At 39.6% G+C, this 72089-nt stretch overlaps 2 protein-coding genes and 2 long non-coding RNA genes across 5 annotated transcripts in view; 2 read left to right on the forward strand and 2 right to left on the reverse strand.

The window, feature by feature from the left end:
• Positions 1-4477: 4477 nt before the first annotated feature.
• Positions 4478-5372, reverse strand: LOC148870716 (uncharacterized). Its single transcript, XR_016108357.1, has 2 exons — positions 5198-5372; positions 4478-4812 (listed from the first exon to the last, which is right to left on the reverse strand). It is a non-coding gene; the product is annotated as an uncharacterized LOC148870716 (long non-coding RNA).
• A 5460-nt stretch (positions 5373-10832) lies between these two features.
• On the reverse strand, positions 10833-27403 carry LOC148870717 (transcription factor MYB1-like). Of its 2 annotated transcripts, none has more exons than XM_088974138.1 (2): positions 26954-27403; positions 10833-12198 (listed from the first exon to the last, which is right to left on the reverse strand). In XM_088974138.1, exons 1-2 carry the CDS (start codon positions 27315-27317, stop codon positions 11258-11260), a joined length of 1305 nt encoding a protein of 434 aa, XP_088830264.1. In that variant the 5' UTR covers positions 27318-27403; the 3' UTR covers positions 10833-11257. The 2 variants fall into 2 exon arrangements, with proteins under 2 accessions (XP_088830264.1, XP_088830265.1); XM_088974139.1 differs by having other exon boundaries at positions 26981-27400.
• On the forward strand, positions 11698-12310 carry LOC148870718 (uncharacterized). The gene is made up of 2 exons (XR_016108358.1): positions 11698-11837; positions 11921-12310. It is a non-coding gene; the product is annotated as an uncharacterized LOC148870718 (long non-coding RNA).
• A 42043-nt stretch (positions 27404-69446) lies between the features above and the next one.
• Positions 69447-72089, forward strand: part of LOC148870719 (laccase-7-like) — a 3694-nt gene continuing 1051 nt past the window's right edge. The window contains exons 1-5 of the mRNA XM_088972380.1: positions 69447-69684; positions 70324-70475; positions 70995-71239; positions 71440-71568; positions 71669-72089. The exon at positions 71669-72089 is cut by the window's right edge and continues 533 nt beyond it. Coding sequence (XP_088828506.1) covers positions 69598-69684; positions 70324-70475; positions 70995-71239; positions 71440-71568; positions 71669-72089 — 1034 coding nt within the window. The 5' untranslated portion in view covers positions 69447-69597. The remainder of the gene's footprint in view (positions 69685-70323; positions 70476-70994; positions 71240-71439; positions 71569-71668) is intronic.

Here is a 72089-nt window from a genome sequence, read left to right on the forward strand (position 1 = left end):
ATTACATGACAATGGATGGTTATTTTTTTATAGATATTATAGGTTCTAGGTTGATTTTTTGTTGATAGAAGAATTGGTTTGTTAAAATTATCATTTTTAGCATATTAATGATCAATTGAATTTTATAAATTACAAGGTATAATTATTTAATTTCTTTTATGCTAGAAGCTCTTATCATGATATTAAGTTTAAAGTTTCTTACAGGTTACTATAGTCTCCATGACAATAAGTGAAGAAATGTACAATTGTTTAATTTTGGAACTGAAAAATAATAATTAGGCCCAAATTTTGGTCCGACCTGGCCCGGGCCCATGTAGGGCCAAGCTTGGGCTTATATTTTTAGGCCCATAATGCGGGCCAGCCCGAGCCCGGGCCTAGCCTAAGCTTGTTGTTATGGAGGCAAAGCCCGACCTAGGCCTGACCTGGCCCGGCCCATGATCACCCCTAATTTGGAGTCTCGAGTGATGGGTGAATACTACTCAAGTTTAGAGAAAAATTCTATAAATTGGGTATGAGACCAACAGTGTTGTATAATGATGTGTGGCTCATTGTGACACTAGCAAGTGCACTAGCCTTTCAAGTAATAAAGTAGTGAGTGAAGTATCATTCCCACGAGGATTTGGGAAACAATTACCAATACTAAATTGAGCACTTCTTATCTGATCAACAAATAAATCAAAACTTTAATGAAAGCTAAAAAATCCTAAATTAAAATCTATCTAAATCATTGGCCCAATTGCCTTCAAATCAGGTTAGAAGAGTAAGCAGTAAATGTCAATCTCAGAATTCAGCAATCTATCAATTTGGATCATTCGAATAAATCATGATTGAGCCTTGGGTTGGTGAAACCCCAAGGTCATGAACAACCTCTCTCAAGCGCATGTTCATCCTATGCATGAGTAACGGTTCTTCTATCTCTAGCACGAATCTAATCCCCATGCATGCATTTCTTCAAACACTTCTAAGGCATCAATTCAAATCTGAATTGATCACCAACTGAATTGTGCAAGTTATCTCTAACCTTGCACTCAATTCAGTTCTTGAATAATAGATCTGAATTCCTAGAGTCTCTCTCAAGCACTCTAGGAATTCCAAGCTGTAGATTAATTCGGCCAATCTGAAAATTGCAGATCTGAATTCTCTTTCAAGCAATTCAGATCTTGCAATCTCAGATCTGAGTTTTGAAGGTTAGTTGGCCGAATTAATCTACAATAACACCCTTATTCAAGAAACTTCAAGTACAATTCATGACCATTTGAATGAATAAAAAAGAATTAGATTGCTGAACTGAAATTTTACAAGCTGAAATACATCAAGGAAGAATGGAAAAAAAGAGAAAGAAGAAAGAAAATATAACAAAGAAACTAAATTCGAATCAAAAGAGAATAAAACTACAATTGATTTATTACGAAAGATCTTTGAATCACAAACCCTCAATTCGAACTCACCTTCTCTTCTAGCTTGCTTGTCTTGAACTTCCTTCAGCCCTTCTTATTCTTCTTCCTTGCGCCTAGCCTTCTTCTCTTCTCTTCTCTCAAGGTGGCCGAACCTCTAAGAGTGGGAGAGCCTTCCTCTCAAGCAATTGAACACCTCTCCCCCCTCCTAGAGGCCTCCTTATATAGTTTTTCAAGGGGGCTCTTGCCCCTTCTTGAAGTCTCTAGAATTGGGTGTATTACACCCCTCATGAACCTTCTAGAGTGCTCCCTCCTTCTCTTCAAGAAACTTCTAGGAGTTGCCGCCCCTAGCTCCCTTTGGACTGCTATTTGGGCTACAACTTAGCTTGCTTTTGAGCTCATGTGGGCTACACTCTATGCTGTTATTTGGGCTAAAAATGGGCTGGGCCGAAATTTCCTTCTTGCTAGGCTTCTTCCCTTGGGTTTTCCAAAGAGTTAGCTTGCACTACTTGGGCCGAATGAAACTCCCTTGCTCTCATGGCTGGGCCGGGCTGAACTTGATAAATTTTGGGCTTTCTTTTCTTGCTTTTGCCTTCTTTTTGTTGATTTGGCTCCCCCTGAAATCTTTCTTGCAATCAAGCTAAAATAGGGCAAAATCTAATTAAACCAACATAAAATTTCATGCAAAAACCTCATAAAATATAGATAAATTGTAGGTTCATCATATAAGTAGAGCAGTAAAAAAATAATATGTTTTAACTTAAAAAACGAGTGTAGAAAAATATAGAGATGGATGAATGGAAAAACAGAAAATGATAAAATTAGAAGTGAAATCATTTGAAGAAACATAGGGATATCTCCAATAAGTGATAAATGAGAGAACATAGACTAAGATGGTTCAATCACATACATAGATGGCCATCTACAAGTCTACAACACTTGCTTGAAGAAGCAATCAGTTGCAAGTGGAAGGAGCTAGAAGACACAAATGAAAGTGAAAGTTGGTCCTAGGCCTCCGCTACAAGCAAATAGAGACTTTACCGGCAAGCTCACGGGTGCCTTCATAGTAAGAAATGATTTAAGCATTCATAATTTAACAAAAATATGGCACTAAACAAAGCAGAATGATGAAACAAGATTCATGTGGATGACCCTATGTAACTGAAATAAGGCTTAGATGAAATGATCTTGAGAGATCAAATTGGTTGCAATGTTGGCAATTAATATTTTGTCATTTTGCTTTTGAAGAGGATATTATAATTTCACGAGAAACAAGAGGGAAAAATCCTAAGGTTGTGTTTAGTATCATTTATATTTATATTAGAAACCCTTAGGGTTTTATCAATACAAATTTTTGAGAAATTGTCTTGCCACATCAGGTCATATAAACACTTGCACAAAAAATAAAATGTATGCACTATATTTTTTTTGTTAAAAAAACACATAATTCATTGAAAGGGGAAATTACAAGTAGATACAACTAGGATTCACCCAGTTGGCCAGCCAAATTGGGAAGGCATCAACAAAACAACCAGACTCCACCATCACTCTCTGAGCTAACCCATGAGACAAGAATTTCCATCCCTTTTAACAAAAGAGAAAATGTAATTTACATCCAACAAAGAGTTTAATAGATCTTTACACAAAACAAAAGCGTCCTTGGGTGAGGCAAGACCCCTATTCTTTAGAGCCGAGATGATAATCTGGTTATCACTTTCTAAAATAAAACGGGCTTTGAAACTTCTTCTTTGCTAACTGCAAACCCCTGATGCATGCAGTTTCTTTAGTTTGAAGAGCAGACGAACATGTACATGGACCAAAAGATATTACCAAAACAGTCCCCTCATTAATTCTAATAGTCACACCAAACCCTGCTTTTCCATTCTTGTCAAAACTTCCATCAACATTGATCTTTAACATACACCCTGGGGGGACTCAAAAAACAGACTGACTTTCTTTACAAAGAACTTTGCCATTTTTTTTTGACAAAATCACCTTCTTCTCCTTCCGACACCTGTTCAAGATTAGCAAATTTGAATCTGAATCAGGTGTACAAGTTGGTTAGCTATTGGGGTACAATTAAAATTCAAACCTGCAGATAAAGGACCGTATCTGTATGTATGGGTTGGATTGAGTCCTCAGACAACCCATCCAACTAATTAGTTAGGCAGGATTGATCATTGAACTTAAGTTGTGCCAAGTTTAAAAGAAGAGAAAATTAAAAAAAACGAGAAGAATACACGGTTTTAACGTGGCCTTGGCCTAGTTTATGTGAGGGATTTAGGTATTGTGGTGTAGCAAAAGTAGTTATATATGGAGATGTACCATCAAATTGGACCTTTCACAGGCCTGAAGCCCACTTTTGTTGGTGATGGGATTGGATCCCTTGGAATACAAGACATGAATTCATCAATTGTCCTGCAGTTACAATGAGAATGGCGTGGACCATGGAGTACAGACAGTTGCTAGTTCCTTGGATTCAGGGAAAGCCACAAAACGACGGATTAATTGGACGTACGAGCATATTATCTGGGTTTCCCTGTATGAGTATGACAAATCATTTATAATGGTTACTGTTGTTTGCCCTTCATCGCAAGGAAGCTTCTGCCATTGTCTGCCTCTTCTCCACCATTGTCCACCTGGTACAATGTTAATAGCAACAACGTCTATATATATATATATATATATATATATATATTCTATTGGATCGATGTCTCACTCTTGACCCTTGACTCTTCTGTTGATATACTCATACAGGATTATGTAACTTTAATCAGTGCTGAATTTATGGATGAATTTACCATGCTTTTTTAACCGTTGTTGATTCAGACAGTCAGATCATTTGGCCCAAAAATCATCCAGGCAACTGATTTTATTTTACCCTTAAACTGTTTCTTTATAAAATTATTGATTTGATCAGCAATCCATTAACTCACGAGATTGAATTGTTGATCTGTTCGATCCGAATAATAATTTTTTGATTATTTTTTATTTTTTAAAATTATAATAGGCTGTCCATTTGGACTGAATGGTTGATCCGGAACCGGTGGCCAAGGCAGTTCCAGCTGAGTCAATTTTTAAAACATTAACATAAAATAACATGTCATGGAGGGAGAAAACCCTGTCGACACCTCATGCTAGATGGCCCAAGTAATTTCAAGGAAAGCACTGATGATAAGAAAAAGAAAAGAAATATTACAAAAAAAAAAAAATTGCAGAAGTTAGTAATCCATTTGTTGAATCACACAGGAAGAAAAAACCTTGTTAATTTCTCAATCATCCATGACATATTGTCCCATGGAAAGGCGGCATCACGAATACCCAATAAAAAGGAAGAGATCTTTTCCTTTCCCGGGTTGCCCAAAATAAAAAGTTGGTTAGAAAAAGCTGAGGGAGCATCCTCCTCCAGAGTCCAGTCCTACAAAATGGAAAATGCAGTAGGTTAGGTATATATGTATACAAATACAACAACAAACTTGTTTGTCTTTCCTTGGCCTGTTAGGTCTTTGGAAAGGTTGTACATTATTATTATTATTAGGTTTGCAACAAATCTGTTTCTCTCGATTCGAATATATTCCAATCCGATCTGATTTGGATTCTTTTTCTTTCTTTCTGAGTAAAAAGACCCATAGGCAGATAGGTTACTTCCATTTATTCATTGAAAATCTCAATTTATGGTAAAAGCAGCAGAACTGTCAATACAAATTATTGCAAACATAAAAGAGGGGCTATCAGTTATATCACCCATTAATCAGAACCAATAGAGACTGCTCACTTGGCAAGAGAATGCGCTGCATTGTTACCTTGTCTGGTCTGCAAACATGAGAAACCGAGATGTGTCTGAAAAGAGGAGAGAAACCTCCTGCAATCTGACTGACACAAAGGAGAGAATGTGCCAAGGAGAGAGAGAGATAGAGAGGCCTTATAGGGCTCTAGGCTCTAGGTTGAATAGTTGGGTTGGATGAATTACATTGATTTATTTATTTATTTTGATATCTTTTGAACAGCTACAAACAATGGGGTAGCCCTTCTTCCCCCAACCGACGTACAGGAGGGATTTGGTCACAAGTCTCCGCTGCAACCAGTAAATACCTTACCAACCAGTTGGTTGGTGGCACCTTGCATATTGATTTTGTTTGTCAATATAAACCATTTTATTTTAAAACTAAAAGTAATTTCCATGTCAATCTAAACGATTTTGAACATCCCCTCCAATTCTTTTGAATCTTTTTCCATGTCAACAGATGTATCCTTGTTTTATAGTGGTTCTTTTTTGATAAAAAAAAAGGGTCATTTACTAAAACACCCCCTATAATTTTATAAATTTACTAAAATCTGCTTTATGGTTTGTGTTTTACTAAAACATCCCTTATATTTTGTTATCGATTTACTTAATTGACCTTCCATTAGATGGAAGTGGAAAATGACAGTTTTAACACTAATATCCATTCAAATAAATTTAATCAAAAGGAACTAAAAACAAAAAATACTAATTTTGCTGCTAATAAAACATAGAAAACCGCTTTATTTTTCTCTAATTGGCCAATTTTGTTTTCTATAGAAAAGTGTTAGGGCTACTTTTGGAATAAACAACCATGGATCCTTACCCTTGAGCATTTTCCACTCATTTAGGGAAATGAACAACCATTGGCCCATGCCCTTAAACATTTTCTACTTAATTTAGGTGATTATGTTGCTATTTTCATATGGCAAAACAAATAGTTCTTAACGAAAGGTCGGTAAATAGGTTGCAAACTATAAGGGGTGTTTTAGTAAAATGCAGACTATAGGATAGGTTTAAGTAAATCTATGAAACTATAGAAGGTGTTCTAGTAAATGACCGAAAAAAAAAAATAATTGCCATATCAACAACAACAAACCCCCCTAAAGTATTCTCTGGTAATCTTTACCAAACAGAAATGCGGATGTCATAGGACATAAGGATCTACCCAGATTATTTATTTATTTATTTATTTTTATAAAAGGTCCACCTACTGCCACGGACCCAGATTCTTTACCAAATCTTTATCATTGCACAGCTTTCAAATGCATCATCTTATAGACTTCCTTGTTTTAATATATATATATTAAAACAAGGAAGTCTATAAATTTTCTCCTTTTTATCTATATCTATTTAAAGAAAGTTTGAATTAAAAACTTTAAGACTTATTTAAATATTCTAACAAAATTATATAATAAATTTAAAATATTTTTTAAAAACACAAAAAAAATAATTTTATATTTTTACAACATATATCACGAAATTATGTACTAACAATTTAAATTATATTTTTCCAGATAATCAATTTAAATGTTTTTCAAATATTCAATAATATGTAATAGCTTTAAATAAATAAAACTCACATAACAAAAAATAGTTAAATATTTTATAGATTATTTAAATATTTAAATAACTAAATACATATCATAACTAGATTTTAAATAATTATAACATAATATTGAAATTAATAATAATTTAATATATTATAAAATTAATAATAAAATTATGTAATAACAGTATAAATTATGATTTTATGGTTCATTAAATTCAATAAATAATTAACATTTTAAAATTTAAATATTTTACATACTATTTAAGTATTTAAATAACTAAATATTTTAAATAACAAACTATTTAACATAACTAGATTTTCAATAGTTAAAATAAAGAAATTATTAATTAAATTTAAAAAATTCTGAAAAGTAGAAAAATAATTATAACATAATATTGAAATTAATAATAATTTAATATTTTTACATAATATTGTAAATAACTAATTTCACTTATATCAAGTAATAGTTTGAGAAAATAACTTTCAAAAAAAATAATATTTATTAATAATAATTTTAAACTCTTAATCTGTATTTTTTATATAATTATATATACTAAAATTAATATTTGTTATATTTCAGTAATTATTTATTATTCTTTGTGATAAATATATTTTCAATGATTATGTATAAATTTATTTATTTTTATTTAACAATAAATTTTCAATAATTATTGGAGATTAAACTACTATTATTAAAATTTTTAAATTTTATTTATTGTACTTATTGTATTTTTGCTTTAACTTATTCATTAATATTTATTAGAGATTAAACTATTATTTGAGATTATACTATTTATTGACTGAGTTAATATATTTTTAGTACTTATTGTATTTTTTTCATTATCAATATATTTTCAATAATTGTGTATTTTCACTATAAATTTTCAATAAGCGTTGGAGATTAAACTATTGTTATTTATCATAGATGAGACTATTAATTTAGCTGAAATTATGAGTTGGTTCGGTTCAGTCGTAGGCTATTTAGCCAACCAAATTGACCTGGTTAGGTTGGGGAGTTGGTTAGCTGAAACCGACTGACCTTTTATGAAAACCAGCTCACTCAAGTTGTATCGGTTTGGGTCATTTTTTGGTTTTTGGTCGATCGGTTCACAAGATTTAAACTTAAAAATTAAATTAATTTTAAAAATCATAGTGAAATTATTAAAAAAATAAATTTAAAAAATAGATTTATGATATAAAATATTTTTGACTAAGAAATATGGGAAATTTCCCATTTTTCCATATTCAAAATTATATTTAAAATATAAAATATTAATATACATCCATGGTTAGGTCGTTCGATATTTGTCAGTTTACAAATGGGCAAAGTGAAATTGATCCAACTTGGTCGAATTGGAAAATTTTTGAACCAAAGCCAACCTAAAATTCTAGAAAATCGACCAACTCAGGTCGAGTTGATCAGGTTGGTCGGTTTCATTAGTTTGATGAATAAAACTAACTAAAATTAATTATTGTTATTTTTGTATTATAAAAAATTTATTAAAAGTAGTATATAAAATATGAATAATTATTAATTATTTAAAATTTTGAAAATATAAAACAATTGTATACTTTTGTGTTTTTATTAGGGTCATTTACTAGAACACACCTTATGATTTTAATATTTACTTAAACCTAATAGTTTTCATTTTACTAAAACATCCCATATATTTTACAACTTATTTACTTATTCAACCTTCCATTAAGGAGTGTTTTTATTCATCAGTTTGATGAATAAAACTAACTAAAATTAATTATTGTTATTTTTGTATTATAAAAAATTTATTAAAAGTAGTATATAAAATATGAATAATTATTAATTATTTAAAATTTTGAAAATATAAAACAATTGTATACTTTTGTATTTTTATTAGGGTCATTTACTAGAACACACCTTATGATTTTAATATTTACTTAAACCTAATAGTTTTCATTTTACTAAAACATCCCATATATTTTACAACTTATTTACTTATTCAACCTTTCATCAAGGAGTGTTTGTTTTTCCATTAGGCCCATGATTTTTTATTCCAAAAGTACCCTTAACACTTTTTTGTATAGAAAACAAAATTGACCAAATATAGCCAATAGAGTGGTTTCCCGTATCTTATTAAGGGCAAAAATAGTATTTTTATTTTTATTTTCTTTTAATTAAATTTATTTAAATGAACATTAGGGTCAACGCTATCATTTTCCATTGTCATCTAATGGAAGATTGATTAAATCCATTGCAAAGGGTATTTTAGTAAATCCATGAAAATATAAAGGGTATTTTAGTAATTGACCCTTTTTTTATTATTTAGCTTTCGCTTAATAAATCCCTTGCATCCCACTGACCCAAACTTTCACAATGTTCCAAATATGTGGTGTAAGCGGTTCAAGAAAAAGGAACTTACATTCTTAGCAGTGCTCTCTTGGTTATTGGCAGGTTGACTTGAATCCAATTCAGATCCATAGCCTTATTTAGTGGGTTCGATGAGCAGAAAGATCCATATTTAAAAAATTAATAAATAAATAATTCGCTCCAGACTGCAGGAGTGTAGGTCCAATGTAAAGGTTTGTGAGCATGCTGTTCAGTTTTCTTAATCGAAACTGTGTTCCATCTTTGGAGCTACATCTTAGCTTAATTGTTCTAATGAGACTACAGGTGAAACCTTCTTATATTATCAAATGCATATTCATAAATCCATACGGTTGTTTATAATTAAGTACGTGTTAATGTTGTTTAAGTGATGAAGTAAAGCTGCAACTTGTTTCAATAAACAAACAAATCAAAATGTCTTCTATTTGTGAGTTTCATGGCGTAGATCTAAAGTCATCTCAATCCCTGTAGACTACAACTTGGGTGGGTCAAACTGAGAACGTTCCAAGTTCCAATCTGAGTTTTTGCATAGTTTGGGATTGAATTCTTGGGCTTTGGCCTGGGCACGCATTCATATACAAATACGAATGCGGTAACCAATCAACTGGTATCATAACGTGGTAACCAGTCAGGTGGTATTTATCAAAAGGATTTTGATCGACCAAAGTTCTTCCAGTATTATGCCTTTCTTGCATAAAAAATTGTCTTATGAAGCCCCATTGAAAGATGGCTGGAAAACATGAATTAGAAACCTTTCAGACCTGACCAAGCCCGACCTGAGTTGTGTTTGGTTTAGCTCAGGTTGAGCTTGGGTTGGCATAGTCTTCACTCTTCAGCTTTGAATTGGGCTAGGCCCAGACATGAGGTTTTGGATTTGGATTTGGACCTGAAGCCTGAGTAAAGGGGTGGTGCAACAACTAATTTGGTTTGATCACCAGATAACTATGTAGATTTCTCTTGTATTGAGACTTGAGATGCAATGAGAACCTATGTTAACAACTCTAGCTGTTTACTTATAATCACTACTGGATTTAAATCTTCCCTGGCTATGAGAAGTGGACCAAGTGGCAAACATATGGGTTGCTTCTGAGTTCTGACATACTAGTAGACACCTTGCTATCCACTAGTACATGTATGATAGCTAGGCCACAGATCTTTTTGCAATAATATACTAGGAGAGAGGAGAGCCCATAGATGGCATTAATAATTAAAAAAGAAACTTTAATACAAGAGGCCAGGTTTCGGAGGTGGGAGAGCAAAAGTAGGAAGGGAGACAGTAAAGAAATTTCCAAGATGAAAAAAGGAATGGGAGAGGGAATGCTGGGGAAGTTTTAAGAGTTAGAAATAAATGGTGCTTTTATCACAATAGGGGGGGGGGGGCAATTTCATAGCGGACCTGAATTCAGAAATATATGGAATTTAAGGGTGCTTTTATCACAATTAATGACTAAATTTTAAAACCGAAACCGTTTAAAATCCACAAAATCTCAACCGCCAAACACGAGGTCCTGAAATTATTTTGAAACAGAGGCATCACAAAACACCTATTCCTCGATTGAAGAACTAAAAATATGAAGGTTCCTGAATCTGCAATTGAATTTGTGAGATTTAAAGCAGGCCCTTTGGCCTATTGTATTTTTGCCCTGTAGTCCAAATGGTTACTAACCCTTCTCATGCGGGAAAAACACAAGGAACAAACAGTCCGATATCTATAGCAGAAATTCGCTTGCAACAGAACCTGCATGAGAATAAAAGGGGGATTTATCTATATTCTATATCAATTCTGATGTGTTTTTCATTGGTCATAGCAAGTTGCACTATATCTTTAACCAAGAAACTTTAAACATAACATAGGTCCATCTTTCCACACAGAACATTCTTTCAATCGCGTGAAAATCGAACCTGATTGGCTGATTCAACTACATTGACTCGGTGCAAAACAGATCTTTGGCATTGAAGCCAATTGAAACGGGTATTCACAGAGGTATATTCTAATCGGCATGATTTGTCCACTTGTGAATAGGAAAGCCTTGGTGGAGAATCCGCAGTCTTCATTGCTCAATACACTTGATACGGAAGGATGTACGAGCGAAGCTCAGTAATCACTTAATACCTTAACCTGTCCGATTTTTTGGCATCTACAAACATGAAAATCCTGGCATTTTATCTCAAGTCAAACCCTCAACTTTAGCCGGAACCCCAAATGGTTGCCTGGCCATCTGAGATGACAACACTTCCGTCATCATGCCCATCAATTTGTTTCTTCCCTCTTCAAATCGTAGATGGTCATTCTTCCTATTCTCTTCGACATGTCCCATTTGCATTTGTGCTGCTTGGGAAATCATTCCACCAGCTACATTATCCAATATTTTGGTTCTGCCATTCTCCAAGCCACTCTTAAGCCAAGCTATGTTGCTTAGATCTGTTGCTATTGAAGCCAACTCATGACTTGAGAAGGGTGGAGGTTCCACAAAATCAACAAACTCAGGCCCCAGCAAAGAGCTTTGAGAATTCCCTCCACTCTGAGCTCCATTCTGAGTCCCACAGCAGCAATACCCACATCGTGGTGGTACCAAGGGCTCACCACAAACATCACCTTCAAGCAATTTGCATATCCCAAAATCTGGTTTTGAGGGTTGAACCAATGGACCATGCAATGGAACTGCACCAGATGAAGATCTAATTGTAGGTCCATCCACAGGATTGTAGAGGCTAAATGCACTAACACGTGCCACTGGACGGAAGAGGGTAGGTGGATCTTTTGCTTCAGCACTTCCATGATCCTCTTTTATTTGAGCCTTGTCTTCATACTGGTTTGATATGTTCTCCAGGGAGTTGACATCTTTTCCATCCAAGGACTTGAATGAATTGACATCTCCACATGACTGTGTTTCTTCAGAGGATGCTTTAGTTTTGTCAAGGCTGGCTTCTTCCACCATATCACCCGATGCTGTCCTAAACCTGTCAAGCTCCATGCACCTGCGTCTCAGGGTAGAATTCCAGTGGTTCTTTATAGCATTATCTGTTCTCCCTTGTAAAAGCCTCGCAATTGATGCCCATTTGTTCCCATGAATTGCATGGGCTGCAACTATTATCCGATCTTCTTCATCTGCAAAAATATATGCCGTCAGCCTCTCCCCCCCCTCAAGAAGCACAATTGAGGCATCATTTTGAAATGAAGACAACAATACCATCAAATAAATATGCATATGTTTGTAAAAGTATGAATCTGAACGGGTCCATATAAGACTTTTTTTTTAATGATCACCCCTATTCATGGGGGTACACAACGGGGAGGTAGCCCATCTCCCTACCTATAACCCCCTAACCCTGATGACAGTGGGATTTAAACCTATTAAAGAGCAAGTACATGGGGTCGATGAGATGGAGATAACTGCTGAGTTCGCAGAAACCTTGAGATGCACTTATGGCAGTCTCTCTACATTTTTTTTGGGTCTTCCTATTGGAGCAAATTACAAATTTAAGATGATCTAGGATCCATTCATTGAAAAAATTCATAGAAAATAGGGTATAAGCGTGATCTTATTTCCAAAGGGATTTATTCTCAAATGTGCTTTGTCCAATCTGCCCAATTGTTTTTCTTCTTTTTTTTATGAATGAATATAATTTATTAAATCAGAAATATGAGGCAGTATAGGAGACCCGAGAGGAGGCATGAGTTGTTACCTCTTCTAGCAAGTATTACATCAAATTAAAATAGAATTAACCAGAAATAAAATTACAGAGCAGCCCAAAATAAATGTTCCCTTGAAGCCCCTTGCTTAGCTAACCATCCACTAAGGAATTTGCTGATCTTCCCACCCAAAGAGAGGTAATAGTCATGTTTCTTGTGATCCAGTTGACTTTCCTTAACAGGTCTCTGTGTCGCCACATAGCTGAAGCTGGTTCTGTCAGCCATCCCACAACAATCTTAAAGTCCCCTTCAACTACCAAGTGCTGAACTCCTAATTGTTCTGCAATCTGAATACCTTGTACCACCGCTAACATCTCAGCTCCATTGGAGTCTCCTATTCCCACGGGGCCTGAAAACAATGCTAATATTTTGCTCTCATTATCTCTCAGCACCCCACATATCCTTGATGAGCCTGGGTTTCCTTGGCTGCTTCCATCAAAGTTCAGCTTTACCCATCCATCAGGCGGAGGCATCCATACTACAGATTTCCTGTCCTTGTATGGCTGTTAGCCATCGCTATCCAGTTTCTCCAAAAATAATCAAAGGAGAATGAATGAAATAAGTCCATTGTTCTTAACCAATGAATGGCCCTAGTCAAGATACAGTCATCAACAGTTTGAGTGCTTCTTTCCTCATCCTCGAATACCCTTGCATTCCTTTCCTCCCAGATTGTCCACAAGGCGGCTGCTCTAAGACATCTCCACATTATTTTTCCTCTTTTTGTAGGCCACACAAAAAAGGAAGGATTGAATAGCTGACTTAAAACTGTGGAGAGACTCCACCTACACCCAAACAAAGAGAAGATCCAACTCCAAATAGCACTAGAAAAGGAACAAGATACAAGTAAGAGCAATCCTCACCACTAGCCCTGCAAAGTACACACCAATTAGGGGACAAACACAAAGAAGGCCTTTTCCTCTACATGCAATCCAAGGTATTAATCTTTCTATAAAACACTTCCCAGCAGAAAATAATAACTTTAGGTGGAACCGATCTAGACCATATCTCCTTGGTTGGAAAACCCCATCGTCCCTGGGAAGAGCGAAGGGATTTAAAAAAGGAAGCATAAGTGCAGTAGCCTTTTGGGATGGCCCAATTGTTTTCACTCTATTTTCTTTGGGATGGCCCAAATGAAGAAAAGAGATATCATCTAGAATATTGGAGTAAGGCCACATCATCAAAGGAAATGATAGGATGGAATTAAACAACTTCATGTGGTGAAGAAGGTTCTTTTGGTAAAATGGTTCTAAGATAAGGAAAAGAACCAAAAACACATTGAAGGTGGCTTGTTGAAATAAAATACAGGAATAAACATTTTGGATGGGATTCCAATCATGCCTCAAACTCCCTATGGATCAAATGTTTGGAAGGATATCCTTATAGCAAATGCAAATTTCCGGTAAATATCCCTTTTGGTGATGGAAGCCCAGTTCTCTTTCAGAAAACAAATGGTGTGAGAACCAGGCCTTTGTAAAGAATTCTCAAGCTCATTCAAAATAGCCAGAGACAAGACTGCTACAGTGATTGAATCTTACAAGGTCATTGCCATAGAGGTGGTATCGGTACCCCAATTCAGACAGAATGCCACAATTGGGAGATAAATGTGTTATTCACATTGCTTAGTAGGATCCAATATTAAGATTTCAGTGGGTGGCATGAATAAAAAAGTTTGGTGCTTAGATCCCAAGGGCATCTTCTCGATCTCAGTGAACCTGTTCTACAAAGCATTTGTGAATGGCTCTAATGGAACTTTTCCTAGGTGTTGGATTTGCTCCTTTTACTTCCCCACTAAGGTATGCTTCTTCATTTGGGCCACCTAATTGAACCTATGTTTTAAAAGCGCAAGGGCCAATTTGCGCCCGAGGCGCAAGGTGCAAGGCGAGGCGCACACCTTTCTAAAGCAAGGCACAAAATACAAAAAAAAAATCTAAAAAATAATGTCAGAAAAATCAAAAAAATAAAAAAATATTAAACATAATATTAATAAAAAATATAAACTTAAATTTTAAAATAAATGTTTTATAAAACCTATTATCTAAAATTAAAATACATAACATAACATGTAAAAAGTATTCAAATGAAAATATAAAAATAAAAGCAAACATATAAAGCATTTTCAAGCGTCTAAAACCCACAATCTATTTTTTTCTTCAATTGCATTACTTCAAGCAGTTAAGGTGATGTAAAACATATTGCATTCTTGATTCTACGAGCCGCCTTTGTACCATGCCCCTCGAGGCAAGTCCAAACAAGTCCATGTTAGGGTCTTAAATTCTTAATTCTCATATAAAAACAATGGTTTTATAACTTTAATTGCCTTCTAAGAAGATATTTTATTAGAATGAATGAATGAACAGAATTAGCAAATACGCGGTTCAAAAAAAAGCAAAGAAGCGTGAAATTTTCAAAACGCTCATGCTTGGGCTGAGACACAACGCACATCAGGCACATGCCTAGGTGCATCAGGCGTGTGCCTTTGAAAGGTCTGCACCTAGTACCTAGGCGCCTCACCTGTGTGCCTCAGGCGCACCTTTTAAATCATTGAACCGAACAAGATTCTGACTATAGATAATCTCCCCATCAAAGGCAAGGTAGTGAACAACCAAAGTGTGCTGTGTTTCACCCATGAAGCCAGTTCAGCATCTACTAAATCATTGCAAATCCTGTCCACATATCATCATCATCTAAGCCTTATCTCACCAACTATATGGGAATCAGGTACCTGAATCCTGTTTCGCCATTTCGTTCTATTTAATGCCAAATCCATTTTAAAAAGTTGTCAATATATCTGGGTGACCTAGCAAGCTTACTGGATGCTTGGCAACATAGTTTTCAAGACATCTAGGCGATTCTGGGCAACACTGGGGCGCCTAGTCGCCTAGGCGATAAAAATTTTATAATATGAATTTTGGCTAGTTTCCTAGTTTTATATACCATTCAGCATGTATGTTAATTGAAAAATAGCAATTCTCTTTATTAAGAACATTAAATTTCCTCTAAAAATGTGGCAAATTATCACATCTAAAATAATACTACTATAATAAGTATTTAATAGAGCAAATTCATATTAATTAGCAGCTAAAGAAGGTTATTAACTTTATATGATAAATATTCAAGATGGAAAGTAAAATAGAAAAAAAAAACAAGGATGGAGTTTCTGTTTTATTTAATTAGAGAGAGAATAGAAAAAAATAATTTTATTATTCTATTGTTTCTTTCCCCTTTTCTTTTCTTTCTTTCTTTTTCTCTTCTCAAAACCCTTTGATCTTTTAAGTTTCAATAGTAAAACATTAAAACAAAATATAATTGATATATATATATATATATATATATATATATATATATATATATATATATATATATATATATATATCATATAATAAAATGTATTAACACATATATTAATAAGATACAGTAATATAAATGATATTATAAAAGGCGCCCACTGTCATTTTTGTCGCCTAGGCAGGCACCTAGTTGCCCTTGACAACTATGCTTGGCAACTTGGCTGTTGAAAGGTTAACAACCTTGTGGAATCTAACCCCTTCTGTAATATGTTGCTGTGTGGAAAGATAGAAATTTCAGGATACGGGAAGAAACATGATGGTCAAACCTTAGTAGGGGAGGGAGGAGGATTGTGGGACAAGGTTTCTGAAGGGCAAGAAGTATTAGATGGAGAGCAGAGGAGGTGGTGTTGGAAGAGAGTGGGTGGGGGAATGAAATTGGCAATTTGGAAGATGGTATTTTGTTCTTTCATAAATTTTAGAGTTGAGAATCTGATGGAGAGCTTATGTTAAATTGGTTGTGAAGTTGTTGTTCTAGGAGATTTTCTTTTGTGACAAGGTCACAGAAGGGCAAGAGGAGGTATTAGATGGAGATGAGTAGTGGTGGTAGTGTTGGAAGGCAGCAGGGGGATTGATATTGGCAATTTGGAAGATGATATTTTGCTTCTTTCGTATGTTTTAGAGTTGAGAATCTGATGGAGAGCTTGTGTTAAATTGGATGTGAAGTTGTAGGAGTTTTTCTTTTTTTTCTTTGTCGGATGTTGAGAGTGTTTTGTTCAAGGTGTTACCTTAGCACCTTAGAGGGGTTTGTAATCAATTTCTTTTTTTTTTTTGTTCTTTAATGAAATTTCTCTTTTACCATAAAAAAAAAAGAAAGAAACTAGAGGTTCAAGGCTTACATCATGATGATGATGATGATGATCTAGTTTTTCTTTCTATTCCTTGGGTAAGTAATTATTCTCTCCATTGGCATTTCTAACGACTAAAAATGTCCCTTGTTTTGCGACCTTTCATTAACCTGCCTTTAGTTGTAGCAATGTACATGTTAGCTAATCTTCTATGTTAAGGGCCCGCGAATAGGATCTCGTCACGGGTCGGTCCACAGGGAAAACCTCCTGTTTTCCCTTGTTCCTCCCTTTTCTTGAAGAACCTATCTTGCCGCCCTAAAGGTGATTTGTTCAAGAGAACACCAACTCTCCTTTGCTCTCTTTCTTGACTGAAATTTTCGATGGTTTTATTCAATATTCTCAGCTCCTTAAATAGGATATTACAAGAGATAAGGGTCCTCCTTGTAGGAAGACTCCCTGCTAATCTATACCACTTACAGATAAGATAGATAAGACTCCCTACTTAAGATAGATAAGACTCCATAAGATAGATCAGACTTCCAAATAATCCTTACTAAAAACAGATAAGATAAGATGGACTATAACTAGCTAGAATCCGATGAGAACACCAAATCGCTGCTGCTGCTGCCGGCGCGATATTTCTTCCCAATAAACGCGTCCATATCATTACTCCCCTCCTGGACTAAGAGCTTGTCCTCAAGCTCGAAACCCGGATACGTGTCTTGGAACTCAGTCAAGGGGAGCCAAGTGGCCTCGGCTGATGACAAGCCGTCCCATTTCACCAGGACTTCGAGAACACCCCAATTGATTCTGGAGCGAACAAGGGCCCGAGGTTGGAGGATGAGTTTGCCATCTTTCAAGGGTGGTAAGGGGGGAACTCGGTCAGGAGGAATACCTGTAAACGGCTTGAGCAAGGAAATGTGGAAAACATCATGGATTCTGTTGTGCTCTGGCAGTTCCGGCTGGTATGCAACCGTACCAATCTGCCGCAAAACCTTGAAGTTCATCCAACAGCTCTTCCACAATGGGAATAGGGAATTTATCCTTGACAGTTCGGTTATTGAGCTCTCTGTAGTCCACACAAAACCTCCAAGTACCATCCCGCTTTGCTACCAACAGAACCGGCGAGGAGAAGGGAGAACTGCTAAGGCGGATGATCCCTTGTTTCATCATTTCAGCACACTGCTTCTCTATCTCGTCTTTCTACAGATGTGGGTAGCGATAAGGCCGGACGACAACAAGTTTTGAACCCGTCACCAGAGGGATCCAATGATTGCACGCTCGGGAAGGAGGAAGTCCCTTGGGTTCTTGGAACACATTTGAAAAATCGGTGAGGAGCCTGTCCATATTGGTTGTATGCGTCGTTTCCCCCTGAAGCATATGAACCTGTGGTTTTTTTGCTTCTACCCTGGTTCCCTACCAAGTAACTTGTTTCCCATTCAAGCGGAATGTCATCGTTAGGGTGCTGAAATCCCATAGGATTGGGCCTAGGGTGATCAACCATTTTACTCCAAGAACTATATCAAATTCATCCAAGAATAGCACAAATAAATCAGCAGAGAAGGATTCAGATTCGACTTGTATTTGGGTGTCTTTACAGATTCCGAGACTGTGAACCCTTTCACCGTTTGCTACGGCTACCTACAGTCTTGGTCTGATTTTCATAGGTAATTTCAACTGAAGGGCAGCTTGCTCACTTACAAAATTGTGTGTGCTTCCTGAATCAACGAGGATCCGTACTGGTTTCCCTGCCACCCGTGCCTGTAACTGCATAGTCTAAGAGGTCTTTATTCCAGTGATTGTGTGGAGGGAGATCTCGGGTTCGAAAGTTGCGGGTTCATCCTCGTCTTCCTCTTGTTCATCCACCAGGTGGCAGAAAAGTCTCTTGCACCTGTGTCCCGCCGAATAAAGATCGTCGTAGTTGAAACACTGCCCCCTTGCCCGATGATCTGCTATCTCGGTTCTGGACAAGCGTTTAATGGGGGGTGCCACCATGTTGCTTCCCATACTGGATGCCGACCTGGGGACGTTGCTCGTATGAGGCTTCTATTCTCGGCTAGTTGCAGAAGAAGGGGCCATTCCGAGTGTTTTCGGGGGTGCCCATGATGTCGGTGGCTGCCCCATACTGAAGGTTCCGCGGCTGAGCTGCAGCTTGCGTTCGAAGGCGCGAACTAGATTCATGATTGTAACTAGGTTGGGGGGGTGTTGCATCTCCACGCCCACCCTCAAGGGTTCTGCTAACCCTGCGGTGAACATGTCTACCTACTGGTCTGGTCACACCGAAGTTGCTCTGGCAAGGAGAGTCTGGAATTGGTGTTGGTATTCAGCCACTGTTCCCGTCTGTTTGAAGTTGATCAATTCACCTAACAGGTTGCTCGTCAATGGGGGCCCAAACCTGAGGAGGCAGTAGGATTTGAATTGGGTCCAACTGAGCCCGGGTTCCTCCTGGTCCAATTGATAGAACCAGAGTTGCGCCTCTTCCGTCAAGTGGAATGCAACTAGGCTTACCTTGTCTCTGTCCTCCGTCCGCTGGTTGCAAAAGAACTGCTCACATTGGTATAGCCACCCCAAAGGGTCTCCGATGCCGTTGTAAGAAGGGAACTCCAGTCTGCTGTACTTGGGAACGACCGCGGCTACTGGGGTGACGACCTGTTGTTCGCCGAACGACTTCGTCAAGTCTAGTCGGCGGCTGTTTGTGGTTGCACCCCCTTCTGGATTCCTTTCCTTGTTAGAGAAATACAACTCCATCAAGCGTCGTAACTCTCGGACATCATCCTTGATTTCGCGTACCTCCGTGATGTTCTCCACGAGCCTGTGCTCCAGTTCGTGGACCTTGGACGTCAACTGCTCTAGATCGCCCATGACGTTTGGCTCTGGTACAAATTGTTAAGGGCCCGCGAATAGGATCTCGTCAAGGGTCGGTCCACGGGGAAAACCTCCTATTTTCCCTTGTTCCTCCCTTTTCTTGAAGAACCTATCTTGCCGCCCTAAAGGTGATTTGTTCAAGAGATCACCAACTCTCCTTTGCTCTCTTTCTTGACTGAAATTTTCGATGGTTTTATTCAATATTCTCAGCTCCTTAAATAGGAGATTACAAGAGATAAGAGTCCTCCTTGTAGGAAGACTCCCTACTAATCTATACCACTTACAGATAAGACTCCCTAGATAAGACTCCCTACTTAAGATAGATAAGACTCCCTAAGATAGATCAGACTTCCTACTAATCCTTACTGAAAACAGATAAGATAAGATGGACTGTAACTAGCTAGAATCCGATGAGAACACCAAATCACTGTTGTTGCCGGTGGCGATATTTCTTCCCAATAAACGTGTCCATATCATTCTATTCCCCCTCCCCCCCCCCCCCTCCTTCTGACCAAAAAGAAAAATAATACACAGAAACACACATCTCACCCTCACAGGACTTCCTAGACAATTACAAAGAGAAGTTTTTTACACTCACATTTAAACCAAAAACAAATTATCAATCAAAAAAACTTAAAATTTAAAAAGGCAAATAAATCTATGAAACTAGTTTGTCATCCTTATTCCATCACCTGCTCTGCATACTTCCTCAAGCATTTTTTGTTCCTACCTTCTAGTGCTAGCATCAACAATAAGCACAGTCACAGGGAAATGACTTCTTTCTTTAAGCATGCAGCCCATACTGTGTTCCATGCACTTGTCGTCCTTTCCACTTCTAGCCCTTCCACCCAAAGCTAGTAACAAGACAAGTATATCTTCTCTTCTACCATTTAATTATCCATTCTAATATTTAATTAGTAGAATAAATGTGATTGCAGGTTTCTGGTCTCCTAAAAAGACAGCCCAGCACACGAAGCTCCCACCAATGCATGGTCTGGGGAGTGACAGATGTACACAACCTTACCCCTGAACATACAGAGACGTTGTTTACCAAATTTGAACCCTTGGCCACCCAGGTCGTAATAGAAGCAACCCAACCATTACACCAAAGCCCATCCTCATGTTTGTGGTCTCCTACATATAGTTATTATCATAGTTTTCAAGGCGCCAAGGAGAGGCTAGGTGACTGGGGAGGGGGGTCGCCTAGTCATCTAGGCATCACCTAGGAGATGGATTTTTTTTAAGTAAAAAGCATATATCCTAGGGTAGTTCCCTATGTTCCATAACCATATTTCCTTAATAATTGTCCATAATTTTCATAAGTATACACTTCATGTCAAAGTCTAAGAAAATCAACATATTCATGAGAAGAAAAAGAAGAAAAGAAAATTAAAAAATAATAGGGGCTGAACCCCTATTTTTGTTATGGTTAAAGAAGAAAAGAAAAGGTGGAAGAAGAAGAAAATGTGTTAATTAGACAAAATCTTAAGTTCTTCCTTACTTGTTGATTCAAGTTTTGAAGTCTTTGAGGGTTCAATACAGCAGTTAGCGATGTCTATGTTGATTAAACCCTAACAAATAAGAAAATAATAAAAAGAAATTAGTATATACACACACAAAAATGAATATTTTAGTTTAATAATGTCTATTTTATAATTATAATTTCAAAAAATTAAGAATATTAAAGTGCTTTATAATACAGTATACAAAACTACTTGGCAATTAGGTGAGGTGAGCCTCCAAGGGCATCTTGTCACCTAGGCATCGCCCTGACAACAGACAACTATGGTTATTATCTTAGGGTTTTAGTTCTTGAGAATTATTATCATGGAACTCCTACAGGTTATTCATAATGGACTACTAGATTTATCACCTGAAATAGATTATCCTACAGCCGACTTCACTGTCAATAATCTATTCATGGTCAAGGCTTGGTGATCCCATCATGAAAAGTCTTCTAAATACAAGGTTTTGGAGTAATATTATTTTTTGGCTTGGTTGGTTTCTGGGTATCCAACAATAACTGTAATTAATGCTTCTTAGTTGTTCTGTGTTTCCCCCTTACACCCTACAGATATTAGTTAATTCCTTTATTTATGTCTCTTAAACTAAAACTTGGGCCACAGATTTTCTAACATCTATAGATTCTGAGAGTTCACCCACAAATAATTTGTTCAAGGTTATCTTGGAGAGGTCCACCCAACTATGACTACTCTCTTCATGGTGGGAACCTCAGTGGGACCTCTTGGAATCCACTAGAACTAGAAAAACCAAAACTATGGTGTTAAAACAGAAATATAAACTAGAAGTGATGAGTGTTTTTATTTGATAGAAACACATAAAAGATGAAGGATAGTGGACAAAGTTGTATTGGTGCATCTGTTAGATGGGTCAGAAGATCAGCAAATGGTTCAGCCGATACACTAGCCAAACAAGGGGCAAATAGGGGAGAGTTGTTTTGGGCTGAATTGTAATAGAATCCTTTGGGGGTTAGACTTCGTTATTATGGGGATTTTTTATGAATAACACAAACTGATTTATTAGAGTCATAAAGAGAGTACAAAAGTGATAAAGGGAGAGATAAACTCTCTTAACTCACCCAAATACAGACAACATAATTACAATACAGTCCAAAATAAATGATCCCTTCTCAGCCCCCCCCCCCCCCCCCCCGCTTTGCTAATGCATCAGCAAATGAATTAGCATCCCTTTTCACCCATTGCACATTGATTTCCATTCCTTGAGACAACCATTTACTCCTTTGCTCATTTATATAGCACCACCATCCAGCTCCAGCCTCCTCTTCCTTCTGCAACCACTTAATAACTAACTTTGAGTCCCCTTGAATAACTAGCCTCTGGATATTCAGCTCTCTAGCCCTTTGAAGACCTTCCAGCACAGCCATAATTTCAGCCCTCAAAGAATCACCAACACCAATTGATCCTGAGTAGACAACAACAATTCTTCCTTCCTCATTTCTAAAGATGCCCCCAATGCCTGAGGGACCCAGAATTCAGTTTAATAATACCACATGGAGGAGGGGACCAAGTTGGTCTAACCACAACCTTGTTAGGAGCTGACTTAGCAACTACCTTCCAATTCCTCACCAAATCATCTACATGGACTCCCACAAAAAGATCAAGAGACTTCACCCAGTGGAACACTCTAATTATAATGACCTCAATTAGGGCATCCCTACTTCTCTCCTTATCAAGAAAGATCCCCTGATTCCTTTCTTCCCAAGCTGTCCAACACACATCTGCCCTTGTACATCTCCATAAAGATCTTTTTCCCTTCATCGGCCAGGTAACAAAGGTAGAGGCAAACAAGCTTTGTATGTTTGGCAGGGGGTTCCACCTACACCCAGAAAAATAAAGAAACCATTCCCAAATTGAAGAGGTAAAGGGACAGGAGATTAATAAATGGCAGCAAGACTCACCATTAGCCTTACAAGAGAGCACCAATTTGCTCTTTTTCTTTGAAGTAAATTATAGGTGTTAATTCTCTCCAAAAAGGCTTCCTAACAAAAAGCACCCACACGAGGTGGGATAGGCTTTGCTCCAAACCTTCCCAACAGGAAAAGGCATCCCTAGACTATCCCTTGGTTGAACTAAGGCTGAGAAGAAAGAGGCACAAGAAAATGAACTAGAAGAGGAGAGAGTCCAAATTCGACTATCCCTTCTAGTGGGATCTAGAAAAACCCCTTCCAACCTTTGGAGAAGAGACAAAATATCACTCACTTCCGACTCACGAAGTTCTCTCCTGAAACCCAAGTCCTAGTAAAAACTAGATGGCCAACCTGTTCAGGAATCCTAAACACCAAAATAAAATACATCAACAAATTGGCAAGTTAAACCTAATAAGCGTAATTCTTCCCCCCTAGAGATAGATAGCTCCTCTTCCATGATGCCAGCTTCTTTGTGAACCTTTCAACCACAGGATTCCAAAATTTGCTTGTTCTTGAATTGTTCCCCAACGATAATCCCAAATAGGTTAACAGCCACTGAACCACCTCACAACCCAAAACCTAAGCACTTTTAGAAATCCCTCTCATCCAAATTTAAGCCCACAAGGCAGCTTTTATCAAACTTAATTTTCAGATTAGACATCTACTAAAAAAACTTGAGCCAACGTCTTCAAATTCCTTACCCACCCAAGATTACCGCCTTCACAAAACAAAATAGTATCATCAGCAAACTACAAATGGGTAAGAGGCACCTCATTCCTACCTACCCTCCAACCCCTCACCAAATTCCTAATATCAGCCCAAGTCACAAGTCTACCAAACACATCAACAGTCAGAGTGAACATGAAAGGCAAAAGAGGATCCCCTTGTCTAAGACCTCTTACCACTAGAAAGTGATACACCACAGATCCATTCACCAAAATCAAACAATGGCAAGTCTTAACACAGCCTAAGATCCATTTACACCATCTATCACCAAACCCAAAAATTCCTCATTGCCTCAAGAAAGAAACCCCAATCAACCAAATCAAAAGCCTTTTCCAGATCCAACTTTCATATGAAGCCCTTTTTTTCTAGACCTACTCATCTCCTCAACACTTTCATTGGCAATTAGAATTTGATCAATAATTGTGAAGTTTATTATGGGGACTTAACCCATTACCCATGTATTCTATTAACCTTTTTTAATGAAAGTTACTATTTCCTATAAAAAAAAGTAAACAAAAATTTTTTGACCCCAAACAAAGAAACAATGCTAATTTAGGAGAAATCAACAAAATTATACAAATATAAGTTTTTCAATAAAATCCATTCATAAATTCAGAATAGAAAAAAAATGATGTGATTGAGAAGATTGTTTTTATTTAAAAAAAAAAGTACAGTAAGTATAGTAATACACCACCCCTAAGGCCCTAACCTAGAAAAATATCAGCAAAGAGCATAGCTTTCTATAGAACCTTCCAAAGTCTTAATACCCAACCTGGACAGGTCATCAATTACCAAACTGAGCTTTCCTCAGATCCATCTAAACTAACTTGAATGGAAGGACAGATCTAGATAACTTTGTTGAGATAATGACCTAAACTACAAGGGCCTTCATCAATACCTTTTACACCATGAAATGGCATTAGACAAATCCCCATCAACTAATGGAATAAGTAAATTCCATTCCCCTTGAAATTATCAAAAAAAAAATTCCATTCCCCTTGAGCTAAATCATACAAAAATAAGCAATTTATTGCAGTACTAATATAACCAGAAAGACATCCCAACAATGGCATTTTAATGATGGTTGGCTACTTGGCTCAAACATAATATTTACATCTCTTTACCAAGAAAAACCACCTGATGGGGAATTTCAAATTGGATCTAAGGTTTGGGTGTACCAATTATCCCATTTTAATGATAGTTAGGTCCAACATGATTTTTATCTCTCTTTATCCAGCATAGTCACTTCATTGGGAATCTTTTTTTTAGCAAAATAGAATTTTATGAGAAGGAAAAAAGAAAAAACAAGAAAAGTGACCAGAAGTCGCCCCAGAGAAGAAAAAACAACCCTTCGCCGACGACAAACCATACTCCAATCCCCCAACACTACAACCAAAATTGACAACAGCCAACCAAACCCATACAAATATCCAAACAAACAAACAACAAAAAAGATATTTTATTCTCCAACACCAATGAAAGACAACCTACCAAACTCGGGCTTCAAAACTCCAAACCCCCAACAAACAACAAAAGCCCAACAACAAGAAAACACTAAAGTCTAACTTAAACCTCACAAAAACTCTGCTCAACTACTCAACAACTCCAGTCGCTTGAATAGGAACTTCTCTACTTATCTTAAAGACCTTTGATTTATTCACCTTCTTATTATGACTGACACCAAATAAGCCCCCTTTCAATTTGGCAAAAACTTTTGAAACTTAACAGTTTGATTTTTTTTTTTTACTTCTAAAATGTCTTACTGCATTGGGATTCTTCTCAAGAACATGCGGACCCTAGAGCTCACATTGATCCTCTCTAACTCCAAAAACCGCATTCTTCTCGAAGATTTGATCTGCAACCACCTCTCTACCCTCTTTATCAACATCCCCTGTCACTCCAAATGATCTCAGTCTACCCTGAGCATCCTCAACCCTAAAGTTAAAACCAACCTCCTCATTTTCTAATTTATTTTTTGCCCTACCCTTTGGAGGCCCACTGAAGGGTAGTAAATCTGTTGATATACTTGTCACGTCTTTTCAAATTGGATCTACTGCAATTTTGGGCATCCACTTTGTCATTGTGTAGGATGTCAAATTTCCCCTTATTTGGATTTTGAAATGGGACATAAGACTTTGGATAAATGAAATAATACTGAATGTGACAACTCAACATTTCTTGAGATAAATCAAGAATCATAACAAAAGATTTTAAGTGGAGTAGAAGATGTCCTTGGCATCCTGCTCCCAGCCCATGAATTCAGAAACCTAAAGCCACTCTTGGATCTGAAGCATATAATGTAATTCTTGATTTCTAAGTATATGATGTCCAACCTCTAAATGCAAGGTACCAAAACTTTGATATATTCTAGTCCGTGTTTTCCAACTCCTTTTTTTTTATTATTTATCGTGCTTTCCAACTCCTTGAGTCTTTGTGTGGGTTCAGCAGTCATGTAAGTCCCTCCTCAGTCCAATTCCCTGTTAAAATTGCAAACTGGTTTCTCATCTTCTATTTCATGTCACGGGCAACTAGAACATTCCATCTATTTTCTCTCATGGTTCCCCATCACAAAAATAAAATGGAAAAGGAGATCTCAATTATTTAGCGTTCGGGATTGGGATCCCCAAGAAGTTCATCCAAAAAATGGCATAATGAAATTGAAATGTTCTCTCAATAATGCAGTGAACATATCAAGAATCGTATCAAAGAAAAAATTGCAGCTTCAATTATCAGAGAATTATGGAACACAATCTAAAGCTCTGCAACCGTCAACAGAAATGTAGAGAACAGAAAAGCAGTTCTCCAGGCAGTATGCATCAACAGTAAAACAGAATAAGGTGGCCTTACTATTTCCGTAAACAATTAACATAACCTACTCTACCATCGAAAAACGACAAACAAAACAAGCATTAAAAGCCATAAAAAAGGGAGATAAAGCATCCAAACTGAAATCAATGCTACAAAAACCCTCGATTTACATCATAACCAGATAATTACACCTGAATTTAATTGGTAACGATAGTTACCAGTAAAAGGTTTGCGCTTGACGCAAGGGTCTAGCTGATTACACCATCGGAGCCTACACGACTTTCCGGACCTCCCAGCAATACCTCGGGCGATGAGGCTCCAATTCCTGGCGCCGAACTTGCTCACTAATCTACTAAGAATCGCGTCTTCTTCGGGAGACCATGGCCCTTTAACTCGATCCTCCGACCCGCTCCGGACTCGGCTGCTGCTACAGTTTCCCTCTCCGACTACTCCAACGCCGCTACCGCTATCGGCACCATCACCACCAGTTCCACTGGCACTACCATCACCACCGCAACCGCCGTCGCCGGCGACTATTGCTTCTTCCTTTTTCATCTCTCTCTCTCTCTCTCCCACCGTACCTACCCGCCTAACTGCTATTGTTCCAGGGGACAGCTGAATTGTTTAATAGGGCAAGTGTTTCGGGATTCCTTTGCCAGTTTTCAGAAATACTTCTACCGGATTGACCAATACGTCCTTTTGTGAAATTACAAATTTTTCCTTGCAATGATTTTCCGGGAACTTCCGATGTTTCGGGCCTTTGGTTTCGAGACGAAATTTTTCAATTTTTACGATCTTCAGTGAATTTTTTGTTGTTTTATTAATACTAGCCAAGTGAGAAGAACAAAAGAACACATTAAATAGGTAGTATTATTGGTCAAAAGTCAAAACTCTTTTATCATAGATTTTCCCATTTTATTCATATAAGCAAATTTATAAGTCAGCTATTTGAGTAATTTAGTGTTATTTAGTTAATTTAACTTAATTAATTATTAATATAATTAAATACTTAAATTATATTAATTACTCAAAATTTAAAATAAATAATTTTACAATTATAAATAATAACTTTAAAATAATTAATAAAATCTTAAAAAAATACATTTTAACAAGTGTATGATGTTATAGGGGTTGGGGGGGATGGGAGGGAGTGGTTGAATTCTTGGAAAGAGAGATTAAGATAGAAGAGGAAATGTTTTAAAACATGTGTTTACTTTTGTTCCATGGATTTCGATTGAAACGTTAAAAGGGCGTAGATGAAAAGGCCTAGCTTGGTCCAAAAATTCTACACTTGTTCCTAAGTTTTGGGTTTAGACTTGGTCTAGGCCTGGCCCCATAAATTTTTAGCCCAAGCTTTAGTCCAATATTGTAGTCTAACCTGAGCTCACATTAGGCTCACAAATTTTCAAGTCAACCTTGGGCCCAACTAACCTAATCCCACCTAACTAAAAACTCAAGGCTTGGGCCTAGGTTTTTGGTTCAAGCCTGGCCTCAAGCTTGAGTGTGCATTAGGCCCACAAGTTTCCAAGTTGGGTTTGCTTCCAAATTTCAATCCCAACTTGGAGCTTCCCTAGATGAAACATAATTAGAAGACTTAATTACTTATTTAATTAATTATATTGATTAAATATAAAATATTTATTATCTTCTAAACAGTATTAAACGTTTATCTAATACTTCAATCCCAACTTGGGTCTTGCCTATATGAAACATAATTAGAGGAGTTAATTAATTATATTGATTAATTAGAAAAATATATTAAAAACATTTATTATCTTATAAATAATATTAAAAGTTCATGCAGAGAATGGTTGAAGATAAATGAAAATTTGAAAATAAATATTGATGGAGCGCGATCCGGCGGGTCTTAGCTGTCCGCGGCCTTGCTTCTGAACGGGGTAGTAGGGAACCTAAAACGGAGGAGATGGGGAAGCTCCGGGGGGAACCCGATGTAGAGGCTCCGAATCTCAAGTTAGAATCCTTCAAAAGCAAGGTAATACCAGATAGCGCAAAGTTTGCATACCTCGTTTGTCGGGGGCCAGGGGGCTCTTATAATCACTTCGTGCACTCGCCCCGAGGCCCTTGTCAGGTCAGGTATGATTACCCTTGTGCTTGTCAATTCGGTTGTCGTCCTTTCTGCTGAGACAGAACCGTCACTGCCTAACCGTCTTTCTAACTAGAGATGGCGGTGTCAGTGGTGGTGGCAGGTGGCCGTTTAGAGTGCTGCCACCAAACGTCAGATCCCAAGTCAATCAGGCGCGGCGCCCTCGGGCACGGACTTCCTTAGTGTCAGGCATGGTACGACTTGTTTGGTTATAGTGCCTAGAAGGTGATGCAAAGTGCTGAGCGAGGCGAGGTCTTGAGCTCGGAGGTATCTATAGGGCAGGTCAGTTCGGCGAGGTGTATCCCGAACTGTTACAAAGTGGGTCAGTTCGGCGAAGTGTATACCGAGCTGTTACAAAGGGTGAGTTCGGGCCCCCCGTAGGGAGTTCGGTCCGCTGGTGTCCCCTTGTTCCCGCCTAGGCTTGGCCCCTTTTGCTGAGCTGTTGTTTCTACCACATGTTACGTAATAGAGAGGTCGGGCCAAATCTTCCTTCATCAATTGCCCCCCACTCCTTGCGTCGGGGGTCATGCCATGGTGCGGGGAGTTTCGCGAGGTAGCAGGTGGATTTGTCCCGTCCTTCAAATCCTCACTGTGCGAGTTGCTTTTGCTAGGGTTCTTTCGGTTTCCGAGAAGGCTGGAAACGTGCTTACTCAAGAATGCTGATGGTTGTGACAACACGTGTTTTAAATTTCAAACCAATTCGCGCTGCTGAGACGTGACAGCGGGTCATTTCAAAAAAGCGCGCCACTACTGTACGTGTGCGGGCGACTATTAGGGAGACGTGCGGCACGTTAGTTTCGGAAAGATGCGTGTTGAAGCAACGTCGGCTTCAAAAAGACGTGCACTGACGTTTCACTTTTTTCGGAAAGACGTGCGCCAATCACATCTCGACCTTAAGGGTCGTGCGGTCAGTAAGAACGTGGGTCATTGGATCGTCTTCGATCTGCATGGTCGATTCTTGGTTACTATAGCTATAAATAGTGGGGGACCCCAGTCGGTTTGTCACTTCTGCGGTTTGTCTACTGAGCTCGCGTCCAAGTCTTTTCCAGATCGCGTCAAGGCTGGTTATATAGCCTTCACGGTTCTTTGGCTTGTTCTTCAAACTTTCTGGTGAGTACTTTCCTGAATCCATCTTTTTCCCCAATGTCTAGCTTTGATAGCTCAGACGATTCTTCGAGTAGGGCCGACGTAGGTTCCACCAACCGAGCCGTGTCCCCCGACTGCCTCAGTGATCCTGAGGTGAAGCTTGAGGACTATGAACCAGTAGGCCGAGTCACTTTCGGGCAGTTTGGTGTATACCTCCCACCGAGGTCGGATGCTAGACAGGTTTGGTCCTTCGACCATGACGCCTGAGGGGCTTCAATCCATACTTATGTCTTACAACCTTCCTGGGGGGTATACATATTTTATTCCTTCGGGTAGCTTTCCTTGGGAACACGGTCCTGACGAGATCGTGATTTTTCGAGAGCAGCTCGCTGCGGGGTTGCGACTTCCTTTCCATCCCCTTCTTGTCGAAGTCATAAACCACTTCGGTGTCACCATTGGCCAACTTCATCCGAACTCTATTCGGAACCTAGTGGGGATAGTTTCCCTTTTTTGCGAGCAGAACTTCCCCTTAGACTTAGAGATATTCTCCTCTATCTTGATGCTCAAGAGACAGGCGGGTTCTCTTCCTGGGGGGAGACGGGCGTATTACCTTTCTCCTCGCCAGGGTTTTAAGCTTCTGCACGATCTTCCTAATAAGGTCACGGCGTGAAAGCGGGACTACTTCGGCGTGCGAAGTGCACAAGGATGGCCCTTTCAGACCGGGTGGGGTGAGGCCGCTCCTGATTTAGGCGTGACTCTCGATAAAGAGATGGTGAAGGGCCTCCAGAAATGGGCACGGAAAGGTTTAAAGTGCCACCACTACTTAACGGAGGCCAAGCTTATTGTAGCCGGCCTGAGTTCGGGTAGGTTTCTAGCTATGCGGTTTTCATGCTTGCTCTGTTCTTTTCATTTTTTCTGATGTCGAACTCGTTTCTGCAGGTGTGATGGACGCGGAGAGAACTCGTGGGGGGCGTTTGTTCCAAGGTATGAAGAGGATGAAGCGGGTCGCCAAGCGAAGTCGTACCGAGCTGCCCCTGGATGAGGAGCCCCAAGTTCTAGACCATACGCCGGAGGATCTGCCCAGGGAGCCCGAAGTGACTCCACCGATGCACGAAACTGCCGGGGTGCCTTACGCTGAGACCACTCGTACGGGCGCTCCTGCATACTCAAGTGCTCCTGCTCACTCCGGGTCCGCTCATACGCGGGCTGGGCCCTCGGGCTCGGGAGCTCAAGGGGAGTTTAGGAGCGTGTTGACGTCGAACTATGCTCTTCAGAAGAGTAGGGACGCTACTTTCCCTGAGGAGGTCGCGGCGTGGACCGATCTTCCCTTGAATCAGGTCGCTTGTTGCGCCGTAACACATGCCATGGTGGTAAGTTAGATTCCGTCTTCCTTTTTATTATGTTGCTTCTGCTGTTATTGCTCACTTGTTTCTTTTGGTAGGTGAATTCTTCAATTCATGCCTAGGCGGCCCAAGTGGAGAGGAGCTCGCGACAGGCGCGAGCTGCTGAGGCTGTCGCTCATGCTGCTGAAGAAGCTTTCCGTGTTGCAGAGGCAAATACCTGAGCTGCTGAGGCGGCTGCTTACGCTGCTGAAGAGGCTGCTCGCGTCGCGATGGCCAGGCAGGCGAGGTCTCAGCGTGACGCCGAGGCCATGGGGGTAGTTGTCAAGCATATGGCGGACTTGAAGTTGGATTTGCAGCATCAAGTCGAATATCTTCAGGAGGACATCAGGGAGAGAACACAGATTTTTTCCCAAGGCATTGGAGACGCCAAGAAGAAGGCAGTTGAGGACTACATTGCCTCTCCGTGTTTTGACGATCTGATGGTGGATTCTTACAGGAGGGGGTTCAAGTTGAGCCGGTGGATTATTCGGAATACGTACCCCGACCTCGATGTAAGTGCCATATCCACTTCGGGAGATGGCCAATGCTGCCGATGGCGAGCCAGACTTTGAAGGAGAGGCAGGGCCTTCAGGTGTTGTTGAAGTGCCTTCTGATGGCGAAGAGGTGGCTCCGAGCATGTAATTATTATTATTATTATTATTATTATTATTATTATTATTATTATTATTATTATTATTATTATATATTTTAGGTTCTTTCTGATGGCCAATGTACTCCTGTTTCTTGCAATGGAATAGATAGTCATTTTGTCCGTGTTCTTTTTCCCCGAACTGATTCTTTGTCGGTCACTTTGTCCGGGTTATTATACTTCTGCGATCTGTTCTGCCGCGAACTGGTTTTTTGCCGAGCTGATAATATGCTCGACTTCTTTGCGTGTTTACGTCGAGGTTTCTCTTGGCTTGCATCGTGGCACATAGGACCTGATTTCGTCCACTTCGCTTGGTGGTTTATAAGTAGTATCGCCTTAAGTTCACGATGTTCCACGCTCGAGGTACTTGTTTGCCTTCCAAGGTTTCGAGTTCGTATGCCCCCCCCGAGCGCTCTTTTTACTTTATAGGGCCCTTCTCAATTAGGTCCAAGCTTGCCCACGCTGGGTTCGGGCGCCATAATCTTACGAAGGACCAGGTCGCCGACTCGGAAGCTTCGTTGCTTTACTCTGCTATTGTAGTAGCGAGCTACCTGCTGCTGGTATGCCGCTGTTCGGATGTGCCCGAGGTCCCTTACCTCGTCCAATAGGTCGAGGTTGGTACGTAACTCGTCTCCGTTCGTCCGATCGTCGTATGTTTCCAATCGCAATGTTGGTACTTCGATTTCCGTCGGGATCACTACTTCAGTGCCATAGGTGAAGTTGAAGGGGGTTTCTCCCGTGGCGGTTTTTTCAGTAGTTCGGTGAGCCCATAAGACACTTGGTAGCTCTTCGGCCCACAATCCCTTAGCTCGATCCAGACGTGCTTTCAGTCCGCGCAGGATGGCTCTGTTCATTACTTCCGTCTGACCGTTTGCCTGCGGGTGCACGACTGACGTGAAGTTTTGCCGAATCCCCATGTTCTGGCACCACTCTTGGAACTTGATATCCTCAAACTGCTTGTCATTGTCAGAGATTAGTACCCGAGGTAACCCGAACCGACATACTATGTTCTTCCAAAAGAAGTTCTGTATGTTTCGAGCCGTAACAATTGCCAAGGGTTCGGCTTCTATCCACTTTGTAAAGTAATCTACTGCAACAACTAGGAATTTTCTTCCACCTGTTGCTGGTGGGAATGGCCCCAGGAGGTCGATGCCCCATTGTGCAAAGGGCCACGGGCTGGCGAGGTATTTGAGGTCGGAGGTAGGTTGATGGTGGATATTGGCGTGCTTCTGACACTTGCCGCATTTTCTGACGAGCTCGACAGCTTCTGCCTTCATCGTTGGCCAGTAGTATCCTTGTCGAAGTGCTTTTTGGGCGAGTGCTCTGTCCCCCAAGTGTCCGCCGCACAGGCCTTCATGAGTGTCACGGAGTATGAACTCGGCTTCAGCAGGTCGCAGGCAACGCAAGTAGGGGAGCGTGTAGGACCTTCGGTATAACCGTTCGTCTATTATGACGTATTTGGCTGTCTGGCGCTACACCCTCTTGGCCGCATTGCGTTCTGTAGGGAGGGTTCCGTCTATCAAGAAGCTCGCGAGTGGGTCGATCCAGCTCAGCTCTGCCTCTAAGACGGGAGCGACCTCCTCTATCCCCCCGAGAATACTAGGCCGAGGTAAGTCCTCTATGTAAATAGTTCTCATGTTGTTGTGACTTGTACTGGCTAACCGGGACAGGGCGTCGACCTCAGTGTTCTCTGACCTCGGGATTTGCCTGATGAAGTGTGACTGGAAGTTGAACAGGGCTTCTTTTACTTTGGCCAAATATGCGATCATGGAGAGCTCGCGTGCTTCGTACTCGCCTGTAACTTGGTTGACCACGAGCTAAGAATCGCTGCAGATGACCAAGTGTTTTGCCTTTACCTTTCGCGCTAAGTCCAGCCCGGCGATCATTGCTTCGTACTCTGCCCTCGTTGTTGGATGCCGCGAACTCAAAGTGTAGTGCGTATTCTAATTTTGTGCCGCTCGGGCCGCACAAGACTATTCTAGCTCCACTGCCTTGCCGGTTTGAGGAACCATCCATGTGAAGGATCCAGGGCTCCTCATCCCAGTTCGCGCTTCGCCTGACCAGGAGAGATGCCACACTGGCTGCTACTTCATGGGGTTCGGACTCTATGGGCTCAGGATCTCCGGGTTCGCCCAAACTGGGGACCTCGGGCTCGACTTGTGGGGCTTCATGGCTGAAAGTGCACTCGGCAATAAAATCTGCCAAAACTTGGGCCTTAATAGCGGTTCTTGGTTTGTACTGGAGGTCGTACTCGCTGAGTTCGATGGCCCATTTTGTCAGTCGACCGAAAACCTCGGGTTTGAGTAAAACTTGTCTCAGAGGTTTGTCAGTCAGGACGATGACGGTGTGAGCCTGGAAGTATGGGCGGAGTTTCCGAGCTGCTGTCACTAGGGCGTATGCTAGTTTTTCTATCTGCGGGTACCTTGCCTCTGCTCCCTGCAAAATTTTACTAACATAATAGATGGGTCGCTAGACCCGATCTGTTTCTTTTATTAGTACCGAACTGACCACCTCGTTGCTTGCCGAGAGGTACAGTTCTAAGACCTCGCCCACCTCGGGCCGGGCTAAGGTTGGCACACTAGCGAGGTAACCTTTTAGCTCGTCGAACGTGAGCTGGCAGTCCTGGGTCCACTCGAACCCTTTGCCTTTGATTGCCTTGAAGAAGGGTAGGCAGCGGTCTGCTGATTTGGACATGAAGCGGCTTAGAGCGGCTATGCGGCCGTTTAGCCTCTGAACCTCTTTTACTTTCCGATGTGGTCTCATATCTAGAATGGCTTTTATTTTGTCCGGGTTGGCCTCAATACCACGCCGATTGACAATGTACCCTAGGAACTTGCCCGAGGTGACGTCGAAGACACATTTGTTGGGGTTCAATTTCATGCTAAATTGACGCGGGATTTGGAAGACAGAATCTAAGTCTTGTATTAATTCTTGTGAAAACTGAGTCTTGACGACCATGTCGTCTACATAGCACTCTATCTTCGTACCAATCAGGGGCCGAAATAGCCTATTTACAAGTCTTTGGAAAGTCGCCCCGACATTTTTTAGTCCGAAGGGCATGACCTTGTAGCAATACAGGCCGAACTCAGTTATGAAGCTGGTTTTTTCCTCATCGGATGGGTCCATCCTAACTTGGTTGTAGCCCGAGTAGGCGTCCAGGAAGCTTAGCAACTTGTTTCCTGAGGTCGCGTCCACTAGGCAGTCAATTCTGGGGAGGGGGAAGCAATCTTTCGAGCAAGCTCGGTTCAGGTCGGTGTAGTTGACGCACATGCGCCACTTGCCGTTTGTCTTTTTTACCAACACTGGGTTGGCCACCCAGCTCGGGTAATGGACTTCCCTTATGAAGTTTGCTGCAAGGAGCTTCTCGACCTCCTCGTCGACCGCCCTCCAGCGTTCTGGGGCTAAGTTGCGTTTCTTCTGTCTAACGGGTCTGACTACAGGGTCAGTATTAAGTTTGTGAGTTATCAGTCTGGGGCTAATGCCGGGCATGTTGGCCGTGGACTAGGCAAAAATATCTAAATTTTGAAGTAAAAAACTCACCAGTTCGGTTCGTAGGGGATCCTCGATGGAAGCTTCGATCTGAAGTGTGCGAGCTGGGTCCGTAGCCGAAGTTGGGATTGCGACCGTTTCCTCCATGGGCGAAACTCGTTCCTCACCTTGCTCCGCAGGCCGCTCCAGTTCGAGATCGTCGGCCGCCTTGGTTTTTCCCTTCAGGGCGGCAACATAACACTTGCGGGACTCGAGTTGGTCGCCCTGCGCTACCCTACACCGAAGTCCGTAGGGAACTTCATGGCCAAATAGTAGGTGGAGACCGCCGCCCGTAGGATATGCGTGATCGGCCGCCCTATTATGGCATTGTATGGGGAGGGGGTTGCGACTACCAGGAAATCATGGTTGAGTCTGACTGCACAAAGCCATGTGCCGACTTCCACAGGGATGGTTATTTTTCCGAGGGGCCTAACTTCCTCTTTGCTGAAACCCACCAGGGGAGTGTTCGCGGGCTTCAGGTCGCTCCTCTATAACTGTAGCTGGTCAAATGCTGATTTAAAGAGGATGTCCGCTGAGCTGCTCGAATCAACGAGTACGCGTCTGACCTCGAAGTCGTTGATCCTTAGTTTAATGACAAGCGCGTCATCATGGGGGTAGTGGACCCCTCGCACGTCGTCCTCTGTGAAGAATATTGGTTCTTCGGTCTTTGGTCTCTTTGGGGGGTTCCGTTCTTCGAGGGCCACTTCGCGAACTGAAGTCTGGGCTGCTACCGAGGTACACCCCGCTACCACCAAACCTCCCACGATTACATGGATGGTTCCCCGAACTGGCCTCTCTTCCGGAGGCTGTCGCTGCAACGGTTCGGCAGGTCTGTTGCTAGACTCAGGGGCATCCTTTTCGTGCTCCCCTTGCCGACCAGCCTTATTGCTATTATTGTTGTTTTGTACAAAGTTTCTCAAGTATCCGCGATGGATGAGCCCCTCTATCTCGTCCCGGAGGTTATTACAATGCTCGGTACTATGACCATGGTCTCTATGGAAACTACAATACAAATTCTTATTTCTCTCGTTCGGATTTCCCTTTAGGCGAGGTGGCCACTTCACGTACGGGGCATCTTTGATCATCATTAAGATCTCCGTTCGCCTCGTGTTTAGCGGCGTGTAGTCCGTCCGAATTGCTAGGGGAGCCTGGAATGACTGGTTCGGCTTCGGCTCCCGGGTCGGGTTTTTTCTGTCCATCAGGTTGGAGAGCTCGCCTTCTCTCTTTCTTTTCTCGTTCCCGCCTTTGGTTCGTTGGTTGATTTCTTCCTCTATCCTCATGAACTTATCCGTGAGCTTAAGGAATTCGGCCACGGTTGCGGGCTGGTTAGCCACCATGTGCCATTTGAATTCTTTGTGTGTCACCCCTCTTTTGGTCGCCGCGAGCTGTACTGCGGGGTCCAACCGCGGTATCTGCAAACATGCTTCGTTGAATCGCTTGATGTAGCCCCGGATGGATTCTCCTTCTCTTTGGACTACTCCGAAGATGCTTTCCTCTGTTCTGGGGCACCGCTGGCTGGTGACGAAGTGTGCGGTGAAGACCTGCACTAACTGGGCCCAACACTTTATCGACCCGGGGGCCAGGTTCCTGTACCAAGTGCGGGCTACCTCCCTGAGGGTGGTGGTAAAGGCCACGCACATGCACGATTCGCTGGCCCTGGCGAGGTGCATTTGGGACTGAAAGGCGTCAACGTGGTCGTTGGGGTCGAAAGACCCGTCGTACTTGTCCAGAGGTGGGAGCTTGAAATCTCTGGGTAAGGGGACCGCCAGGAGTTCTGATGCGAGGGGGGAAGGAACCGAGAGAATCGGGGCAACCCCTACCTCGTCCGAGCTTGTGTCTTTGCCTTTGAGTTCCGACAGGGCACAGGTGGCGGTTCGGCGACTTTGTCGACGCCTTCGTTGCTGAGCGGGCCTTGTACTGGCGCTGCTGGCCTCCGTGTTACCGAGCTCAATGGGCTCGGAATGCTGGTAGTCTGCCGCCAGGGCGCCGAATCGGTTTTCGGTGAGCGGGAACTCGGGCTTGGAGCGCCAGGGTGCCGACCTCACGGGCGAGGTTCCCGACCCGCCTGCAGGTTGCGAGGCGAGGATGACATTTTTCTCTCTTCGGCCTGGGGACGAGGCCTGGCTATTAGGGGGGTTATGGGGCTGAGAGGCCTTCGCCTGGTGGGGGTGTCCATCCTGCGGGGAGGCCTTGACCGGCCTCGGAGCGGGGTGGCGAGGTGGAAGTAGTGGTTGGTTCAGTGGTAGTTGGGGGAACTGCTGTTGGTAGTGATACTGGGAGATGTTGTGCAGTACTTGGTGCTGGTGAAGCTGGTGCTGCTGGAACTGTTGCATTTGGGCTTACATTGCCCGCATGCACTGCATCAAGTCGTCCAACTGGTTTTGGTTGGCTGCTAGGGGAACGACAGTCGGTTCAGTGAAGGTTGTCTTAATGGGGAGAGGAAAGGGGATGCTTGTGGTAGAAGGGTTTACGGGTGCCACTGCTTGTGGCGCGTTCAAGCTGGGGATCCCATCCACCGAAAGGGGGATGATGAACTGTCCAACGCACACCACGGGGACTTGAAGTTGTTCCTCGGTGGCGTTTGTCTCCGTGCCACGTCCGGTGTTGCTAGAGGAGGCCATGAGTGTTGGGTTTTTCGAAGAAAAGGGGTTATCGAAGTTTGGAGGGAGGCTTTTTGAAGCGTATTTCCACAGACGGCGCCAATTGATGGAGCATGATCCGGCCGGTCTTAGCTGTCCGCGGCCTTGCTTCTGAGCGGGGTAGCAGGGAACCTGAAACGGAGGAGATGGGGAAGCTCCGGGGGGAACCCGGTGTAGAGGCTCCGAATCTCAAGTTAGAATCCTTCAAAAGCAAGGTAATACCAGATAGCGCAAAGTTTGCATACCTCGTTTGTCGGGGGCCAGGGGCTCTTATAATCACTTCGTGCACTTGCCCCGAGGCCCTTGTCAGGTCAGGTATGATTACCCTTGTGCTTGTCAATTCGGCCGTCGTCCTTTCTACTGAGACAGAACCGTCACTGCCTAACCGTCTTTCTAACTGGAGATGGCGGTGTCAGTGGCGGTGGCAGGTGGCCGTTTAGAGTGCTGCCGTCAAACGTCAGATCCCAAGTCAGTCAGGCGTGGCGCCTTCGGGCACGAACTTCCTTAGTGTCAGGCATGGTACGACTTGTTTGGTTTTGGTGCCCAGAAGGTGATGCGAAGTGCTGAGTGAGGCAAGGTCTTGAGCTCGAAGGTATCTATAGGGCAGGTCAGTTCGGCGAGGTGTATCCCGAACTGTTACAAAGTGGGTCAGTTCAGCAAAGTGTATACCGAGCTGTTACAAAGGGTGAGTTCGGGCCCCCCGTAGGGAGTTCAGTCCGCTGGTGTCCCCTTGTTCCCACCTAGGCTTGGCCCCTTTTGTTGAGCTGTTGTTTCTGCCACATGTCACGTAATAGAGAGGTCGGGCCAAATCTTTCTTCATCAAATATAAATGAAAAATTAAAAGTAGTATTATAGTGGAACCAAATCAGACCCAATAGGGTCTGCAATTTTAGATTCAAAACTGAAATGATTAGGTTATCATGTCAAACCCGATTATAATAAAATATAATGAAAATATTATATATAATATTAATTTATTTAATATATATAATAGGGTCTATAATTTTAGATCCAGAACCAAACCGATCAGGTTCTTGGGTTTGAATTAATTAATGACTAGATGGAACCAACTTCGACTCGATAAGAATCAAGACAATATATCATAAACCAAAAATTGAACTGGCCGAACCAGTTTGGGTCCATCAGGTCCAACTCGACCTATTGACTAGGGACGCAAATAGATCAGACCAAATTCGAATCAGGGTATATTGAATCCAATATGACACTATTAATTGTAGATCCAATCCGATTCGATCGGAGATGATAAAACATGGATCTAAATTTGAATTCGATAAGGAAGTGGGATTTTTAGATCTAATCTGATCTAATTTGATTTTTTTAATTAATAAGTTATTAAAAGCAAATTAAAATATAACAATTTAAATAAAGAAAAACAAAATCTACAAGTATCTTTTCAACTATTTTCATCATATACACATGTTTTTTATAAAAAAACAAATAATATAATAAATTTACAAAAATACAATATAAATAATATATTTATAAATAAATAAAACAACATACATATCGAATCAAATAGGGGGTGATCCGTTTTTTTATCAGATCTTATTACTCGATCCAATTCGATCAAAGATTCGAGATGGGGGCTATCCGAATCCAAGAATATAGGATTGGACTTTAGATCATGATTTGATCCATTTGCACCACTATCATTGATAGCCCTAGAGAGAAGGAGAGAGAGAGAGAGAGAGAGAGAGAGAGAGAGAGAGAGAGAGAGAGAGAGAAAGAGAGAGAGAGAGAGAAGGGGTAGGTCTGAATTAATTCGTGATTGGGTGGAATTGGCTCTAACCCGATAAGAATCAAGACAATATATTAGGAATTGAACCCAAATTGACCCAATTGGTTTGGGTCCATTAGGTCCAACTCAAATCATTGATTGCCCTATAGAGAAAGAGAGAGAGAGAGAAGGGTAATAAATGAAAAGTATAAAGAGAGTAATAACAATTTTGTGGCAATATTTTAATTACATTTTGACGGCACTTTTATAATTACATGAAAATCAATGTCATATACACGACTAAAAAAGAGGCAATGATTGCTTTCAATGGCACTCTTGAAATTAATAAAAAACTCAAGGTCATAAATAATTGCACATTTGTAATTAATAAAAAATACAAAGAGATAAATAATGGCATTCTTATAATTAAAAAATGCTCATGAATATCACACCATGAGAGCTAAGAAAAATGGCGCTTCAGTAAGGTGAGACTGGTTTTTTACAAATGCATTTCCCTTTAAAACCAAGACCAAGATGAGTTCAATTCTAATGTGACATTGGGTTTTACATGTCGGTTTTTATATTTAAATTTTCGTACACACTAGGCATGTGAAAATGAATGGAGAAGAGTCCAAAGATTTCATTTTGTGAATTTTCCAAACTCCTTTCGTACACCATTTCCTTGTTAGTATATATATATATATATTATATTTATATAATATTATATAAATGTATTATATATATAGTAATTATAATACATTTATATAATATTTCTGAAATTGTCCCAAAATAAATTAGTCCAATATATTTTCATATATTATGTGTCTGATTGTATGCAAAACCAAAATTTTACAAAATTTCACTAACATTTGTCCAGTTGATTGGGGGATTTATCATTTATATTTTAATTTTATGTATTAAAATACTCAATTGCTTCAATTCAAGATTATAAAAATGTTGAATGCTTAAAAAATGCTTTTATATAAGAGAGGCCTCAACATTATGGTTGATTGTACAAATTGTGAGACTCAATGGCAATTGCCCACTAGTTAACTAAAATAGGTCAACTATTTGAAGAATCCTATCTGGGTTCAAAACCCAAAGAATTGGATCAAAGACTGATTCCAATGAATAAGATCATGTTCAACTGTGGTGGAAGTAGGAACTACAATACAATGGGAAAATCTTGTTTATTAAAGCTGATATAATTAGGTATTTCATTTATCAATGTTGCCTTAGTTCATTGATTACCAAAAAAAAGACAGAGAATGAGAAGAAAAGCTCCGCAAAAGTCTCTATCATTCCGGCTATTGCATAATGTAACTATCAAGGAACCTCAACATCCGGATATGGGTTCAACAAGAGATGAACAACCTTTTGTGCATCCCCTTCAATAAGCAACTCATCAAAACCTAATTCTGAATCAAACTTGATTCTGAATCAAACCTAATTTACATTGCACGTGCCATGTAAATTAAACTACAACTACCCTTGGTTATTACAAACAATGATCCCAACACCAGATTGGGTGGTATAGGAACTCCCGTCAACATTTATCTATAATGTTCTCATTCAAACTTAATCCGTTTGACTCGGAAAAATGTAATTTTCGAACCTGTCAATCCTATAGGGTTGAACCTGATGTTGACCCAACCAGATTCATAGCCTTTCCAATGGTCGTTTTTTATAACACATTTTCAAGTTTGAATTTTGTTTATTATAAGGTGTCATTTTCTCCATTACTTAAAAAGAGAAATAAAAACAAATACAAAAAGAAATCTGAATCTTTTAAGGCTATGAAGTTAAAAGTCAACAAATTACATATATATATATATATATATATATATCTTAGGGTATCACCTAGTGGGGTGGGATAGTTAAACCTGAATCCAACTCGACTTAATAAATCAAAACCCTAACCCAACCCTACACCAGAATAAACCTGACACTAATCCGACCACATAGGGCAGGATCAAGAGAAGTTTATTGTTTTACCCAATCCATTGATATCCCTAATCATAGGTGCATGGTTTTCAAAATTGGACTGAACCGGATGGTCAGATCAGAAAAACTGGGAATCGGTCACTTGATTGGATTCATTTTCTCCAAAAACCGAATTTCCATTGATTTTGGTCAGCGAGTTGCTGAATCGGCCGGTTAATCATTCGAACTGTTCGAACCGTTCAAATTGTTCGAATGATTTTGACTGTTTTTTTTTTTCTTTCTTTCAGAATGGGCCAAGCATTCGATTCAAATGGTCAGACCGTTCGACCTGGTAACCAAACCCCTGACCGGTTCAGTCACCGGTTCAATTTTAGAAACCATGCATAGGCGTGCAAAACAATCACCTGACTTATTTGATTGTGAAACATACTAGTGGCAATGCATAGTGGCACTGTTCTTAGGGAAGCACAATGCTGGCAAGGATATTTGGTTTGGTACTAGAATCCTTTGCACCTTCTCTTATAACCGCAAATGTTGAGATGGCATCTAACCATGGTACTTTTTCCTAACAAGAAGAGAAATAGAGAAATAGGTGTGTAAGAAATAAACCCGATTAGTTTACCAATAAATTGGGGGAGTTGGTTGAAAAGCTGCCCAACTTTTCTATGCTATTTTATTGGTAAGTAAGGAGTTACAGGAACTCAATTTCCCGTGGGATAAGTTTTTTGGCAACTTACTCAGGAATGTCTTACCCTTCTCATAGGCGGTTAAGTTACTTTTCCATTGAGGAGGAAAGATGTCAAAATTAATGAGACAAAAACATCTATTAATGCAGTTCAATCCGAGGTAGTGTACGAATCGAAGATGGCAATCAAATAGTTCTTACTGGCAAGTCGGGGCCGAGCTTCAAGGACGTGGGTGCGCTTTGAGATCTGCGATCAAGGAAGAAGTTAGAGGTCCGAGGAATTACCCTCGGGTGAGCACTCCGGCGCTCAAGTCAATAGGAGGTTGTGGATGGTCGGGCCGAGCTATGGGGATGCTGGTCAAAGCTAATTAGCAGTGTGGGTGTCAGAAGTCAAGAGTCCCTTACCTCAAGTATGGAGTACCCTTTTATAACCAAAGGGTCTGTATCCTGATCGAAGTAGGTTTCTAGAGAAATCAGGGCAGAGTTCCCTGCCGAGGTTACATGGGATAGAGTCCTACTCCTCGGCGGAGTTGTCTTCCCATCCCTATCCGTTAGGCGGGCTTATCCATGAGGGGCGTAGCTGACGTGGTCGGCGGGATCATGGCAATGCCATACCTCGACCAGATTGTGCCGACGTGGCTGAGCTGTGACAAGTGGCCAAGGGCCTCATGGCCAGCTTAGCCATGCCCCCAACACCACTCACCCAGTTCCGAAGCCAAGGGACGAGGTTTCCTAGGTCCGTTGCCCGGTTGAGGAACTTCTGAGCATGCGTGTCATCTACATCATCTTGGTCATTGACGAGGAGTCCTCAGATCATCGACTGCATAACTTAAATAAGAACCAAAATTTCGGTTCCCGAACCACTCCCCCAGTTCTGTTGTCGAGGAGGAGGAGTGCTTGGCCAGACTACTATGTGGCCTTGTGGTTGTAAGTTGCCTAGTCCAAGGATTGGAGTGGCCTAGCTGAGGATCTGAGTTGAAGGCTGGACCGGTACAGTGGGTCTCTGTGTCGAAGGTTGGACTGGTACTATAGTTGAACCAACACAATTAATGGGCGCAACCGTTGCCTAAGATAAGACAATTTGTTTCTTTCTCACCAATGAAAGAATATCAAGAGTTTCAACTTTATTTATCTTTATTAAGTCATTCATGCATTGGCTAAAACAACCCAACACATGAATGGGTGTCACCTCCACATGAGAAGGGAAACCAACACCCTAATTTTTAGAAACTCTACAAACCATTGCCATTCCATCATTCCATGCATGTAGACAAAGAAAATTGTCATTGAAAGTGATTCCAAGATATAGTGACAGATTGCCTTAACAAAAGAAAGAGAATCACAAAAAAAAAAATTGCTAGGAAATAACAAATGAAAATGAGCTAGAGAGAAAAGACAACTTTTTGACTTAATCTAGAGAAGCCAACCAACTTGTAGATTGTTTGGGAAATGCGGGTCATTTGATTTCTTATTTGAGATCTTTAACTTCATATGAGAATTGACTCAATTGAGATGTCTAAAATTAGAATTTTATTGGAGACAAGTTATATATTGAGAAGAGAAAGCAACACAATTAGTAAAAGAATATTACAAAGTATAATTGGGTCTTTTTTGCGCCAAACTTAACTTTGGGGTCTAATACTTTGAGTTTTGGTCTGGGTTGGGTTAGGTTTATGCATTTTCTTGTTGGATTAGATCAGCATCTCTATCCAAATCCAGCCTATTGGAAACACTACTCTAATAGCAAATATAGGAAACAATCAACTAAAAAAACTAATCAGATGACCAAGACTGTGATCCTTTCTCCCTAATTAGAAACCATGTTCTCAGTGGACAAGTTCAGAAATTGGATAATTTATCATTAATAATAATATTTTTAAATGGCTATTTCTGATTATTTTTTCAATAGTATATTCCTTATATATATAATACTTTTTTGAGAAAAAATGTAAATAATACCTAAAAGAAACAAAAGCAATGAGTTATATATTTTCACAATTATATTTAATTCTCTCTTGATGATGCATTTCTTGCAACTTGAAATTTTGTACTAAAGTTGAAGTTAAGAGATAAATAAACTTAGGGCTGTCAATTGGAGTAGATTTGGTCCAATCCGATATTGGTCCATTTACAAATGGATTGGATCAAATTCATACAAATCAAGTCCAATCCAGTCCAAATATAATGCAAATGGACCAGACTGGGTCCAATCCGGTCCAAATTTAATCAAACACCAAAATAACATGAGAAATCCAAAAAACATATGAAAGAACTACAACACTTACTACATTTCAATTCCATCCAATTAAAATGCAAATAGACAAGATTGGGTCCAATCCAATCCAAAGTGAATGAATAAAAGTACTTTAACAAAAGTTTTTTCATAAAATCATATTCGTAAAAATGTTTTCATAAATGTATTTTGGTAAAAGTACTTTTGCAAAAGTACTTTTATAAAATTACTTTTATAAATGTGCTTAATGTTCCAAATCAAAATCATTTTGGATGGATTGGATGAGCCAATAGACATATTAAACTGGACTAGTCCAAACATAATGGTCCAAAGTATTTATTGGATTGGATTGGACCTGGTTGGTCGGTAATGGATTTATAGTGGACTGAATCAGATTGAACCAATATCCGGTCCATTAATAGAAGAAAATAATATAGGTGTCAATGGACCAAGTTAGGTTTGGAACTGATCTAAATTAAAATCAAATTGAACAGATTGGACAGTTCAAGCATTGAATTGGACCAATCCAAAATGGTCCAAAATGACATATTGGACCGGATTGGATTGGACCAAATCTGATCCAATTAAAACTACTAACAAATAATAGAAAAAAAAAACGAGAGAGATCTAAAAAAAGGAAAGTGGATAAAAACAAGAACATTCAAATTGGACCGGATTTGGTCCGATCTGATCCAATCTAACATAGGTCCATTAACAAATGAATTGGATCCAATCCAATCCAAATCCATACAGACCAAGTTCAAAGTGGTCCAATTGAAATGAAAATGGGCCGATTGGGTCCAATCCAGTCCAAATTGAATGAAATACAAAAAATTACATGAAAACCACATAAATTATACAAATCTACAAAAATATATAACTAATTCAAAAAATATAAAAATGCAGAAATATGGCTGCAAAAGATACAAATAGTTTATCCAAACAAAAATACAAATATTAAAAAAATTATTGAAAAATGCGAGTATTAATAAAAACACCAAAATTGCAAAGAAAAAAAAAATAATGAAAGCGTTGTTTTAAAAAGTAGATATTGAAAGAAATACCTAAATTGAAAAAATAAAATGATTACATTTCAACACAAAACTTGTGGAAGAATAAAAAATGACAAAATTCAAGAGAAGTAATTTTCAAATAAGAAAATAAAAATGTATAAAAACACAGAAAAAAACAGAAAAACATAAATTATAAAAAAATGGAAAACAGAAATTAAAAAATGCAAAAAAAACATATAGAAGTTGCAAAAAATTACAAAAAAAAGAAAAAAAAGATATTATAAGAAATTTCATAAAAATAATGGAAATTATAAAAAACAACAAAAAATATAGAAAAAACAAAATTTACAAATAAAAATACATGAAATTGTATAAATTGCAAAAAAAAAAAAAAAGCAAATGGTGCTCTACAATGGTGGAAACACCAGAGAACTGATTGAGAAATGGTGCCTAGTGAGAAGGTTTGGGAGAACATAGATTCGGGTTTGCATCAGATCTTGAACCTCCGTTGCCTGCTGTCGCTGCAACTACGAAAAAACAAACAAAATATCATCCGTGTTCTGTAATGGCTGAAGGACCAGAGAGGCAACATGAACTGGAGCTATTGGAATGTCGGAAAGACTGATATACTCTGTTTCCATTAGAGGTGAAGAAAAAAAACTGGAGCTATTGGAACCGTTGTTTGTCAATCGCCGGCCACCGCTGCGTCTCCCTTATCTCTTTTTATTGGTGATGAAGAAAAGCTTATGCCCCAACTGAAACAAATAGTGAGGAACAGCTATTGGATGTGGGAAAAAGTGATTCCGCAACAAAGCTTGTAGAGAGAGTGATTGGACGCTCCAGGGAGATAGGAATTCTAAGTGTTGCCAGTCGCCGGAGAAATACCCCTTAATGCGCTATTCGCTAGAGAGAGAGACGAGAGAAAACAACTGGAGAGATACCACCGTCGGAAGTATTGTCAGAGTTCAAGGAATACCACCGTCGGAGAGAAACCTTCTTATTCGCTCAATTGCCGAAGGGAGCGGTGGAGGCGTAGAGCGCCGCTAGCTAGGTCTTGGAAGAAAATTTTGGAGAAAACTTCAAACGAATGAGCGGACCATTCATTCAGCGGTTTTGTCCAAATTCGGTCCGCATTATATATGGGCCACTTAAATTTGGACCGGTCCGAGTCCATACAATTATTTAGACCGTCCGGTCCATCTATAATACCTTCGGATTGGACAAGGTCCAACCCGAAATCGATCCATTAACACCCCTAAACAAACTCATTGCCCCTCTCTGAAAAAGAGGAAAAAGGGATCAGATGATATGTTCTCTTACTTTAGAAAACGGTAGAGATTGCTTCTTTCAATTGGACCTTGAAAACTTGATCAAAAGAAGGTCCTGCCAATCTTAGAGTGAGTGTTGTAACTTTGCTCTTGAGAGAATGGTATTATAGTTCTCTTTTCATGCACGAAGAGCCTTCTTGATTCACAAAGTTTTGACCAAAAGGTCTCCTCTCTCTCTCTCACACACACACAACCCCTATTTGTAGATTCATTGGCCCAATCTTCCCATTTCCTTGATTAAAGATTTGATTGGTTCTTATTACTTTTTCTAGAAGAAAGGTTATAGTCATTAGCATTCATAGAAAAAAATGATATTTTCATCCATTATTTTATCTTTGATCATTGATTAAATTTACATACGTGAGATGTAAGATATGTTTTATGAACACAATAGTAGTTGTTGGAAATAATTGCACCCTACTTTTTCACAATCTTTTAATGAAAGATTAATTTTTATTGGAGCATAGCAAGTGGTGAAAACATTGATATTTGGAAAGACCCCTGTGGGCCTATGTTAAGCTTGAGTGAAGTTAAATGGGTTAGTGAGATCTCATTGACCAACAAACCCACAGTTGGAACTTAAGAAATTAAACTTCATGAGAACTTCGATAGCTCCACTTCTAGCAAGATTTGTGACTTGGATCTTCCTAGATCAGGTGGACAGAATAAGTTGGTATGGTCCCCGGATTCCAAGGGTAGATTCTTTGTAAAATATCTGTGTATCAAACGGCCTACAATGTGCCTTTGAATCAAAGTAGGTCTATCATCAGTAATGGTTCCTTATCTATGAATCACTGTAAAAAAGACTTGGGCCCTAAAAATTCCTCTTAAGGGAGTGTTCTTTTTTTGGATTTGAGAGAGGGAAAAATTGGTCAATGGGATTTTAATTTCTACTGACCAAGAATTCCATGTTCATTTTTCAAGTTTATGAGAGGACCAGGGAAAGTTTATTTTTCTGGGTACCACTTATCCGGGTAAATGACACCCTTCTCCTAGGTGGGTAAATGACTTTTCTACGTAGGGGGAAAGTTGCCAACACTTGAATGGGAAACAAATGCCCCTTTTAATAATAGATTTTTATGGCTAAAATGGTCATTGCCTTATTTACATGAAAAATAAAAAAATATGGATAAATGCACTTATCTGGATAAATATTTTTCAGTAAAAACTTACCCAGATAACTGCATTTACCCGGATAAATAACTTACCGAAAAACAAACAGGACTTAAGATTAAACATTTCATAATAGAAACCTTGCCTAAAACACAGTGTTGCTGTGAATATTGAGCTGGCTAAACAAGGTATAAAAATAAATGAATTATGTGCTATCTGTGAAAGCTACTCAGAAAGTATTATTCATGCTTTTTTGTTATGTGACCATGCTAGCTAGAGCTTCTTGGTTCGGATGTAAGCTTAATCGTTACTGCAGGAACATATGTAATCCCCAGCTCTTTGTTTGTAGATTGATGGGTTGATTGACTAAAGTAGGTAGATAATGGTTGTTTTAATTATAAACTATTATGTTATTGAAATTCTCTATAGTTATATTTGAAAGGCAAGAAATGACTGAATTTACCCTAATCCCATCTTCTCTACCAAATATGTGAAGAGCTCAATGAAAGAAGTGAAGAAAGCTTCACAACTATAATTGGAAGACTGTTTGTTGCCTAGAAACTCAAGTAGTCCCTCCTCTTTTTTGGTGGAATGGTCCTAAGATGGGTTATTTGCTGCCAACATAAATTGCTCTAAATCTAGTTCTAGTGGTTTCGAGTTTGTGATAAAAGATTCTTCTGAGTTCTGGCTACCTGTTGTTAGCAAAATGTTGAACTTGTAGTTATAAGTCTGTTGAGTTTGCAGAGGTGTTTGTTGTATAGTTGCAAAAGAGATTGATCTGGTTAATCTATCAAATTTTAAGTTTCAGTCCTTGGTTTAATTTGCTCTCTTGTTGTATGTACTGTTAGCTGATAATTTTAATTTGAAGGATTTATTTAAATGTTAAGTTTGCTTATCTCAAAAGAGAAGATAATGTTGTTGCTTGCCACCTAGCTTTCCCAAAATCATAGTCGAAATAATATATATGGAAGCATTTTTTTTTTTGAATTTACATCAGCACCCCACAAGGGAGTACCCCATAACACCCCACAACACATCCCAATCATGTATGGGAGCATCTCCAGATGATGTCCCGTATTTGTCATCGTGAGATGTTCCCTATACATGGTTAGAATGCGCTGTGGGGGGTGTTGATGTGGATTCTTTTTTTTTTCCTTTTTTTCTTTAATTTGTTTGAAAACCCCTCTCTGATTGATTTGTTCTAGTGCTCAACCCTGCTATTACCGAAATAATCTTTGTTGGAGGTAGATGATCGATTCTCCATTCACGTGTTTTCATAACTTTTGTGCCATTTGCAGAGATTGCTCAAATTATTTTCCCCTTGATGTTCACAATTACCTTCTTTCATGCCTGTTGGGAACATGGCTGAGCTGGCCATGAGGCCCCTGGCCATCTGTTAACTCGGCCATGCTGGCATAATCCGGTTGGGCTACAACATTGCCATGATCCCGCCGACAATGTCAGCTATGTCCTTCATGGATAAAACCTGTCTAGCGGATAGAGATGGGAAGACAATTCCGCCGAGGAGTAGGACTCAACTTCCTGTAACCTCGGCGGGGAACTCTGCCCCGATTTCCTTGGAAACCTACTCCGATCAGGATACGGACCCTCTGTCTATAAAAAGGTACTCCATGCTCGAGGTAAGGGACTCTTGACTTTTGACACCCACACTACTAATTAGCCCAGACCAACATCCTCATTGCTCGGCCCGGCCATCCACCACCTCCTACTGACTTGAGCATCGAAGTACTTACCCGGGGGTAATTCCTCGGGTCTCTAACTTCTTCCTTGATCGCAAATCTTGAAGCGCGGTCCCGTCCTTGAAGCTTGGCCACAACCTACCAGCAAGGACTATTTGATTGTCATCCTCAGTTCGTGCACTACCTCGGATTGGGCAACATCAGATTGGCGCCGTCTGTGGGAACGTCACAAAAAACCTTTCCCGAAAATCTCATTCCTCGTCGCGCAATTAAGAAAATGATTAAGATGCCTAAAAACTAGTCTGAATGATCAGTGGGCCATTCCCCGTCTCAGAAGAATTGACATTGTGACTCCCTACACCAAGAAGTCCCACAACCTTTGGCCGTAGTAGATCCAACGCAATTCCAAGCCATGCAGGAAAAGGTTGATAAGATCCTCAAATTCATGCAAACACTAGGGTCTACCGCGCCACCCAACCGGGCCATCCCTCCTCACGTCCCGATGCGCATGAAGGACGATCCTCGGACTGAGGACCCCAAAGCGCGTTGGTCAGACGTAAGGGGAGGGCGATCTGAGCGTATGAGGCAGTACACGACCCAAAGGTCTGCTGCCACTGCCCGTTCACGCGGACGGGACTACCATAGCCAGACACACCAGTCAACATGCATCCCCACCAAAGAAAGGCTTGGCAAAAGGACATCGCCCTTCGTAGTCTCTGTCGCCGAGTCAAGTTCGGTTAAGTATCATCCCACATGACCCAAAAGGGAGGCCATACACAGTGCAACACCTGACAATAGAGATGCCAAAATTAAAGAGTTTCGACAACGTCTAGAAGAGTTAGAGTGCACTTTCAACCATAAGAGTGTAATTCCCGTCGTAGACCAACCCGTGCAGGCCACCGCGCATATCAACAAGGAGCCACCCTTCATCCAGGACATCGTGGATGAGATACCCCCTATCGGATGGCGAGTCCCCCAATTTGACAAGTACGATGGGAACTCTGACCCTTTCAACCATGTTGCAGCACTCAAAGCCCAGATGATGCTACATGGTGTGTCAGAGGGACTGATGTGCAAAGCCCCTGTAACCACGCTGCAAGGCCCAGCCATGGCATGGTACTCCTCCCTACCGCCGAGGTCTATAGCATCATGGGCCCAACTGGAGACCCTGTTCCTGACAAAGTTCACATCTAGTCAAAAGCATTGAAAAACCTCGGTCAACCATATGCAGGTTCGACAGAGAAAGGCGGAGTCCCTTAGAGATTACCTAGCGAGGTTCAACAAAGAAGCACTCCAAGTCAGGGACTTAAATCAATTAGTTGCAGTGACGGCCATACAACACGGACTCCGCCCTTCCCCATTCAACTTCTCAATCTCCAAGAATCCTCCTCAAATGTTGACTGCGCTAATGAGCCACGCGCAGAAGTATATCAACACTGAAGAGCCCCAGGCACAACTCAGAGACGAGGATGAGAAACCCAATAGAAAAAAGAGAGAGAACAATGAGTGGAAGTGCGAGAGGTCGGACAAAGACCACCAGAGACAAGATCGATGGACCAACCATAGACCTCACACCCCTCCGCCGACCTATCAAAGTTTCACGTCACTTAATATTCTGCGGTCTAAAATTGTAATGCAAATCCGCGACCGCAACTATGTCAGGTGGCCCAAGAAGATGAAGACGCAAAGTAACAAGAGGAACCGAGACAAATATTGCTAGTTCCACAAGGACCACGACCATGATACGGAGAACTATTTCGACCTGCGTAACCATATCGAAGATCTAATTAGGCGTGGTTATCTCAAGGGCTTCATAAACTGAAAGGAGAAGTCATCCCAAGAGGAACGAAGAGCGGATGAAGCTCAGAAACCCCCGCCCCGAGGCTCCCTAGCCGGCGTCATGCACGTGATATCTGGAGGGATCACCTCTGGAGGGGAAAGTAGCTCGAGACGTAAAAGATATGCTTGACTATGCGAGATCGATGACCGAGGTCATGGGAGGAAGTGCGACACATCTATCACCTTCACAGATGACGACCTCCGAGGGGTCCAGACATCGCATGACGACGCCTTGGTCATCATAGCCGAAGTGGCCAACTTTGAGCTGCGGTGGATCCTAATCGACATAGGGAGCTCTGCTGACATATTGTTTGAAGATGCACTCGAAAAGCTCGGCATTGACAGAGAACGACTCATCTCAATTAGCATTCCCTTGATAGGATTTTCGAGAGAGTCCCTCCAGCCCACTAGAGGATAACTCTTCCCCTCTTAATCGGAGACGGCGACGTGAGTGTGACGGCCATGGTAGACTTCATCGTGGTGTGTTGACCTTCCTCTTACAACGTGATCCTTGGCAGGCATACCATCAACACCCTATAGGCCGTAGTCTCAACGTACCACCTCGCTAAGAAATTTTCAACCAAGGATGGCATAGGGGTGGCGCGCGGGGACCAGAAAACAACGTGACATTGCTATTAGTTATCCTGTTGAGGACCAGGTCCAACGACCGAGACTTGATGGCGAAAGCATATGACTTGCATAACGAAGTAAAGGCACAGGGCGGCCGACCCATGGAAGACCTCGTCCAAGTCCCCCTATTTGAGAAAGATCCCAAAAAGACGGTCCAAGTTGGCTCCCTGCTAGACGACTACCTCCGAGAGGAACTTGTTCGACTACTGAGGAATAATGCCGATGTATTTGCTTGGTTGATAGAGGATATGCCTAGAATCGGTCCCGAAGTTATCACACATTGGCTGAACGTCAACCCCCATTACCAACCCATAAAGCAGAAGAAGAGAAACTTCGCCACAGAGCGGTGGCAAGTGATCGCTAATGAAGTACATAAGTTGCTTGACGTCGGTTTCATTAGGGAAGTCAAATACCCCAATTAGCTGGCCAACGTAGTGATGGTGAAGAAGACCAACGGAATGTAGAGAATCTACATCGACTTCACTGACATAAATAAGGCCTGTCCCAAAGACAGCTTTCCCCTACCAAGGATCGACCAGCTCATCGATGCAACAACAATACATGAGCTCATAAGCTTCATGGACGTCTTCTCAGGCTACAACCAGATCCAGATGGACCCGGACGACCAAGAGCGAATGGCCTTTATCATTGTCTGTGGCCTGTATTGCTACAAGGTAATGCCCTTTGGCCTCAAAAACGTCGGCGCCACCTATCAGTGGCTGGTGAATGAGGTATTCAAAGAATAACTCGGTAGGAACGTGGAGGCATATGTCGATGATATGCTCGTGAAGAGCAAAAAGGCTGAACACCACTTGGATGACCTCCGCGAAGTCTTCGACACACTTAGGAAGTACAAGATGAGGTTAAACCCAACCAAGTTTGCTTTTGGGGTTGGCTCCGACAAGTTTTGGGGGTTTATGGTGACAGAGAGAGGAATCAAAGCAAATCCGGAGAAGATAAATGCCATCCCCACAGACCCACAAAGAAGTGCAACAGCTCATCGGGAGAATATCCGCCCTTGGTAGGTTTATGTCCAAGTCCGCGGACCGGTGCCTCCCCTTTTTTAAAGCCCTCAAACGGACAAAGGAATTCCACAAGACAGAAAAGTGTGAGCAATCTTTCTAGGAACTAAAGCAATACCTAAACTTGCTGCCCCTCCTAACTAAGCCGAGCCCAGGAGACGAGCTATTGCTCTATCTTTCGGCTGGGGATGAGGTCCTCAATGGCGTAGAGACCCAGTATGCTAATCTCGAAAAGTTGGCTCTAGCCCTCGTCATTGCAGCCAGAAAACTCGAACCCTACTTCCAAGCCCACAACATTCGAGTACTCACCAGCCAGCCCCTTAAGCAGGTGCTACAAAGACCAGAAGTGTCGGGCCGCCTAGTCAAGTGGAGCGTGGAGTTGAGTGAATTCGACATCGAGTACGCACCCCGATAAGCGATCAAAGCCCAGGCCTTGGTAGATTTCATCGCAGAATGTACGTTTACCATTGAGGAACCGGTGCCACTGCCCCCAACATGGACCCTCTATGTAGATGGCTCGTCGAACCAGAAGAGCAACGACGCCGGCCTTATCCTCCTCGGGCCGGACGACATAGTGTTGGAGCATGCCCTCAGGTTCGAGTTCAAAGCATCCAACAATGAGGCTGAGTATGAGGCCCTGATTGATGGGCTCTGCATTGCTTTAGACCTTGGGGCGTAATGAATCAAGGCTTTCAGCGACTCCCAACTCGTGGTCAACCAAATCCATGGCCAGTTTGAGGCTCAAAATCCCTATATGGCGAGCTACCTACAGAAGGTGCTGGAGCTCATTCAGCAACTCGAGCATTTCGCCATCCAACAGATCCCTCGAGTTGAGAACGCTCGAGCCGACTCCCTTTCAAAGTTCACTAGCTCGCCGCAGACTGACCTTGACTCAACTATCCGGCTAGACACGCTGGCCCAGCCGAGCATCGCACCATTAGCCATCCTCATCCTTCTAGTGCAACATGGCTCATCTTGGATGGACCCCATAATCGAGTATCTTCGAGAGGGCATTTCCCCAAAGGATTGAGCAGAAGCGAAAAAACTCTAGACGAGTAGATTCCGACATGAGAGCAACCTATAATTAATTACAATAATTAATAGATTTACTAATTATTATAATAATTAATTACTGTAATTTAATAATGGGTTTCTTGCACTTAGGGGCAACTTTTTGCCCTGAATATCAATAAAAGAGAATATTTTTATAAAATAATTAAAATAAAATAACTTTTTTTTTAAATTATCAAAGAAGGGCAATGATACTGTTCATCCTCTTCCTCTGCCTCTGTTATTGTTTTTGTGATAAAGATCTGAGCATCGTCTTCCTCCGCCTCTGTCATTGTCTTTCTCTTTTGTAGCGGTTTATCGTCTTCCTCTTCCTCTCCCTCAAATTTTACTTACTTGGGACAGAGCTTTGGTGATCTAAGCATCGGTGATGATTCATCTTCAGCTTTCAAGCACCTCCGCGCATAGCCATCGCCTTTGGTGGATTGCGCATATGAGGATTCCGATGATCTGCTGAAGCACTCGCTAGACCTGTAGAGGCAGGCAGTCATGGCGGTCGTGACCCTGATACCCTGATACTACCTACGATTCCTTATTCATTAATAGAGAGAACTTACAAGTAAGAAGGGAGAATTTGACACGCAGAAGGGAGGTACATGTCTCTCTTCTCTCTTGACCAGAAAGAGGAACCCTACTTCCGGTTCGTACAAGACATTGTTCGCTCTTGCAAGGGCTTCTCCCTCCGGTTACTTCTACTTGAGAGGATGAAGGGTCTCTTCAAGTCCAAGCCTTGAATGCCGGTGGAACTCATCCGCCAGACGCGCGAGCTTCTAATCTTTGCTGACCTTCATTATAATATCCACAAGACCAACAAGCGAGATGAGGAGAAGGTTTCATCCAGTTTTCTCCCTTCTTTTTTTTTATTCCTTTTTCCTTCTTTCTTCCCTTTTATGGTTTCATTAATCCTTCGTGTTCCAGGCAACAACATCATGACCGCCCGTGCGGTTTCTGTTCCGGTCTTGAGACCGATCTCAGGATCGGTCACCACCGCCTGTGCAATCTTCGAGTTCCGGTCATGATCACCCATGCAATCTTCGCGTTCCAATCAGGATCGCCTGTGCCCTGCTCCGCCTCAAGCATGAATCGTGTATTTGGATGAATAAAGAAGCAGAGGAAGATGATGAACAGTGTCAATGCCTGCCCTTGATATTTTTCAAAAAAAAGTTGCTCTATTTTCGTTATTTTATAAAAATAGTATCTTTTATTAATATTCAGGTATAATTAGTGAATATAATTAATAATTACTGTTATTATATATATTGTTAATAACTAGATATTTACTTTAAAATTATAAATACTATTAAATTACTTATTATTGCAGTAATTTAATAATTATATAATTAGTGATTATAATTAATAATTACTGTTATTATAAATATTGTTAATAAATAGATATTTACTTTAGTTTTACTTTAAATTAAAATTATAAATATTGTTATTAATAAATTTAGTAATTATTTTTATATTAAAAATAATTAAAAGTGTTATTAAAAGTATTGTTATTGATTATTTAATAAAATATTATAATTATTGACTATTACTGATAAGTGTTATTAAAAGTATTGTTAATTTAATTTAATTTTGGTAATTATTAATTTAATGAATATTTATTGTTATATTAAAAATAAGAAAATAATATTATTAAAACTATCGTTAATGATTATTTAATTAAATACTATTATTGATATTTATTGCTGATAACAGTTTGACAACCAATTGTTTGATTGCCCGGTTCGAACGGATGGCCTGTTCTGACAACAAAAATTACAAGCAAAAAAATTACGGAACCGTTCTATCCACCGGTTTTTGGGTCAACGGTTTGATCATCCGGTTCGAACGGACGACCTGTTCTGACAATAAAAATTAAAGGCAAAAAATTGAGTTTGTGATGTCCATTAAGTAGTATCATACGTGTTATGCAATTCGAGCATGTGAGTCAAACGACCTGAAAATGAAACCATTATGGCCACCGGTTTTTGGGTCGATGGTTCGACTGTTTGGTTCAAATGGATAACCCGTTCTGGAAACAAAAAATTACAAGCAAAAAGTTATGGAACCATTACGGCCACCAACTTTCGGGTTGACGGTTCGATTATTCGGTTCGAACGGACAACCCATTTTGACAACAAAAATTACAAGCAAAAAATTGACAGTGTGAGTCATATGTGTTATGTCATTCGAGCGGGTGACTCATACGACCCAAAAACATAATCATTTTGGCCACCGGTTTTTGGGTTGACGGTTTGACCATCCATTTCGAATGGACGACCTGTTTTGACAACAAATATTAAAAAATAAAAAGATGGCCAAAAACCATTGAACGAGTCAATGTGTTAACGGTTTGACCACTCGGGTCAATGGGTCGTTGACCGATTCAACGGTTTTTGGCCAGGGACTAGGATTGGGGTAAAATGGAACTGGTTGCCTAGACGGTTCCTAATTAAAAAAATAAAAAAATTGATGACCCGTTCTAACAAAAAAAATATATATAGGCAAAAAATTGGGTGTGTGAGGTCCATTAAGCAATACCATACATGTTATAGCATTCGAGCGTGTGACTCATACGACCTGAAAACGGAACTGTTCTGACCACTGGTTTTTGGGTCGACGATTTGACTGTTCGATTCAAACGGATGACCCATTATGACAACAAAAATTAAAAAAAAAAGCCCAGAAACCATTGAATGGGTCAATGATTCAACCACTTGGGTCAATAGGTTGTTGACCGATTCAACGATTTTTGGCCATGGACTGAGATTAGGATAAAACGGAACCAGTTGCTTGGATGGTTCCCAATTAAAAAAAAATGACCAAAAACCATTGAACAGGTCAATGGGTCTATGGGTCTATGGTTCGACTGCTCAAGTCATTGGGTCATTGACCAATTCAACCGTTTTATACCAGGGACCACGTCAACGGATCAACAGGTCAACGGTTCCATTTCGCAAGGCCCCTCCACTAGTTTTCCATTATTTCAATAATACTTTGAAATTGTGGATTTTTCATATATTTTGCAAAATATTCACTAATTATAAATAATTAATTAGCTAAAAGAGAATTAGTTAAATAATAAACACCTGAAAATTCATTAATTACATCATAAAAAATTGTAAAAAAAATCTTTTATACAAATTGCAATTTCTCAATCTTCCTCAAGTATAGGGTCATGTGGAATTTTTGTATTATAAAAATAACTAAGAATTTGTTTGTATAAGCAATACAACTTTCTACCATAGAATATATAGAATTCCATCTATGTTGAACATCTAATACAATATATTTATATTTTAAACCATAAGTTTGACACAAATATTTAAATTCTTGTTTTTTTGCTATAGAATTTTAAATATATATTATACAATTTATAGTTTTAGAAATATCATGAGAAATAATATTTAAAGAAGCTTGAATACATAAATTTAAAATGTGACATGCACATCTAATATGAAATAATTTACCATCTAAAGATGGTTTTAATTGAGATTTTAAAATATTTATAGCTGAATCATTATTACTAGCATTATCAAAACTAATAGAAAAAAGTTTATTTTCAATTCCATAAATATGTAAAGTATTTAAAATACTAGCAACAATAATTGAGCCAATATGTGGTTATTCAAGCTTAGTAAAACTTAAAATTCTTTTATGTAAAAACCATTTTTCATCAATAAAATGACTAGTAACACAAATATAACTTATGTTAAATATAGATGTCCAAATATCATAAGTAATTGCAATTTTATAATTAAGATTTAATAACATAGAAATTAAATTTTGTTTATATGAATAAAAAAATTTTAAAGCATCTGTTATAATAGTATTTCTAGAACCTTTTCTAAATTGTGTATTTACAGATCTACGTAATTTTTTTTTCAAGTTTAGTATATTTAATTAATAAAAATGGATGTTCAACATGCACAGTATATTTTACTAATTTTGCCTCATTGTTTCATGGGAATATTTAAAAGTACCAAAAATCTCACTTCCTATTTGTGCTTGTGATGTTTCTTTCCCTTCTTTTTCTTTCATCAAATGGTGTTTCAAATGTTTGCCTAAGTGTTCATTACCATTAGTACTACTATAGCTAAAGTCACTCCTACATTTCTAACAAATGACGCTTTCCCTTTCCTTTAACTTCCTCCATTTTATATAAGGTTTGCTTATGATATGGAAAAGATATGATATCTGAAAAACTTCTAATTAGTCAACTGGAATCATAAACGTGGTAGCCAATCAGGTGTTATTTGTGAAAATTCATGGGTGAATTTTGATTGGTCAAAACTCTTCCCATACCATATCTTTTCCACATCATAGATTTTCCCGTTTATATATTGTCCAAAATGTGCTAGTCAACCTAATGTTCCCCTTTTTGGTTCCCCTACCTCTAGTAGTAGTACTAGGGGTGGGAATGTTGGCAATATTAGCACCATCCATATCGGCGCTAACACTAACATATTGTGACTGAACATCGACATCATTGACATTGACTACGTTGGGAAATTGGTGTCGAGAGAGAGAGAAAGAGCAGACCATTTTTTTTAATTATAAAAAAATAAAAATTAATTTAATTGCACTTACCTAGATTGTCAGTTCAGAATTTTAACTTCATTTCAACGGTTGAAACCACCAAGTCTCCCTAGGAATGGAACGGGGCAGGGATTACATTCCCTATCCCCGACCCCCAAATCACCCCCATCTCTGTCCCCGATCCCTAGTGGGGAAAGGAATCCCCCCTCCATCCCCGACCCCGACGAACTGGAGACAGAGAGTCTAAGTCTCTAAGAGACTAAGAATGAGAGTTAGAGAGAGAGAGAGAGAGAGAGGATTGTTGCAACTTGCGAGAGCTGAGATTGGCGATGAGAAAGAATCCGAAGTGCGAGGCGATGACGATTGCAGTTGGCGATGATGATGATGAAGGTTGAGGGAAGATTATAGAATTGAAACTCTTCTTTGAGTATCTCTTCTCTGTCCTTTGTTGAGATTCGAGTATCTTTGTCCTCTATCCAATGTTCGACGGTGACAGGCGAGTAGATCTGTTCATGGGTTGGGTCGGGCCAGGCTCGGGCCGGGCTTTTAGTGTTCATTAACAGAAAAAGAATAGGCCTGAGCTCGAGCCCGGCCCGACCAACGGGCCTTGAACTTGGGCCCGAGCCCGGCCTTGATAAAAAGCCCAAACCCCGAGCCCGAGCCCGAAGCCCGACCTAATAAAAGAAAATCAAAATTTTTCTATTCAAATAGACATTATCTATTTTAATTAAGGTGTTTTTTTCCTATTTAAATGAAAAATGGGCCTACAAGTGAATCAACAACCTTCTCAAATCAAAGAATTTATTCAAATGGACATCACATAGGGTTTTTACTTAGGTTTAACTATAGGTCGGGTCGGGCTGGGCTCGAGCCGGGCTATTTTGGCAAAGCCTGAGCCCGACTCGATTTTTATGCGGGCCGGGCTTTTTGGCCTGAGGTTAAGCCCGCGGGCCAAAAAGCTTGTTCAAGCCCGTCTGGGGGTCAGGTCGGCCTGTCGGGCCGCCCGGCCTATGAACAGGTCTACGGGCTAGTGGCGATAGTCAGCGACGGTGGTCGACGAATCGGTGACCGAACCGGTCAGGGGTCCAGTTACCGGTTCGAACGGTCCGACAGTTCGACCCGAGCGACCAGCCCGTTCTGACAAAAAAATAAAAGAATTAAAAGTTTTAAAAAATTGGAAAACGGTCAAAACCGTTCAAACGGTTAACCAGTTGGTTCAACGGTTTGCTGACCAAAATTAACGGTTTTGAGGGAAAAAGCGGTTTTGGAGGAAAATGGAACCGGTTAGGTGATCGGTTCCTGATTGTTTTGAAAATAGTGACGAAGAGAAACTAACGAAGGAAGACGAAGCTAGGGTTCTGTCGAAGACTCAAAGTCGAAGGGTTTTACTATCGAGTCATCGGGTGTTTTGATGTTTAAGTGTTTTACTTTTTTAAGTTTTAATTTAAAAAAATGAATAATGATTATTATAATATATAATATATATAATTATATAAATTTATCGGGGATGGGTCAAGGAAGGGATTGCATTTCCCGTCCCTGTCCCCATCCCCGATTGGGGATTTAGCGGTAGCCCTACCCTCGACCTCGACCCCGCCAAGGTACCCCCATCCCTGACCTCGTCGGATCGGGGAGCCCGGGTACCCATCGGGGACGGGGAAAATTGCCACCCCTAAGTCTCCCAAATTGCTAACTTGAGATACCCAAGCAAGCATTCTTTTTGTTGAAACTTGAATTAAGTTGAGAATTGGAGAGTAGAGAGAGTATGAGAGTGTATGATGCATGAGAAAGATAAAGATTTGAGAGAGTATAAGAGAGTATGAGAATTGAAAACAATTTAATTCCCCAAAATATCCTTAAAAGTAGTTATTTTTTAGTTATTGGGAGGGGTATTTTGGTCATTATAAAATCATTTATCACTTTACCCAAAGACACCCTAAACTAGCTAAACTAGCTATTATATAGTTATTGGGGGGGGGGCACTATTATCCTTTTGTCTTCCACTCAGCCAAAATACATAAATACCCCCATATATAGTTGTTTGTGGGGGGGTGGTATTTCTATAAATCCCTCCCCACCACAAAGTTGAAACTAATAATTGGGGAACTCCAACGACTAATTCTTCAGATGGATTGAGAGTGGCCCGCTGCAGGCGGGGCTGTGCTAGCCTGCAGGCTACGGGCAGCACAACATGATAGTGTGGATCGTATCAGCCTGGCCCACCGATCTGAAACCCCAAGCGTGATATGGCCCAATTATACTGTGTGCCATGCTGCAACACAACCTATAGACCATCAAGTCAGGCTGGGCCAGTTCAAAATCGTGCCATGCCGTGCCGATCCGATTTAGGGTATTCTTAATTTGTCATCAGACTATTATAGTATATAACTTTTAAATGGGAGTATCGTATCAGCATATTTGAGTTGGTTGGAAAAATCATGGGCTGATTTGTTAAATAGGCGCTTAAGTTCAATCCAATGCCGGCTCAAACCAAACCCACATAATTGCCATATGGCATGAAGGAACTGAAAATGCAAATGGACCCTAAGGGGCTCACCCAAGGCTTCATCCCTTCCAAATGAGCCTTAAGGAATAAGAAAGCTATGAGCGTTGAAATTGCAAAGGAGTTAGGTGGAAAATAATCAAAATGCTCACGTTTATAATATCGTCCAAGTTGGTATTAATGACAAGAGTCATTAATTAATGATGCATCCATGCATATCTATCAACAATCGTCATTACTCATTCATTAGTGAAAATAACTACTGTCTTTGTAGCATAGCATAGCACAAGTCAGAAGTAGAACTTTCGGCCAATTGTTTAGTGAGATTAATGAATGCTTTTTTTGACTTTCCCTGCTTGGCCTGACTCCTCTTCCTAACCTGCTAATTAATTACTTGCATTTCGTATTAACTGTCAGATGTAAGAACTTTCTTGGGCGGCGTGGAAAGCTTATAATTTTATTACGAATTTCAGCGAATTCTCAATCACTATTGAGGGAATTCTAATCTAGTTATTAAATGTTTCAAATTTCAGCGACTTCTCAGGGGAATTATAAATCACATCTTCTCTATGAATTTGGCATCAATCCACGGCAGAATTCATTTCACCTCCAGAAAATCCTAATTCCACTTAGGAATGGGCTGAATCATAAAAATCCCAAAAATCAATAAAAATAAAAATAAAAAAGACATAACATTCTATCCCACAAATTAAACTACTCAGGTACTAAAGCTTCCTTTGGTTTAAAAGAAAAGGTAGGGGAAGGAAGGGAAATTTAAAAAAACCTGTACAAACCTTGCAATTTGTATAGGTTTATTTACCTTTTCCTACATTTTTCTTTCAAACCAAACACGGCATATAGTTACATTTGGGTTAAAGTAGAGTTGGAATCCAAGGGGAATTTAAATACTTACAAGGGTTTGGTCGTTTAGCTTCTTCATAATCTAGGCAGAATAGAAATTAAACTCCATTTTATTGTATAGGACTATAGGTTTCCCCGCATTTCGCTTTTCTTTCAAATCAATCTAAGCAGAAACTAAACACTTACAAGGGTCTAGTCATTTCATTTCCTCAGAATTTAAGCAGAATAGAAATTAATTAAACTCCATTTTGCTCTCGTAATTCAACAAAGCCCAAATTAGTTCTTGCCCATCCAATAATCAAGATGAACAATAGAACTCCTCAAATCATTTTGACAGGTTAACATCCAATATTTCCAATTCACCCGGACACCAATGATGCATCTGCACTGCAATTTGACTGCAAGTGAAACCCTTACTATTTCCCATAGTAAAAGATAAGAGTTCTCTTCTAAACCTGTAACTAAAATCTGTCTTTAGAATACCAAGTTATGTTACGACAATTGCTCCCTTGAAAGCTTATGCCTTTTCTAAATACTAGTGGAATGGCCCGTGTGATGTATTAATGTACAAAATCAATGATAAAATTACATTCAACAACGTTATATGCAGATACATTTCATCCCAATGAAACACAAAATTTATGGAGAATAGGAGATGCCACTCTTAACCAATCTTCTGTTTTGTAATAACTTAAAACCTATGAAAATAATTACTATTAATGGTTAGATGTAAATAAAGCCATTATGTTAATTTACATAAGTAACCATTGAATAGCAAAATCCATTATCTAAGATGACTATTAAATGACTTACATTTAAGTATAAAAATATTTTGTTCTTACTTTTTAACTAATAGGGTATTTATAAATTAGTTGGAAGCAAAATTTATCAACAAACCACTAAAGTGACATGTTGAGCATCTCAACACATTTGTCCAAGAATAAAACAATCAAACAATTCATAATGTGCACACTCAACTCATAGTGGCCAAATGCCCTTATAAGACCTGGGCCTAATTGACGAACATGTCCAGGGCCCATGGAATGAAATTTCTATATTTTCATTTTTTTTTGTAATTTATGGTTTTCTTTGTTTTTTGTAATTTTTGTTATTTTCATCAATTTTTATGATTTTCTACAATTTTTTGTAACTTTTTTGTGTATTCCTTTGTTTTTCTATAATTTATATTATTTTATTCATTTTTTGTGTTTTTTATAATTATTTTGTAATTTTTATTTTTTCTTTAATTTATGTTATTTTCTACATTTTATATATTTATTTATATATTATGTATTTTTATAGTTATATTTTTCTGTAACTTATGTATTATGTGAAAAAAATTAATGGGTTGGGCAGGTTGAGTTGGGTTATGGTAGCTTTGGGTTGAACCCAAAATGGGCCATTGGTGGGTTGATGGGTCAGTTGGGTTGGGTTGAAGCTCAACCCAAACCTAAGTACCTAACCCACCCAATTTCTTTTTAGAAAAGGCAATGTTTTTTTTTTTGCCAACAACTATCATGCACCCTTATATAGAATTGGGATGTCGAAATGACCAGAAAACTAAAGGGTAGAATTAATATGAAAAAGTAGGGTCTTTCGACCATACTAATTGAATCATTCTCATTTTTTATATATGGTAGTAGATATAAATTTTTATTTTATTCTACAAATTTTGTTCATTTTTCTATAACTTATGGTTTTTCTCTCTTTTTTTGTAATTTATTTTTCTTTAATTTTTATTATTTCTATATATATATTTGTAAATTTTCTCTCTATTTATTTGTTTTTTTTGTAATTTATATTATTTTCTTCATTTTATGTGTTTTTTCATAATGATTTTGCAATGACATATATACAATGAGAAAAAAAAAAAGAAAGTTGAGGGTAAAGTTGGAAAGCAAAATCATGGTGTTTTGACCAAACCAATTGCAACATTCTCATTTATGGGGATAAAATAGAAAGTTGAGGGTAAAGTTGGAAAGTAAAATTGGGTGTTTTGACTAAACCAATTGCAACATTCTCATTTTTAGTATGGTATAGAAAATTTTATGATTTTCTATATTTTTTGTATATTTCTTTGTTTTTTTATTTGTAATTTATATTGTTTTCTTCATTTTGAGGAGAAAGGTGCATAGGATAAGAGAGACACAATTTCTGCTTCTTCCTTCCTAATGTAAAGTAGGGGGAATGGATAAGATATACACTATGAAGAGAGGGGATTAAAGGAGAGAACTAGGGTTTTAGAATATATGTCTTCACTTCATGTGTGAATGATGACATTTGGCCTTTTGCCTCTTACCGTACATCCGTTTGATTTATATAGAAGAGTTGAGATCTTCTACCGACAAAATGCATTCCAAACCCCTATGGCCCTACCAAGTACAACCCCTACGGTATTACGTTGGTAGGGTGTTAGATTACCTGATTGGCTCGATGATCATCGAGAAAAAAACACCCTAAAATGAATCAATATAATGATAAGAGCATTTTTTATCCAATACAACTTATTATGTTAATGGAGATAATTGAAAAAAAAAAAAACAAGGAGAAAACAAAAAAAAAAAAGAAAAGCTTCATTTATTCATCTAATCGATTGTTCCATGATGAAAAGAGAGAGGTTGAAAAGATCCATCCTCCCTTCAATTCAAATTTATGATTTGGGTAGACCATTTGATACTTGACACTTGTTGGCTCTAATGAATGAAGAGGTTCGTCTGGTAGGTGCATCAGGAGAAGATTAGATAATGTGAGGAATAAGTTCCACATCAATCTTATTATTATTTTATTTGCTTTATCCAATTACAAGTGTTAACCATTAAATAAATAAAATAAAAAATAAAAAACATAACAAAGGGTAAAATTAGAAAGTGAAAATCAAGCTTTAAAATATAAAAAAAAAACATGATAAGGGTAAAAATGGAAAGTAAAAAAATAGGCTTTTTGATGAAACATTGCCACCATCCTCATTTTAATTTTTATAAATGGTACAAAAATTATCCAATTACAAGTGTTACCAGTTAATTAAATAAAGTTAAAAAAATAAAAAAATATAATAATATAAAGGGTAAAAGCGAAATGTGAAAATAAGCTTTAAAATAAAAAATATAATAAAGATAAAAATGGAAAGTAAAAAATCAGGCTTTTTGACTTAAATATTATCACCATCCTCATTTTTATAAATGGTAAAGAAGTTGATTAGACTGCTATGATAATTGGAATTCATCCCCAAGTAAAATTCAATGAAAAGGAGAGGAGAAAGTTGAAAATAAGAGAGAAAGAGAAAGTTGAGTGAAACTCAACACTTAAAACTGTCACTTCCTTATTTTCTTATAAGACCAAATGCAGCCTTGAAACCTTGTTGTATGGAACTGCTTTTAGGACTTAGTAGTTATTAGGTTACAATATCATTATCAACGTAGAAGTTGTCATGCAAGTTGTCAACCCGTTGGTTGGTAAGGTTTCCTACTGATTGTAGCAGAGATTTGGGATCGAATTCTCCTTACCAACCCGTTGGTTGATAAGGTTTCCTACTGATGATAAAAACGTAAAATTTACCATAAACAATATAACATTTGGCATTCTATTCTTGAAGAAATTAGATTTGTTCATCACAGAGCACACCTCACAACACATCATAGCCGTGAATTAGGACGAATGACAACACTAAATACGGAAGATGTTCTCAATGCAGACTAAAAGCACTGTGGGATTGGTCTAAAGAGAGCCTGTGAGGAGCAAACCTGGACCCCAGTGTTTCCCATTATTTGAGAGTATAATTGCTCTTCATTACAATGGATTATCGCAGAAATATAATAACAAGTATAATTGAATCCAAATTAACATGGATATCAAGAAATGAATCCATTTCTAACTCTTTTTACACCTCTAAGAAAAGGGAAAAGAAATAGAACCATTTTTTTTTAAAGACAGAAATAGACCCATTTGAAATCTCAATTGGTCCTTCCAAAGTTCCAAGTAAACAATTTAAAGATTTCACACAAAAAATAAAAATATGTTCGAAAAATAAAGGGTTGCTATGGTATAAACCAAACCTTCCGGGACTTAAATTTCCATGGAGTGATTGATAGTGACTAAGGAAAAAAAAAAAAAAAAAGGATTGTGAGTTCTCAACCACAACTGTTGAGGTAGACAACTACATACATATATATATATATATATATATATATATATATATATATATATATATATATCATCACCTAAACAGACATCGGCGCCCCTCATCTCCTAAACTAAGGACTCCTTAGCGTGTACCAAACTACCAATTGAGTCTCATTCTTAAGACCCTCGTTTCCAAATCGTCGTCACCAGTTTTAAAAGACAAGGTGACACAACTTTTAGCAAACAAATTACTATACCTAACACCCTTGGAATAACCATTTCACTTGACCTGATTAATTTGCTCCTCCCAATCCTCATCTTTGCTTCTGTGGAAACCCAAAATTCTTCAAATGGCAGAATTCAATTTTAATTTTAGAGAATTATATAATATATATTACCGGGTCATTTGGTGTGACCCGGCAGCTTAAAAGACCCAATTAATTCACCTCTGTTGCTATATCTTATATTCTTTCCCTTCTTGTAAGCTTATTAATAAAAATCACATCTTTCATAAGAGACGGTGATGTGATACCATCAAATTTGGCTATGACTTATAGCTTAATTTAACCAATGTTCTAATTGCCCAATGCCCACCCGGGGCTTAATTCATTGAGGTGGGCTTTCTGGCCCATACTTTGTAATGGAAATTAATCATTAAAACATGGGCCTAGTCTAATTAGTGCTGTCCATTCGACCAAATTTGGTCTAATCCAATCCGGCCAATGAACACTTTGGACCATTTTGTCTGAATCATCCAATCTGTTCGAAACTTCAAAATTGATTTTAATTTAGATTGGTTCCAATCCAAACCTGGTTCATTGACACCTATATTACTATCTTATATTAATGCATGGTATATTTGTTTCAATCCATCTCAATCCAATATAAATTCAATACAGATGGGCCAGGTCAAATCCAATAAATATTTTGGACCATTAAATTTAAACCGGTCCAATTCAACTAGTCCGTCCAATCTATCCAATCGAAAACGGGTCCATTGATACTGCTAGATCTAACACTGACATAAAACTAAAAGCATCTATTTGGTAATTTGGGTACAGATCTAATACAGACAACACGGAATGTAGGGGCCAAGCCTTGCCAACCCAACCCATTGCAATTGCGATTGCGCCTCATTTAAGTTTAGGACGGCAGAAGAACAAATTGAATCAAAGCAGTGTAGACTGTGTAGTATAGCTTTGAATGCAGTAGGCGCGCGCGGTTACTCAACTTACAACGACCGATGACAATTACGGAGAAGAAGGGACAAGGAAAATCCAGTTGAAAATTTTGAATCAACTGGACTTTGTTTAACCCAACCAGTGCAAACAAGGGGGAGACTGGGACTTGCATCAGATTAACTGACCCATTCCCTAACCTATTTTCTATTTTGTATTTTCTACCAAAAAAATATTAGACACGCACGCGCAATTAATTATGTTGGAAAATAGTCCTTTTCCTTCAATTCTTTTCTCTCAAGTTAAATAAGACAAACCGAACGCCCTTAATTTTCATCATCTTTGGTGGGTTATGGACTGAAATAGTCAAGAGAGTTGAGATTATTGGATCAGATGTTGCCAGCTTAGAGTTGCTTCTCTTTTCCCCCCTTTTTTTCAGAATTCCTTGACCCATATATCTCACTCAATCCTGAATTTTCTATTACAAGTTTACAACCACTACCAACCCAGAGAAATTAGAAGACGGAATTCAGCAATATAAACCATAAACTGGAAAAGAAGTCCTAGCTAAATGTTTATTTTAATGGCATATTACAACTTGAGACCATTTTCAATAACAACCCCTTTGACTTGTTCATGTATTATTTTATTAACAAACCATAGGGGTTTTTATTATTCAATCTATCTTAGAAATCTTAGTCCCATCATACAGGTGAGATGAATTCTTACTATGAATAGATGTTAAATCCACGGGCAAGATGCGGTTTACGGTGGAGGGGCTATTAATAGATTGGGAGAAGGTTATAATTTCAGATTTCTGAGGTGGAATACAGTCTATTTATCCCTAAATATAATTCACCACTTCAGCAGCTTCAGTATACATGCACCCACTGTAATTAACAAAACCCATGCTCTATCATAGGCAAATGAGCTCTCAACCGTCAGACTGGAATCCAATCAACACCCATTAGTGCTGCTCAAATTTCCTTGGTGATGAGATATCAATTTGGATGAATGATTGATGGATAAATCACAAGCAATAAGCACATGCTTCCTGAATATATCTATCTATCTATATATATATATAGGACCACATTTTGTTTATAATCCTGACGGGACGCCATATTATTACGTGATTAATTATTCAAATTATTAAATAAAATAAGTGTAAATCAAATCAAATCATCAAGTCAAATAATTAAAGGATCATGATCTGATCTATCAAAATATATATTCTTGTGGAATAACAATAGTAAGATCTGTCAATGTGTTATTGCAGCTAAGTTCCAAAAAAGATCGACATGGATCCGTGATGAGCCTGAAAGGGCTGCGTCTTATAGGGTGGGGTCGACGTGATCGACCGATCGAGCCCATGATCCCGCCGGTACTAGGTCAACTGGTGTGATAAATTGGGCAAAAGATATCGCATTTGGGTTGCTTAATGGAAGAGCAATCGACACCCTTTTTCTCAACTGCTCCCAAAAGGGAGAGATTTCCATGTATTCACGTACATAATTCCACAAGAGAGTTAGAGAATTCCAAATGCTTACACAACTGGATTTCCCCGCGATGACTACTTAATTTTTTATTTGTTTATTAATATTTTGGGTGTCTAACTTCGGTAGTTAGATTTCGAAATTTCTACCGACTCTTTCGACGTAGTTCAAACCTTATTGCGACCATTCAGATTTAAATTATAAGCTTTCACGCAAAGCATGGAAAGAAGGCTAAAGCTCGCTTTAAATATTCATGCATAACCATATATAGGTCCATAGCTCCGTTGGTAACAGTTGAAAACACGGAGGATGAGGCAGAATATAATGTGAGAACTGAGCTCTAACAAGCAACCCTCTCAGCTCATCTCCTCTTCTCTGTGTTCTCATCTTTAATTTTGCACTTTTATCCTTGTCTAGCTAGCTCTCGTTAATACTCATTCAATTCCAAGTATGTCACGACCTTTTCTCTTGGTAGCCTGCGTTCTGGCTGTTTTTGCTTCTGAGGTCTACGGCGAAGTTGTCGAGCATTCGTTCCATGTAATTGAATCAAAACCCTAGAGAAGTGCTGCTTCTTCTTTTGCTTTTTCTGCCTTTATTTTCAGTTTCGATTTCCGCTTTTAGTAAGATGAAATCTTTATTACAGTTGAATAGGATATTTTAATTGTTGCTTATTATTTTCCTTCCGATCAATGGGATGGGCTGATGCAAAACTACAAGGATGTGTAGTGGTTCTTCTGCTTCCCATCCTGCTCTAATGGCGCTAGCTGCAAAACATTCTTGCAGTAGGGATGGACAAGGCTGGATGCTCGATCTAGTGAAGGGAACCACTCCCATCTAATTTTCAAATGGGTATCGACTCTGGAATAGTATATATAACAAAACAAAATTTATCTTCTTCATTCAGAGTTTGGAATATAATATATTAAGGCCTTGTGTTTTTAGCGAGACCTTATTGTAAAAGAAAGCAGAATACGCTTTTTTTTTTTTAGAAAAGAAGCAACCTAGCATCAAAATGTGCTTTCTCTTTCTATTTTCTCAACAAATTAATTAGATTGGCCAGCCGGCCGGCCGGTACTATTTCCTTGTTAGGGCGACTCGCTCTCACAGCAAAACAAGTACATACACCCCTGAGCCCTGAATAAATTAAAAAAGGTTTGTCATGTTTTGTTGTTTCAGGTGGGGAGTCTGACCATCCAGAGACTATGCCGGAGTCAAATGATAACTGCTGTAAACGGAAGTCTCCCAGGTCCGACCATTCGGGTCCGGGAGGGCGATACCCTCATTGTTCATGTCCTTAACAAGTCACCTTACAAACTCACCATTCACTGGTAATTAATCTCTTTAATTAATTTATTAATCACTACCAAGCTATATATATGCTCAAAACTCAGGACACCATGCATGAGTTCACAAGTTAGATTTTGTACTCTATTATTTTTTTTATAAAAGCAAAATAATGTAATAATACATACAGAATATTCCCTTTTTTTCTCACCAAAATTGTTGTCACTGATTTTGACTTCATTCAAAAACAAGACTGTTTGATTGACTTTTTCTATCCTAAAAAGAAGAGAAACTCCACTATTCTATATTTCCTTATTCAATTCAATTGCAAATCTTTGTCTTTTTTAATCAATAAAACCATCCAATTTTTTTAGTCAGAAAATTATATCTATAGAAGTCAAATAATTAATGATGTAATTTGTTTTCTCGTGTATATATGATCATGATGCCAGTAAACACTCGGCATTCATGTTTATCATGTTTTCTCATACACGCATGCATGTATGATTAATTGTATGTTTATCATCAGTTTATGTATGTTCAATCATGTTATGGGGATGCAGGCATGGAGTGTTTCAGATGCTAAGCGGCTGGGCGGATGGACCTGTTTATGTGACCCAGTGTCCGATTCTCCCAGGAAACAGCTACACCTACAAATTCACTATTACTCGACAAGAGGGTACTCTTTGGTGGCATGCCCACGTGTCCTGGATTCGAGCAACCGTCTATGGAGCACTCATCATCCGCCCCAGATCTGGTCGGTCCTACCCGTTTCCCAAGCCCTACAGGGAGATCCCTATTGTACTAGGTAATTCAACAATCTATCATTCCCGGGGTTTTTGTTTTCTTGCCAACCCGATGATCCGGTCCTTTGTAAAGACATAACAAACCAACTAACAACTACCAAAGAACGAGTCAGTGCTCCGAGTTATGGTGGACTACCTACCGTTTCTCAGTTTAATCTTTAATGTCATGAGACCAAAATGTCCTTTGCATGGTTGACCGCAGGGGAGTGGTGGAACGCTAACGTCGTGGACGTCGAGGGCGAGGCTCTAGCTTCCGGTGCTCCTCCCAATGTTTCTGACGCTTTCACCATCAATGGCAGGCCTGGTGATCTCTACCCGTGCTCTCGAATTGGTATCTAACACCAACGTCCACTCACTTTCCTATCTTGTTTCAATTTCAGTTCGCCTCTCATCTCTTCCGTTGCCTTTATACGATTACTCTACCATCTCAGGCACCTACAAGCTCACAGTGATACCAGGGAAGACCTACCTCCTCCGTATAATCAACGCTGCACTCAATACCCAGCTCTTCTTCAAAATCGCCAACCACCACTTAACGGTCGTATCCGCCGACGCCAGCTACACCCAGCCCTACAAAACCGATGTCGTCGTGGTCGCCCCCGGCCAGACAACTGACGTCCTTCTCACCGCCGACCGACCCCTGGGGGATCACTACATGGCGGCCCGCGCTTACGCGAGCGCCGCTGGGGGCCAGTTCGACAACACGACGACGACGGGTATCGTCCACTACGAGGGTTCCACGTCATTCGTACCCTTGATGCCAGTCCTCCCTGCCTTCAACGACACGCCCACGGCTCACAGGTTTTACAGCAATCTGACGAGCCTTAAGACGACGTTAAACGCACACGTGGC

Source organism: Nelumbo lutea, chromosome 2 (genome assembly GCF_056320005.1).
Source record: "Nelumbo lutea isolate HS-2025 chromosome 2, American lotus-T2T, whole genome shotgun sequence".
In the NCBI taxonomy this organism is placed as follows: Eukaryota; Viridiplantae; Streptophyta; class Magnoliopsida; order Proteales; family Nelumbonaceae; genus Nelumbo; species Nelumbo lutea.

Excerpts from the sequence above, each read along its gene's own strand:
- LOC148870717 (XM_088974138.1), bottom strand. The coding sequence starts at position 27,317 with ATGAAAAAGGAAGAAGCAATAGTCGCCGGCGACGGCGGTTGCGGTGGT. Across the intron at positions 12,199-26,953 it reads TCGTTACCAATTAAATTCAG|ATGAAGAAGATCGGATAATA; the intron begins GTGTAATTATCT and ends ATATTTTTGCAG.